At 38.5% G+C, this 72,089-nt stretch overlaps 1 protein-coding gene and 1 pseudogene across 1 annotated transcript; one reads left to right on the top strand and one right to left on the bottom strand.

The window, feature by feature from the left end:
• Positions 1–19,868: 19,868 nt before the first annotated feature.
• LOC124160450 (tigger transposable element-derived protein 1-like) lies at positions 19,869–21,104 on the top strand. Its single transcript, XM_046536303.1, has 2 exons — positions 19,869–19,945; positions 20,468–21,104. The coding sequence occupies exons 1-2, from the start codon at positions 19,869–19,871 to the stop codon at positions 21,102–21,104; spliced, it is 714 nt and encodes a 237-aa protein (XP_046392259.1).
• Positions 21,105–40,037: 18,933 nt separating this feature from the next.
• Positions 40,038–50,837, bottom strand: LOC124160743 (annotated as a pseudogene).
• Between the last annotated feature and the right edge of the window lie 21,252 nt (positions 50,838–72,089).

Below are 72,089 nucleotides of genomic sequence, written 5' to 3'. Positions count from 1 at the left end.
AGTTTAATTATAATGGTACATTCTACATGTTCTGATATTTTCAGAATGATACCACAAATTTTAAACAAATTGTACCCCAGGAAATCTCCCCGAACCATAAAAGGTTTTAGAAAAATACTATTCGTAATGTTGTTTGAGCATTTGCTTTTTATACGTAAACGGCTGTTGTCGTAACATCACATGCCACACGCCTTTTATGAGGATTTCGGGGTAGAACGTAGACGTAGATGAAATCGACACAGATGGCAATTAGAGCGTTCTCTATGTCTAATTTAATAGTTCGTTTAACAGTCTTCGCATATATTTTACTCCGCAAGATGCATCAATAGGCGCATGGCGGGGGATGACAAGTCTTTAAATAGACATTAAACTAGAGGAGAGATTCAAGTGTGTGTTGTGTGAGTTTTGACGTTGGTCTAGTTTCTCTAACAACTTCTTAATTGTGCGTGAAAAATCAAATTCCTATACGTATCTCTTGGGCGAATCATCTCTCGTATTCTATTCTTTCTGACCGATCTGAAGATATAGTTCGGTTCTTGCAAAATGTACCCTTTTCCACGCATTTTAGGTGACTTTCCTCGATTTTTCAAGCAGACTTATTCTAAAACGTAACCGTTAAATCACAAGTGGCTTCCAAAAACATTCGTGCCAAGGCTCTGTCGTGCTGTCTTTTCGCCCGTAGTAATTTTTAACGAACCCGCCATATTTCTTTGGTGCATTATTTTTTCCCATTCGTACGATATACTTTCCCTGGGACCTGACCGACCGCTTTCCTTCCTTCGAAGGCATTCATTTCGCAAAAAAATTATCAGCTACGTTTAAGGCCCCCACCTGCAAACTCCCACCTCAGGCATATGTCAACGGAAGATCTAACTTTGAATGAATGCAGTGATGGGCAGTGTGAGTCTGAGTCAGTTCGAATGAGCGACTCAGCAGAGAGAGAGAGAGAGCTGTGAGCCGAGAGAGTCTTATTCGGTGAGTCGCGACTACATCCGGCCATACTGTGCGCTGAAATAGGGTAGTTTCCTTCATCAAAGAAAACGAAAGGCGTTGATTGTGACTCATTACCCACCATTAGTGTAGGTATTCATAATATGCAAATTATTTGGATTTAAAAATCCCAGTTTAGACGAATGGAAATGGTAAATTTTAACCGCATTTGAGAAAATGCCAAATTGGTGCCCATGCGATTCCACTCCACGTGACGTCACAGAGATCTAGTTTCTATACGAGTACATAGGAGTTTTGTCTGAGATAACAAATATATGCATGAAGCACAGAGCTCAGGGAAACTTCTCTTAATAATCGCTAATTAAAATTGCCTTTTATGGGAAAGTTTCCTTCGTTTGATAGGGCATTAATAATACGTATTTAAGCCTAGCGCTACCTGATAGTAAGGTACTCTGCTACCTGCTAGCAGCCTTTTTCGCTGCGGCACTCATAGCCTCGCACCAAGGTGGCCTCACACGGCGATAGCCGGAACCAGAATGACGTCAAACGGTCTTTTCCCAGGATTCGTACTTAGCCGTCGCGTTTTTTGCGCGCTTGAAAATGTTCACTTTTCATGTAATCGCGAAAAATATTAATCGTCATTTAAAGCGTGAAATGCGTACTCCAGTAGTAATACTCTAGTAGTAATAATATCCTATTATTTTTTAAATGCCTAATCTTTCGATTTAGGCAATTAAAAAAATAATAGGATACCACACTATTGTTCGAGGCGAATTCAGACTCCCGGCGCTCACGACTCCCTCAGCGCAAAATGTTCGTGTTTGAGTCGCGTGTGGGTGGGAGTCGAACTCCATGCGCACGCGACTCCTTCCACAAACATTTTCCAAGTTATGCTCATCGCACGTTTGGCGGGTCAAATGGAGCACTTTTCGCGGGTAGGCCACTGCTCACCTTTCTACGCCGCTTGAAAGTTCTACCTGATTAAATTTCTGGGTATTACTTAAAAATAAGGGGTCTCCAAAATACGGCCGCGGAGGGCTTTCATCCAGCCTGCGCACTCGTTACAAGTGGCGCGCGATTCTCGCTCGTACAACTCTTTGAGACGCCGCTAGGAGCATGCAGCGCTGTACTGCACGTCAAAGTCGCCTTCAACTGTTCGTAAATAAGAAATAAGCCTCCGGATACTTCAGTAGACGTTGGAATCGAACACTTCAGTCATCGGCAAATTTGCTATCCGGTCCGCGGGGCGATTTGGAACTTGGAATGTGGCCCTCGTGGCCTAGTAAATTGGAGACCCCTGCTTTAAATAATTTCATATGACAGCATAAACAATGTTAAAGTAGGAAGAACTCTGCGAAAAAATGCTTCGACATGCATTTGCACAGATCAACTTCGAGTCCCCACTTCTGGCTCCACAAATGAACATTGTTCGGAAAAATCTTCAAGAATTTTAGAAATTAATTACAGTGATGTTGTTGTTTTACAGACCATAGAGATTGCCTTAATTTTCCCTGACATATCTTCTACCACTATAGTAAGAAAATTGTATTCATTACTAGTATAGAGCGTAAAAAATATTATAGTATATATGTTTCAATTATTACGTTTCATCAACGCTTAGAAAATGGACTGATAGTAATTATCATTAATAATTTTTTTGCAATGGAAAGATGAATAAAACGTCTATTATTATGAATTGTTTTCGGCTATTTCTTGATTAAAGCTTTCTTAGCTCAAGGTGATGAAAGAGAGACATACGGGTGATTGCCGCGTTGTTTAAGTGAAATGGTCTAGACGCACAGTGGGCAAGAATCGTGTAAATAGCTGCCTAAAACCTCAAAAGCAATTTTTTTGAGCTAGGGAGTTGAACATTCGCATACATATTTTCAAATAAATTGTGCATAACTTTTCAAATTATTTATTCCCTGTGCCTTCACGTTAACAAAATATTTGCGGCCAAAGTTTAACAAATTTAGTGAAAAACAATTACCTACCCTCGATTTTTTCTGACAATAGCTAAATTTATCTTCATGCAGTGGTTTCATTAATAGTGTTATAGAGAAAACTGTTATACTATCTTAATTGACACTTCTTTTTCTCCCATTTGGAGGGTTTTCAAATATTTTTTTCATCATTTACTGAAGATTTATTTCAAAGTGGCGTAGCATTTTTTAAAGACAATATTTACATAAACATAGAGAAAAGGTAGATATTTTCGCCGACTTCCGCCAAGATACTTATTCCAAGTCATTATATGAAGCTTGTACATTGTGGATCTGAAGTAAAATCTTGCACCAACTTGCAACCTCGAATTTTTAATAGTTTTTTTCGGGCGTGCGGTCGACCCCGGTTCTGGCGGCGGAGAGTACGGCGACGCGGGAAGCGTGTGGATGCAATATGGCCTCATTCATATTTGTCTGGATAATAGTTATATTATAGAAAATAAACACCATCAATTGAAATTTATAAATAATGCTACGAATTAGTCTTATCATGCAATCTCTGGGAACTGCAAAAAGTGCACTGAAAGGTTTTCTTTATTTGAGTGTATTACATATACTATTAAATTATACGTTCTTATCGTGATTGTTTTCAATGGAAATCTGAAGACCAAGTAGAATTTAGTAAATTAATTAAAGTAATGTTACTGTTTCACAGAACATAGAAATAACCTTTATTTTCCCTGAAAAATCTTCTACAAATATAGCGAAAAAATGCATACATATTAGTACATAGCATGCAAAATAGTGTACACTATTTTTGTTTAAATTATCACGTATCATTAAGGCTTTGAAAATGGAATGATAATTAGAATTAATAACTATTTGCCATTGGAAATGTTAATAACACGTAGGCTTTTATAAAATACTTACGGTAAATCTCCTTTTTAGAAATCATAAGATAAACCATTATTTTATCTGAGTAATATTTTACAACAACTGTAAAAATTTGTGATATTAATACATTAATCCCAAGCGTCATTACAAGTTTTGTTGCAAATGGAATGATAACCAGTCTACAGATGATATAATCAAGTAGGTATACTTAAATTAGTCAAGACCGACCGCCTCTACGTGTTTCAAGTCCGGGATTTGATATGCGACTGTGGCGCTATGTAAACGAACTGCTCGTGTCATCGAATATGCTCAGCAGTTCATAACACATTATCCGGTATAGTACGTAGCTTAACTGGCTAAATTACTCGGCGGGAATTCGAGGGATCTGGGTTCGTATCCCGTGAAGGCGAATATTTTTTTCTCTGAGGGTTTTTCGTACAAGATGATGTATTATACAAGGGGTCGTTGTATACATCCTCCATTGTCCGTACATTTTCCATCGTTTGAGGGATTACTGCAATCCATTTAGTTGATTAAAATTACGATAACACGTAACAAATATTGAAACAAATTCATATGTGAATAACTAGCATGAAATGGCAGTAAAAATTTGGCATATAACTTAAATGTAATGATTAATATTGATATTTACAGATAGGTTAAAAATAAACTTCAAAATTACAATATTATTTTCATTTATTTCAGGGTGAACAAAGACAGCCGTTTACCAGGAGTAAAAATATCGTGTGGTCATCTTAAGTATTAAGAAAACTGACACAAGGAATAAGATACAAGGTGTTTCTATGACTGCGGAAGGCGTGTTTGCGGCAGTTCCTATCAAGTAGATGGTTTTCAGTGATGAGCAGAAGGCTGCTTATAGCTGAGGTTTTTATTACAATTCAGTGATTTCTGGTTCATGCTGTTAATATATTGCTTCTTTCCCAACAGAATTCATCGGAAGATAAGCTTATTAGCAATGATATATATATACCGCGGTATGATGGTAAAATGAAGACTCTCTCTTTGATGATTGTAATTCAAGAGGGACGACTTGGTACTATGAGGTATGAGTTGAATTCAGCTCTTGGTTAAAATCGGATCCGATGAGGTTATTAAATGGTTAAAGACCCATACACTGAATGGGTCTTATTATGAGAATTCTCGTTAACGGAAAGTTAACGAAACCACATGGTGAAAAGATTGAAATGTATAAAAAGGCGCCATAAAAACAAAAGGTATCAAAAGTTGCAAATAAAATAGGCCTAAAATACAAAACCTAAGTAGGCAGGCATAAAGGTATATAAAGGTTAAGCATATTTTTGCGTGTGATTATGGTTTCTTTGTTTTGTAATGTATTTTTTGGGTGACATCGAATGTGTATATTATATAAATGTGCACTAACCAGCTCCATTACAGCATGAGGTACATATCAAAGTATGAAGGTTTCAATATCGCCTCTCTTTGATATTTGTAATTAGAGGGGCGAGCTGGTGTGATAGGATATGAGTTGAATTCAGCTCTTGGTAAAATCGGATCCGATGAGGTTATGTGATATGGTTATGGACTCATTAAATAAATGAGTCTTATGATGAGAATTCTCGCGAACAGTGAATTCGCAAAAAACCATGGTGAAAGAATTTACATTTATAAAAGGCGCCGAAATATACAAAAGGTAGAAAAGAGTAGACGAAATAGGCCAAAATTTAAGTTGGCATGCAAAATGGTACCGGGTTTATTAATTTTTAGTGTGCCTTTATGATATTTGTTTTTGTTATGCATTTTTTTGGGTGACTTGTATGCTTGTATTACATGTTCAGTTGCACTAATCAGCTCTGTTACAGGGTGATGTAGAAGAAAAAAAACAGCAATGAGATCTCGAAGAAAACAAGCGATCCGATATGCGTGTGAACGTTGCGTTTTATCCGATGCGTTGCGCGATTGAGCGAAAATTGCGTTTTGATCGAAAGAACGGCGAAAGGATTGGAGTGCGATTCGAGTGTCCTCCAAATTTAGGAGGAGAAGAAAGAAGAAAACAAGGGAAGAGGAACGCATTAAGAAGAAAGCAAGTGAATTAGATTAGCTTTTGGGCCTTTAGGGCCGTGATCTTTGCGTCGAGTAAGGCTAGGATTTTTAGCTTGCGTTAATTTTAATTTTTTTTGTGTCGAACCGAGGTTTCGCATGCGCTGTAAACCATTGCAGTGTACGGGGATAAAACTGTGTCACTTGTATGGGAAAGTGGTTATTTCCTCCTCGTGTCACGGTGACTTCCCGTGCATTGCATTGGGGCGTATGCGATTCCTCGGGGGAGGGTAATTTATTTTCCTTGTATGTATTCTCTCCCTCTCTCCGCAGGCTTAGGTCATCAGAACTTCACGTGAAGAGGACCCCAGCTTCAAAACTAGGTTAGCTTTTGGGCCTTTAGGGCCGTGATCATTGCGTCGAGTAAGGCTAGGATTTTTAGCTTGCGTTAATTTTAATTTTTTTTGTGTCGAACCGAGGTTTCGCATGCGCTGTAAACCATTTCAGTGTACGGGGATGAAACTGTGTCACTTGTATGGGAAAGTGGTTATTTCTACCTTGCGTCACGGCGACTTCCCGTGCATTGTAGTGGGGCGTATGCGATTCCTTGGGGGAAGGGTGATTTATTTTCCTTGTATGCACTGACCCGCTTCCTCTTTAGGCTGAAGATATTCCAGTGGCCAAAGACATGAAGACTTATGAAGATTGAGTCCATCAGTTAGTTGAAGAAGGAACTTAAGAAAAATCAACCAGGATATTCTTCACATGGAAATCGGTAAGAATAAAATTTTAAAATATATTTCGCCATTGATGTCTTAGATGCTGTTTTGGTTTTTATATTTCATCGCATCGTTAGGCTTATGTAATTATGTTTTGTGGACCAGTAGATGTTATAATGTCTCCCATGAACATAATTAGTTTAGAACCTCAGTTTGATAAGGAATTTAAAGTCGATTTTCCCTGTTTTTTCAATTCAGTACCAATTAAATATAATTTGCCCTAAAATGGACGCTTACATTACAAAATGTTACACAGTTATGCTAGATATGAGTTCTCTACAACCAAAAACTGTTTCAATTTATTGCTCATCACGTTTTGTTTAGTTTTTATTATTTTTATTTTATCCGATTGAGTTTATATTTTTTTAAATTATTGATGCATATTATATCATTTAGAATACCTGCTTCATTTTTGTCTTTTTTGTGTCTGTTAAATACATCTTATATTCTCTGAGCTTAATAATACATATAAATTCTTTCCTTTTGTTTGAAGATCTTTTTGCCTCGTAGCACGCGGAAACGTTATGATCACTGCGTCTAATCAGTTTTATTTTTTATTATTTTGAAGCATTTTTTAATACGCAATCACTGCATTTATCTGTCCAATGATTGATTCATATTGGTGATTTATTTCCATTCCTTATGATTGAGTTGGAATCCTTCCGAAAACATTTCCAAATTTTTTTTTCGGAATATACATTTTTTGTGAATACGTTTGAATACCTCTCTATACACATATAACACTTATTCTGTTGCTGAATTATAGATTCAATGGAAATAACTCAAAATTAATTTTGTACTGTAGACTTTATTTTAAAGCATTGAAACATGAATGTAAGTTATCTTCATGTTAGAAATCACCATTCATTCTACGACTTGGTTAACCACTCTGAATAAATCCCTCAATATTATTTTAAAAATTAAATTTTTATTCTCGTTCCTCTCTGTCGAAAGGAAACGCCTTTTAAAAATTTTAGTGAAGAGGTAATACATGCACTTTATAGGCAATTACAATTAGCGCATGGCTGAATATAAAGTCAATTCTCGCGTCCCATTCATTATAATTGCATTTATATGGAGTTTATGTGAGTCCACGGAGGAAAATTCAATTCCCGTTTCTCTTTCATCAGCTACAAGTCATCGCAGAGGATTATGGCAGTGCGCTGTTGGAAAAATGGAGATAATCCTGAATGTGATAATGTAGTGACATCACGCCAAAAGGTGAGAAAATCATTCAATTTCATTTTTTCTGTGTCCGTTGATTATTTTAAAAGTGTGTGATGTGAATAACTCTAAAAAAAGAGAGAGGGTAATTTTATTTTCGTTAAATTCAGTAATATTATTTTTCTTTGACTTGTTCGTTGTGGTATATCGCAATTGATCTGCTTTGTTTAGGCCCTGGCAACGACACGTTAATATCTTCAGGCAATGGTGGGTTTTTTATTCGAAGATCTAATAACTTCCTCAATTTTTGTAGAGTGCATGGAAAGGAGTATTAGTTAATGAAATTACAATAATTGAAAAAGAATTTGAATCATTCTTCCGATTTCTTCAACTCTTCCGTAGTATCCCTTACGCTTACCGTAAATTTCAGTATTTTTCATTCAGCCAGGGTGGATATCCGAAATTCAGCCCAACATTAGTTTGGTATTAACTCTGTCAGCTGAATCAATTACTGCTGAAAATGAGCATTGAACGAATAGGAGTACGAATTTTCTTTAAACTGCTCAATTTTTCTCAGTCAGTGTCATTCAATATTTCTGTTTATAAGATCGGCATCCTTTACAAATAGCTCATCAAGTTTGCTGCATGCTCTTCTGATTCCTTTAAATTTTTCCCTTCGATGTTTAAGACATTAAAAATAGAATGATTTTCACAAAACCATTGTCGCGCGTGATAAAATTAAAGCCGTATTCCCCAATCATTTATCGAAAGAGAATTCTCAATTCTCGTGCAGTCATGAGAGTATTATTTCCACCCTTGCGAAAGTAAAATGACGAAAAATGTATAAGTGATTGGAATTTGTTCTGGAGAATTGATTTCCACGGAGAGCTGAGCCAAAAAGTCTATTTTTTTCGAAATCGATATTTTGAGGTGCCCATTAATAGATTTTTTGTTGTGGTTGAAAAGAAATTTCATTCTAGCTTCATATAGAGTCAAATTCTTTAATGGTGCAGTTAATGGACATAATTTTATGCATAAAAATTAGTATGACTATGTAAATTTTTTAAATCACATGAAGGGTACATAACTATGTACTATGAAACTCTAAATGACACATAAAAATAAAAATTTTTCATAAATATATAGGACAGGAAAATATTTTATAATACCTATCTCACCATGTAATTTTTGACAAAATCTAAATGACTATGCACTACATTGATTATGGTTTCCAGATATTTTTAACGAATAATATTAATAATTGCACTGAGCCTGGGCAATGAAATTAATATTCACTTTCAAGAAAGCCATATTTTTCATATCCGTTTGAGCCAAGATGATGATTTACGCCATATGTCATAAGGAAGAAACGATTTTTCGTGAACAAAATCTGATTTGATTTAATATACCCTTACGCCATTTACGAGAATATAGGTAAAATTTAAATGTAACACTATGCTCATATTCCTTTTATTTAAACGTCTTTTTCATTTAATTTGAATTTTCTGTACTTTCATCGTCAAAATATATTGATTTCTATACATTTTCCGATGTGTAACGGTGAATATTAATTTTTCAAATCGGTACGCTCCAATTTTTTGTGGTTCAGTACTTATACAAGTGCAAATTATTTATTTTCTCAAGCTTTAAAAATGTCAGTTAATCCTTACATACGTCAATATCATTTGCAAATTCACTACATGGACCCTAAAGACTTGGCAAATCTATAAATATTATAGCTGAATTTCCCCGTCCAATGGTACCATGCATTTTCATTTATTCCTGGAGATATTCATTTTTTACGTTTCTTAACAGATATCCTGTAAGCCCCATTACATAAAAACTATAGTTTATTTTCAATTAATTTTCGTTATCCTTTTTTAAGCTTGTCTTCGTTTAAATTGTGTTTTCAAAGATGATAAATTAATCTTTTTAGACATTACAAGCTATTGGCAGGGATCAAATATTCAGCAACGACACTGAATAATTTTTTTTAATTTTTTAATATCTAATTCCGCTATTTATAAAACTTAATCAAGGGAGTCGAATCCTTTTTTATTTTCAATCGAATCCTTTCTAATTTTTTCAACTTGGTCTAATCAAGAATAATAACCTTTGTGCCGTACAAGGTGACCTTTCTATCTCATGGATGAGTACATCGGATAATTTGTTTTATCAACAGGGACAGAGACAGAGGCAGCTTGCAATGATGGACATTAAAGAAGGGGATTTAGGAATGAAATAAATGTGGTAAACCTCTGCATTGACCAATGGAAGTCACTCAGGAACTCAGCAATTATGAAGAAGGAAACGAGTTGTGTAGATCGTGAACTGAAGAACTGAAGAGTCAAGAGATGAAGACACGATAGGAACATATGAGCCATTTGAAGACTCAAGAGATGAAGAATGGCGATCCGAAGTCTGAAGATTTAGATTATATTTTGTTACGTGTCTATTTCGATTGTATATGTGCCTTTTGTATTTTTGATGAATTTGATTTAATTTGTGTTTTAATGAGTGAATGGGATTGAGTTTTTGTGTGAAAATGAGATAAAGTGTGAATGTGAGAATGGTACTTGGTACATATGTGTATGAGAGTAATTGAGTCAGTGTGCGATAGAGAAAGTGCTTTAGGGTGAATGAGTGTGTGTTATTAATTGTGAATGACGTTGTTACTTTGTGTGAAGTGCATTATTTCGTGTGAATGAGGTATGCTATTTCGTATGACTGAAGTATGTTTTATTTCGTGTGAATGAGGTATACTATTTCGTGTGAATTCGAGGTATGCCATTTTTGTGTGAATGATGTATGCTCTCTGGTGTGAATGAGGTATGCTTTTTCGTGTGATTGTGGAATATTATATGATGTGTATTTCAGGTGTGCTATTTCGTGTGAATGTTGAATGCTATGTGAAGTGAATTAGGTACCTATGCTATTAAGTATGAATGAGGTATGCTACTTCTAGTGAATGAGCTATGTTTTTTGTGTGAATGAAGTATGTTTTTTGCTTGAATGTGGAATGTTATATGATGTGAATGGTGTATGCTATATCGTGTGAATGAGGGCATATTATTTAGTCTGAATGAGTATGTTATTTCGTGTGAATGTGGAATATTATATGATGCGTGTTAGGTTTACTATTTCGTCAGAATGACGGATCTTATTTCGTGTGAATGAGGTGTGTTTTTTCGAGTGTATAAGGGTATATTATGTAGTCTGAATGTGGTATTTTCTTCGTGTGAATGATGGAATGATATTTAGTGTGAATGAGTGCGATTATTAGTACGTAATTTTCGTTTGAGCGAGAGTGCGTTATTGTGTGTGAATGAGACGTAATTGTTTATTATAATTATTAAGCGTTTATTATCGATATATGTGTGAATGATGGTATGTTGTTTATATTGCGAATGACCTTGTGTTACGTTATGTGTGAATGAAGGTTTAATATATTTGGAGTGAATGAGGAGGGTATGTTATTTGGTGTGAATGAAAGTGCCATCTTGTTTTCATTGGAGGAAGCCATTTTATGTGATGGCTGAAATATTGATTGTTTTTTATCGTAGAACTTGGGTAGCGTAAATAGTAGATGGTAGAGTAGTGCATGTCCCCCTCAAATCCAACTGCGTCCTCAACGTGGAGAGGGGGTGTAACAGCGGACAGCCATGTTTCAACGACGTTGCCATGGTGATTTCAAACAAACTTTCGAAATTTTGCTCGGAAGTTTTTCCTGCTAATTTTTCTTTCACAGAACTTGCCAAATTCTTTGATTTCTTGCAAACTACATTGATGGTTTCAAAATGTAAAACCGGTGAACTAGATTCTACCTATGGCTTTCCGCTGGCTAATGCAGTTGGTGACTTGTGTATCGGAGTGTGTACGAATTCATTTACATTGTTCACAGTTGTAAGTGTTTCAGTTTTTTTAAAATATCAATTGTATTCCATTTCGTTAATATTTTTTCATTCACATTGTAAAATTTGCCCGTAATTTAATGTATATCGATTCAATGGGCGATCAATTTTTTTGAAAGTGTATACTTTTTTATTTTCAATAAAATTACATGATTTACTAAAATTTCACCTTAAATGTTTCTTTACTTCATTCGTTCTGCGGAAAAATATAAAACCACCTATTTATGATATGTAACCCTTACAGTCGAAACATTGTGTATATGTATTTTATGTTTTTATTCGCATCATATTATATCGTATAAAAAAAATTATCAATCGGCCATGTTTTACTTCAGTAATTATCTACTTAATTCATGTGTTTATTTCAGTAATAAATAATTTTAAATTGCCTTTATTTAACTGATTATGTGCGCAGACAAAAACCCTTGTACTTGAGATTGTTCATTGTCTGTTTTTTCCTTGTTTTTATCAGTACAATTTAATGTTCCGTCAAAATCTAATTTCAAAATTTGTCTTACTGCATGTCTGACTAGGGAGATAACACTTTTAAATTACCTATTTTTTATATCTGCTCTGCGGAAAAAATCGTATTTTTTTATTTTTCTGTCTGTGTTTGGGTGTTTTTATTTTCAATAAAATGTTAACATTCGTGCATGAGATTCAAAACCTGTCTGTTTCATTTGCTAGAGTGATAAATAATAGTTGTTAATTATAATATATTATATTTTATATATATATACGGAAATGTTTTTCATTGTTTAATTTTTAGACATTGTATATGTCACTGTATTTTTTATGCTAACTTATTGTTTATTTGTATATGTTTCTGTGAGAAATAAAATATCAAATTTTTTATTTTCTACGTTAACCTAAATGAATGTAAGGTTTTTCTTAAGGGTATGCAATAAATATTAAAAATGTAGTGTGAATATGAATGCATGAAAGTAAGGGAGATGACATTATATTTGTTAGTACGGATTACAGTACTTAATTTATGTTTAGTGTTGCTGTGCATAAATAAGAATCCTATGATTAATTATTAATCACTGAATATAAGTATAATTTAAATGGTATTATATACTTTTAGTGTGTGTAATTTAGTGCTATGAAGTGTTATTAATTAGTGTGAATGAGATTGCATTAAGCGTGAGTGAGTGTGGGCCTGTTAGTGATATCAGAGTATATATATTTTTAGTGTGAGTGCGAGCTTGTAATTTAGTGCTATAAGACCGTTGTTTAGTATGAATGAGAGTTTATATTAAAGTGTGAATGCAAGTTGGTGAGTGATATCTTATATATTTATTAGTTTGAATGAGTGTACTTAATTGAATGTGATATGAGGATGTAGTTTAGTGTGGTTGAGGGAGTGAGGAAATTAACTGGAAAGAGTAAATTGTTTTTATTTTGTGCCTGAGAGTATATTATTAAGTATGAATGAGGTTATTTTATTTAGTACCATTAGTGTTGTGAATGAGACGCTATAATTAAGTGTGAATGATATTGCTTAAGTTCGTGCATATTTTTGTGTTAATGATGCCATAATATGTAATTTAGTGTGAACGAGGGAATTGTCCTTGTACCTAATCAATAAATGTAAGTACTATGGCCTGGAGTACTCATAGTAATGGACAGAAGTCTGTAGGTAAGCGTAAAAATACTGAGGTTATTTCGTACAACCTTGGTGAAGGTGCTATGAAACTAATCTACCATCATGAAAGTCGCAAAATATCTATGGACTTGACATGACTTTAGGATTTACTTTTACCTGACCCAGAGTAAATCCGACACCTTCTTCACTTGTGAAACGGATCTATTACAGAGTTGAAGTCACTTGAATCAGTTATTAGCGCATATCAGCTTCAGTAATTAGCTCGCAGTTTTCAATTTCAGTTCACTTTGTAGATGTGATAGTCGAGCCATGCGGACGGCCAATGGGGAACAAGCATATTTTTTTCAAAGTACTAGAATAAGAAGGTCCCTATCTCAAATGTACTCATCGAATATTCCACGGATGAATAATGTTTTTTAGCTGAGTTATGAGTCTTTGAAAATTAATCTTCATCGGCTGCTTGAAAACACGACGTCATCGGAGCGTGACGTCACGGCACGGAATCCACTGATGACAGACTGAGAAAGTGGATAAAAAAATCGGTCTATGTGCAGGGGCTCAATATGGCGTAAATAATTTCTGTTTTAACGTCAAACAGCAGATTGTGAATATGTTGGGTTGCCAAGGCGTTATTGAAACAAATGAAGGTGATTGTTTGGTGAGATTTGGAAGCAATCGTCATTTTTTAGAAAATCAGCCGCCATATGGAAGTCGACCAAAAGTAAACTGTCGTATTGTGCTTTCTTAAATCCCTATTAAGTCAACTTGTTCTTTGAGGAACTACCACAAAGCTCGTTGATGATTTTTACTTCGATATATTGCACTCAAGAGTCTGCACCCTCTACTCTCTTAGCGAAGTGAATGGTTTACCGTGCGATGACGTCAGAGGGCGTTTCAGGTCACGTGACATCAAACGATATTCTATCACTTTTAATAAGCATTTAATGACGTTTGTGTAGTGCTAGGAGAGTTTTGGCTTATATATTTGGAGTGGTGAGAAAATTGTCCATTGAATAAGACTTAGTAGCATGATGAACAAATTTCATGCATGTTCCCCATTGAATAACTTAATCCTCCGTCCAACAATTGCTTTAGTATCACCAGTAAATCGCGGGCGTTGTAAATGTAATAGATTTTTGGAATTGCGAATATTATTAAATTAGTTTATAAATAAATATAAGTAAAATATGACTCTGGTTAAAAATCGTAAAAGCGACCTTGTGCAATGGAATTAAAGCCAATAAATATTAACAATACTGGTGAACGGCGAGGGGGGTTAGGGGGGACAAACTCCCCCTACAGCTACCAGAAATTTTTAACTTTAATCCATTTGACTTAATTGGATTAATATTAACAAATAGTAAGTACTTGCTCAATGTAATTATTTATAGAATAGTGAAAGGATTAAAACTCTCCCGCAGATAGACATTAAACTCACCATTTTGAATCATTTATCTTCAAAAATTTCTGGGGGAGGGCCCCCACGCCTCCTGCTTACCCTAGTGGACATTCCATACCTTCCAGACCCCCTGGGTATCCGTTAAACACCCTAAACCCCCCTAGCCTTAATTCTTGGCTGCGCCCCTGCTGGGGTATTCAGAAACATTCTCCTCTAGACAAATTAGTTTGAAATGTAGGATAAAATAGGTGAATTGGATATTATAAAAAAATATATTTGAGAGATTATTAATAATTGAGTTCCTTTTTTAAGTTATATATAGGTATATGTAGGGGTGAAAATAGAAAATATTTGGGTGTCAAATAGTTATCGTGATCATAAGGGCTATAGAAATCAACAATGTCTATTAATGCAATTATGCAAACGAAATGAAAAGCCCAAGCGGCTATTACGTGATCGCTTTTCCGTACACAGTGTGATAGCTTTTGCGATGGCCTTCCATTAGTTCGGTCCATCGGTCCTTGTCCTTAAAAAAAAAATAAAACACAAAACACGACTCGCGGCACGAACATAATAAATTGAAGCTTTGGCGCGAGAGGGCGCGTGGATATCCGTGGAACCAAACTGAGATAAATGAAAGACATTTGAGTTGATATGCTAAAAATGTATAACGTTTAGTTTTAAGAAAATCAATAGAATGATAGAAAAATCCGAGAGTGGCATCATCGTCAGGTACATCCGAAAAACACCCAAAATATATACCACACTGAAATAAAAGTTAAGTTAATAAAAGATTTCTGATGAAATTCATCGAATCATCAATTTAACAACAATTACACAATCAGTTTCCTAAATGCAGTTTGATAAATACTATCAAAATGGCCGTAGAATGGGGAAAATCATTTTTCAGGGCCAGAATTAGTGGAAGTATTAAAACTTCTTTTCCTTCTTCCTGAACTGCCCTTACAGAATCCTTCAAAGTAGAATAGCCAAGAAGAAGTTCTCGCGGTTCTGTTGCCGATAATATGGGGACATTAGCAACTTTTGTAATTAGGTCCTTCACATCCGTAGTCAATATACAACTAGGGTTAATCAATTTTCCCATGGTTGTAATAACGTTCCTCCCTGGGTCACTACATATTAGGGATGACAACTTATCATTAGTCTTTACACCTATTTGTTTCAGCTCCTCACGCATGGACAATTGTACAGATTTGTTCAGACTATTTAGAGATGATTCTGTTTCTTTTCCAAATTGTGCATGAGGGCGGATCGCAAAAATCGATTTTTTTCAAATCCATCTGGCCCAATGAAAAAAAGTTGTGGGACCCATCAAAAATAAGGCCTGAAAAATTTGAGACCTCTACGTGAACCCCTGACCCTCGCTCAAATGCAATTTAGGGGGGGAGGGTCAAAATTCGAAAAATATAATATTTTATGGTAATTCCCTATAGATTTTGACGAGTTACTGTCCCATATAACAAAAATTTCGTGCATTTTGACGTATCTGCCACCGTTTAGCCGCAAAATGCTTAATTTGAGTCCGCGCCCGCGAAGAAAATATACCAACTCCCACGCAGCGTCGTGGATACAAGAGCAGCAAGCCGATCCCGTCCCCTCCCCGCTCGCTTCTCCCCCTCCAACGCCTCGAATGCAGCAAAATTCATCCCGCGTGTGCTGCTAGGAGGGCGTCCATCTTTGATAATATATATCAGAAGATGGTAGAAGGTAAAAAATGAACCGTAGTGAGACGAATTGTCCCTTATTTGGCGCCTCGTCGGCGTTAAACAAATCGATGTTACCAACTTTTAGAGAAGAGATGAAATATTTTTAGATCTACGAACGCAGGAAAGGAGCCTACGGTCTATGAAGACACCTCTCGAGTGGCCATGAAGTTGTGCGAACTTAGGATATGCACTTCTATTCCGGTATTGTCCGACAGCTGTGACTAAATGGATTTTGGGTGAAGGCCGCTCGCGTCCCCTCCCCGCTCTCCTCTCCCACGCCCCAAATGCACCAAAATTCACACAAAGTGCGTCTTTCTTCGTTAGTCTTACTAATATTTTATGTTTCAGCATCGTCCGGTGAGGAACAATCACGAAAGAATTACTCAATCATCTGCTTTCCAGTCTGTATTTCTTATGTCAGAGTCATTCCTCGTCATTCGCTGCTATCAACAAAGATTTGGTGAATTCTTTCGCGAATCTCTCGTCCGCATGTATAATAAAAGGAATATTTAAATTCAAATTTTTTCATCAATAGATTTGTAATTTCCACAGCGCTAAGCTCACAATCAGATATAGCCGAAGGAACCGGAGTCTCTCTCCAATATATCAGCAGCTGGTAGTCCTTTACGTCGATATTAAAATCTAGCAATTAAAACAATCTCGGATTGGTCGCCAAACGCATCCTTGCAGCAACGCAAATTGGGTCCCTATAGATTACCCTCCCAAAGTTCACGTCGCAAATCCAAGTCAACATAGTGCAATTAGCATATAGACCACTGTAAGGGATGAAATACGATTTGATGCTTTCCTGGCGAATGATGTGGGTAAACTCTTTTCGGGGTTCAACAAAATTTATCCCTTTGGAAGAGCCCCCAGTCGGAGCTTGAAATGTTGGCCATTATGGAAAAATTAACCCGGTGGGAATCTCGAGAAGAGGTTACCCACACTACAAGGGATGCTGGAATTATACTCATAGCAAAGGGATGATGCCTCCTTTTTGGGCGGCATTCGCTTGGTACCATCGCAATCAAATCCTTTTTAATTTTGTGTATCTACTTTACACTCGGAAAGAAATCGATAATAGCAGATTTTATAATTTTTGCTAATCCTCCGACGGGGGAGGCAAACCTCCAAAAGTGGGACCCTGTTTCTTCAACTAACACCGCACATTCCCATCTAAACTTGTATTGATAAGTCCTCTTGCCTTTTTTCATCATACAAGAGTATAGTCTTTCATTCCAATAACATGGAGGCCTTTGATGACACCTCTCTTTTCTTATTCACAGTAATTAGCATATTTTTCTGTCTACGTTAGTGATACTGGTACACTAGCTTTGATGTATCTTACGAAGTTATGACTTTTGCGTCAGCTAATGTTGCGGGAACGATCATTGCTTTTGCTTGGTTCTTGCATATACCTCTATCACAATTGGCAGACGCATTTTCCCCGAAGAAGTTCCAATTTGAGATTATAGTCCTTAATGTTTATTTTATGAGGAAAGTTGAGGTACAAATTGGCTAATTTCTCGCCAGTTTAATTTTCTTCGGATGAATTGGTGAAGAAAATTTTTGATACTATTTCACCGTACAAGAATTGATGATGTTGACTCATCGCTCTCCGATGATTCCCTTTTTTCCCTCAGTTGTCGAGTTTCTTTAGGATTCAATCCAGCAGCCATCATCTTTCTTTTCGTCAGCTTGTCTCTCAAAATACTTCTTCATTGGGGGAAACTTATGCTCCTCCTTGCACTTACACGCAAAAATATCGCATAATTTAAAATGTTCCTTTAAAATTGTTTGAGTTTTATATTTCAATAAAACCCTACTTTTGGCCTATTATAATTTTCCTTAAGTTACACTTGTACTGTATAGTACTTCCTGTGGTACCGCTAAATCCATTTAGTCACATTCATAATGGAAGAGAAGCGCATCACCACAGTTCGCACACCTTTATAGCCACTCGAGAGGCGTCTTCATAGACCGTAGGCTCCTTTCCTGCGTTCGCAGATCTAAAAATATTTCCCTATAAGTCGTTACAAGTCGTCTCACTACGGTTCATTTTTTACCTTCTACCATTTTCTGATTTATATTATCAAAGATGAACGCCCTCCTAGCAGCACACGCGGGATGAATTTTGCTGCATTCGAGGCGTTGGGAGAAGCGAGCGGGGAGGGGACGGGATCGGCTTGCTGCTCTTGTATCCGCAACGCTGCGTGGGCGTTGGAATATTTTCTTCGCGGGCGCGGACTCAAATTAAGCATGAATAATTCAGCTCGGAAGTGCCAATTTTAAATTTCTGAAAATGAATACTTTGAGATGGTACGTTTCAAATTTTTTCATTGTTGATAGCAACCTATAGCACATACATATTTGCTTTGATTCTTCTTTGTTAAGTTTTTTATGATTAAAAGTATATCTAATATGCTTCTAAATATTTTTATCGGTGAAATTATTTATTTGGAATAAAAATAATATGTGTCACACGAGTGAATTTTTATGACGAAACTGTATTTTTTCATGACGAAATCATAAATCGAAATTGAAAAATTTTATGATGAAATTCACAATTTTTATTCACCGATAATCTTTGCCTCTAGTGATGAGTGAACAAAAATACATTAAGAGCCCGGAAAAATCTCCCCTCTCTATAATGTTTATGCACTGAAAAAGAATTTACCCGTGAAATATTAGCAATACAGTGTGTCCTCGTTTAACATCATCCCGTTCAACGTTGTTTCGCGATAACGTTATCCAAAAATTGAGACCCTTGATCACTTAACGTCGCCAATGCTTCGCGATAACGTTGTTCAAATTATGCGCGACCAAAAAAAATGAATAGCGAATAGGACGCTAGCGCATCTGGTTGATGATTTTCGTTCGACGGAAAAGGCATAGAGCTCTATCAGAAAAGGTTAGCGTGGGATGCGTATGTAAAATATTCATCTGTGCGAATAATTATCGCCTCATTTGCCCATTATCCGTATATTTTTCTGTTTCTAACTGAAAAAATATGTCTACGAAGAGGAGTGGTGATGCTGGAGGTTCTTCAGACGTGAAGAAAAAACGGAAAACAGTGACGTTAGAACAAAAACTGGACACTATTAAAAGAAGTGAAGAAGGTGCAACTGCTGCAGAGATTGGTCGAGTTTTAGGTTTTCAGGCGACGACAGTGAGGACAATTTTAAAGGACATAGTAAAAATTAAAGAATTTGGGAGAATCGCTACTCCTCGAACTGCCGCACATTTATCTCGCAGCAGAAGCACAGTTTCAGTAGAAATGGAACGGTTGCTTACTCTTTGGTATGAGAATGAAATGCAAAAAAAACAGCCTGTAAACCTATCAAGATTTCAAAGAGCATTAGCAATCTATAGTGACCTCACTAAAGACTTGAGCAATCCTGAGCCTTTCACTGCCAGTCGTGGGTGGTTTGATAGATACAAGAAACGTGCCAATTTGCGGGGTGTCGTCAAAATGAGCGGTGAAGCAGCCAGTGCTGACAGTGAGGCTGCCAATGCATTTATGGAAACTTTTGGGGAATTGTCGAGGAGGTAGGTTACCTGCCTCAACAAATATTTAACGCAGACGAAACGGGGTTATTTTGGAAGCGCATGCCGAGAAAAACGTATATTTCAATAGAAGAGAAGGTCATGCCTGAGTTTAAGATAGCCAAAGATCGATTGACTCTGTTATTGGGAGGCAATGGATCTGGAGATTTTTAACTTAAGCCTATGTTGGTGTACCATTCTGAGAACCCCAGGGCACTCAAAGGTTTATCTAAATATCGTTTGCCTGTCATATGGAAAGCCAATAAAAAAGCATGGGTAACGCAGAAGATCTTCGCAGAATGGTTCGCCGATCATTAAAAAAAAACGCGGTAAAACGGTACTGGAAAGAAAAGAATCTTGCCTTTAAAATACTACTCCTATTGGACAATTGCCCTGGCCATCCTCCCAATCTCGATGAATGCAGTGAAAATGTAAAAGTTGTCTATTTACCGCCTAATACCACAGCACTCCTACAACTCATGCACCAGGCTTAATAAAAACATTTATATGTTATTATCTACGCAGGATCTTTTCGCAGGCAATGACTGCAACCGAAGATGAGTCGGGCATTACTCTTCGTGAGTTTTGGAAGGCATACAATATTAAAAATGCAATAGAAAATATTGCGCATGCCTGGAATGAAGTTAGAGAATCAACTTTGGACAAAGCTTGGAGGAAGGTTCTTCCAGAACAAATAGTTGGTTTTGAGGGTTTTGAGGATAGTGCGGAAGCCATCAACGACGAGATTGTCAAGATTGGGAGAGACCTTGGGCTGGAAATTTCCGGGGATGATGTGGAGGAGCTGTTGGCATCCCATGAAGAGGAACTCTCAACCGAAGACCTTCTCCAGCTGGAACATCAGAAGAGTCTAGAAGGTGAAGATGCTGGCGAAGTCGCAGTAGTAAAACAATTCACTGCGAAAGACATTAATGAGGCAATGACGCACGTTGAGTGTGCGATGAACATATTCAGAGATCGCGATCCTGACATGGATAGGAGTGCGAAAGTGTGTCTGGCGATTGAGAGTGGTATGGCTTGCCGTAGAGAATTATACCGAGATAAGAAGAAGGCCGCCACCCAGAAAACCCTAACTGATTATTACTTCAAGAGTGCAACAAATTTCTCCGAACCCCAGCCCTCAACATCACGTCGAGACGATTAACATTTGTTTCTTTGCTTTTGCTATGAGATTGTTTGTGACGTTTCGCCATAAAATACTTTCTAAATTTAGTTTGTATATTTCTTTTAATAATGCCTTATTCCCAACCTTTTATCGTTGAGCTGTGCTGAAATCGTTATTGTGCTGAAGTGAATAATCGGTAATGAATGTTTCTCGCGATTTCCGCCGGGTTGAAGAATTCATATCAACGCGAAAAGTGACTCGCTCTTCATCCTCTTGCGTCGGAGCCTAATCTTCTTTTTTTCATTTAGTTTGTATCGTGTATATCTTTGGCCTGGTTCAGGTGTCTCCCGATTGGTCGCGACGTGTTTTTAAAATTAACGGCTCCGATTTTTGGCATCCTTGGATTCACGCCCGGGAAATTCTGGATTCTTTACAAAGAGATGGATCGTTAGGAACCAATATAAGTTTTTTACATTGTTTCTTATGGGAAATACTGTATCGTTTAACTTTGTTTCGCTAAACGTCGGGTTTTTCATGAACGAATTGACGACGTTAAACGAGGACTCACTCTAGTAGATTGAATCTACCGGGTAGAGCTTCTATGTCGGCATTCTTCCACGAATTCAGTGCTGGCAACTTCGACTAACAAGCCGTGTGATTTCTCTTCCCGGAATAATGTATTTTCCCATTTCTAATAGCTTCACCGGACACTTTTTGTACTTCAATACAATGGTACATAGCCATTCCTGAGTTGAAAGGAACTGCCTTATCTTTCATGCTTTGGATTTGACTTTAATGAATACGTGACGATGACGATGTGAGTTATTCTCTGAGGGCATTCACACTAACTCTCGTTCTGTCTAAAAATGAACACTTGCCACCAGACAGAGTTAAGCTAATAGCTCTTGAAGGTCTGAGTATGTTTCACTGAAATCCACCGAGTTACAAGTTGGGTTACTTTTGATCTACGTGCCGCGTAAGTAACTTTCTGCGGGCGCAATTCATCCCACAGATGTGGGATTAGCCTGAAAAATGAGACCAAGCGTGCTGTTTTTACTAGAGATGGGTCGAATAGCAGATTTTTTGAACTCGAATATCGAATTCGAGTATTAAACCATTGCTCGAATATTCGAATACCTCGAATACTAAACGATGAAAGCGGGAATGTTTGACTTGGTTGGCTATGCAGCAGGCAACACAAGATTCTGGGGAGGAAGTTTGATTTCCTTTAAATGATTCGAACAGGAATTTAGCTGATTAATGGAATATTTTAATTTTATGGAAACAATTGGGCATATAGTTGATTCAACTAACATCTCTTTCAAATATTCCAAGGGGACACACCACCTCGCGAAAAATGATTGCATGCCGTCTCGGCATTTACACTGCTACGATGGATTTCTGTCTGATGTATACATTCTTATCTACCAAACGCCATTTCAGCGGCACACCCATCTGTTACTCGGCTTCATCCAACTTCTTATTTTCAGCAGGTAGCTCCCTTTACCCCCACTTCTGCTGTCAAGTGCTAGCGGACAATCTGAGGCCTTTTTCAAAATACACGCGTTTCACCGCCGTATTTTCTTCAATTCTTTTCAGTCCATATTTGGAAGTTTTCACGAGATAAGAAGATGAATTCGAATTGCTATCAGGGAGAAACCAAATATCCTGAGAAAATATTCCTTCGTCTGTGACTGTAACAATAGAGATTTATATCAAAACTCATACATTGTAACTTGATATATGTTTTCGGAAAAAAAATACCGCAACAACTTCCGATAATCTGTTGCTCATATTGAGTTTCGCCAGAATGCTAAGTCTCCGTCGTATTTTGACATTTATTTCCTCGCTTAAAATGCTTAAATAAACAATAAAAACTATAAAAAATAAAGTTATGGTACTTTTTCACACGAGTTATTCAATACGACCGGTTTTTTCGAAGAGGCGACATCATCAGGAAGTCGGCCGCTACGGTCAGTGGAATGGGAAGCCTCCTTGGGTGGAGGGGAGTAGTCGCCGATCGAAGGAAAAAAAAGGAAAGGAAAGGTCGAGCTTCGCTCCGACCGAAAAAAAACACCCGACGCTGTATAAAATTTCGCTGCGGAGGGGCGATATTGGGAGTGGTCAGGATTTGGAGGTTGATTTTTGCTCTCTGGTGGCATTAGTCCCATCTCAGCCACTCGGTTGACGTTTCGTGGAAGAATCCAAACACGCACGCTCTCGACGAGGCTGGAAAGTACGGCCGGCTTCGATGAAGAAAGGCAATTGTTCTCTCCTTATTCGACTCTCCTCGAAGAGGAAAGCTGGTCAACGTTCACATCACAAAGTTGTTAAGTGCTATTCAAAGCATCGCAAAAGTCAATTACGCTAACAGAAATGCGCGTACTTCGTGAAACTTTTTTTTTAACGTACAGCTTTGCATTTTTGCGTTATTCCTCAGTATGAATGAAATAGTAATCACCCACGTCCATTTGAAAACGTGTATTCAATACAGTTACTTTCCGAAACATGTTTAGTCGGTAATCATAGCGCTACAGGTGTCGTGCGCACGCGACATGAATTGACGGATCACTCCATGACGCTGCATACACATTTAAGGGATCTTGCCAGGTTGTCAGCTGACCAAAGATTAAGAGTATCTCAATCAAGTTTTAAAATAAGTTTTATTTCACAACGGCAGTTTGTACACCCAAGTAGTGAAATAAGGCGGGGAGTGCAAATCTTTTCGAAGCAGAGAGAGAATCGACTGTCTTAAAGTGGGGCTTCTTATTGGTTACGGCTTACCGTGGGTTTCTCTTCAGGATGGCGGAACTAACCCGCAATAACTAACACCGAACCTTGATGATGATGAACTCCCCCTGTCCTTCTGTGCACTTCCCTTTTATTCTACATCGGCCCAAGCTGGAAGGGGAGGGCCTCCGCTAGGCGTCCACACCTCCAAGATTAGAACCGAAAGTTGAACAAATATGAAAGGGCACATCATGACACAAGGCAACGGAATCCCACGGGACTGCGGGGAAAAGCAAAATAGAAATAGCTCCCGCTACAAATTGGGAAACGAGGTTAAGTTGTGAAAACAGGCAATGCTCTCTCTCTCTTCCTCCTTCCGGCAAACGGCACTCATACACACCGCACCTTGTGCTCACAACAATGCTCCCCGCCCTACCAAAATTGTACTGTCTCCTACGAGACGGTACACATTTTAAAAACAGAAAACAAGAAACCAACCCCAATTAAATGAACCAACAAAACAACATGATAAAACTCTTGAACCGAAATACAAATCATCAACCAAGAATATTAAGTTTAGTTTGCAATACAACATATGAATTTTGATTTCCTCAGAAAATAAATGAATTATCAAATTAATCAAAAAATTTGAAAAATAATCAGACCGGAAATCGTATTTTTGACTAATTGAAATCATTGCATAATTTAACACATAAATAAATCACTCATTAGGAACATATGTTATTAACATAAATTTTGTTATATTTGTCAGGTCAAAGTTGTTCATGTTCCCTCACTAAAAAGAACTAATTCAATCATGTATGCACCTAAGTCACTTAGTCATACTAGTCATTCACCGGGGAACAGGAAGAATGGTGGTTAATTCGCTGGAGGTTCACAGCTCTGACAAAATTGGGAACACGGATCTAACACTTCACTCTGATTGGGATAAGGGGAATTTTTTTTTCCACTTTTATGACGTATGAAGAAAAAAGGGGGTCACTGTAGTGGGCATGATGGGGGTTGGGGGTTTATGTTACACCTCCTCTTTTATCTGCGTCTCGATTTTCTTCATGCCGCCATCCTCAGCCTTGCTGCCGGATTCTCGAATCGATGTTGCAGGCAAGATCGGTATGGGCATTAACGGCATGCGTTGAGTCGTCATGATGCGTCGTAGTTGGCACCTCTGGCGGCTTCGTTGTGCCCGTTTTCTCCTCCAAAAATGTATGATGGCTACTGCAAGTACTCCAACTGCGGACAAAGTCAGTCCTATCCAGAGGAAGTGGCTAGTTGTGGTCGGGAAGATAGGCAAAAAGGTTGATAGATTTACGGCTTCTCGCTGCATCTTGCGGATCTTTTCAGTGTGAATCCTTGTTCCGGCCCGGAATCTCGGTGCACCTTTTCTCAAGTTGTTCTAGTTTGAAGAGGTCGTCTGTCGTGGCAATCTGGAAAGAACCAATCGCCTCCCTACTCAAAAAACGTCAAAATGAAAAAGGATTAAGGGGGGAATAATAAGGAAAGATGGTGATGGGTAGTGTGTTCACCATGGTTGCGGAATTGAGCCGCGACTTCTTAATAAGTAACGGTGAGGGGAGGGCTTCAATGTGTCGTATCGCTGCTCATGATGTGTCCTGCATGTCGAGGGAGGGGAGGAAGGCAACGGTGTTGGCGGCGGGGGAAGGCAGAGAGGGGAAGGGGTCTCAAATTGTTGTTGCTAGATTTTGACACTTTCTTGTCCCGGGGCGAGGGAGGTGAAGGGCGGATTGGCCGAGATGCATTCTTCTTTTCTTGCGGGCTTGGGGATGGATTTGGGGCAACATTTGGGGAAGAAGTTTGGTCAGCTGCTAATTTTAACCTATTCACATGCACAAATAACTTTTTCTTTACATTATTCACATCTTGAATACACACATTAACGGGTCCTCGATACGCTAGCACTCGATATGGCCCTTGCCATGGTCGAATTAGTTTTTTGGTTCTACCTGTACCAACCACTGGCGTATGTAAATACACTAAATCACTTATTTTAAACATAGGTTCTCTCGACCGTCTATTATAATGTTTTGCACTATTGTCTGCACTTATTTTAAGCCTATCAGTCACTTCCTTAAATGCAATATTTAACCTCGCGCTCATTTCGGCGGCATAGTTAGAGTCCACGGCATAATTAAGTTTAAGCGGGCTCAAAATATCGTCAAAAGGCAACTCAATGTCTCTTCCATGCATGAGGAAAAATGGGGTTTCTCCTGTTCTTGAATGAGGAGTACTCCGGTAAGCTAGTAAGGCATACGGCAACCAAAGATCCCAGTCTCTCTGAGTTCTGTCCACAAAATGACTCAAAATACCCATAAGCGTCTGATGGCTTCTTTCAACCATGCCATTGCATTGAGGATGATATGGAGTGGTTTGTAACTTTTTTACTCCTAATTGACGACACACTTCTTTCATAATGTTAGATGTAAAATTTGCTCCCTTGTCAGTTAGCAATTGTTGAGGGACACCATGTTTTAAAATAATGTTCTGTACAAAAGCTTTCGCAATAGTTTCGGCTTTTTGGTCTGGCAAAGCAATCGCTTCAGGATACTTAGTGAAAGAGTCTTGAAAAGTTAGGATGTATTTATTCCCATTGTATGTCGTCGGTAGGGGTCCCACTATGTCCATAGATGTTCTTTGAAGCGGAGTGTTCACCTCCTGAAATTTCTGAAGAGGCGCCCGAAAATTATTCTTAGGATTTTTCCTTTCCTGGCATGATTTACATTGTTTGCAATGATTTTTAATGTCTCTATTCATTCCAGGCCACCAAAACCTGCGCTTAATTGAAAGCAATGTCCCTCGAACGCCGAAATGTCCGGCCCACGGAGTAGAGTGAAATGCAGACATAATCCTAGCGCGCATCGCTTTGGGAGCTACGATTTGAGATTTTCCTTTGTACATAACTTTATCGACGTCCATCCACACGTCTTTATCGTCTTTAGCTCGCTGACAGTCGTCATCTACTGCCTGTTCCACTTTAATAAGTTCCCTATCCCATACAGGTTCATATGCATTGTTTACAATTGGAATAATGGCACGGGAAAGAGTATCTACATTTTGGTGATTTTTACCAGGTCGATGAATTATATCGAAGTCATAATCACTTAGCAATAATGACCAACGAGTTAAGCGGGAGGAAGGTTCCTTAATGGAAAACAGCCATTTAAGAGGTCGGTGGTCTGTGACAACGGTAAATTTTCTACCATATAGATAACATCTAAAGTATTGGACGGCCCACACGATACCCAAGCATTCTCTTTCGGTGGCACTGTAATTACTCTCGGCTTTATTTAGTTGCCGGCTGGCGTAAGCTACTACATACTCTCCATCGTCACCTTTTTGAGACAATATAGCGCCTAAACCTTCGCCTGAAGCGTCCGTGTACACGAGAAAAGTTTTATTGAAGTCGGGAAACCTAAGTACAGGATAATTACACAAAGCATTTTTTAATGTGGTAAATGATTCCTTCTGTTTCTCACCCCATGTGATAGCGGAATCTTTACGTGTCATCTCGGTCAACGGCTTAGCAATTTTAGAAAAGTTAGCAATGAATCGTCTGTAATATCCTACGAGACCCAAAAATCCTCGAAGAGTTTTTAGGCTATTAGGGAGGGGAAAATCTTGAATTGACTTTACTTTCTTTGGATCAGGTTTAATCCCATCGGCTGAAATAATATGCCCTAAATACTCGATTTCGGTGCGAAAAAAATGGCGTTTTCGAGGCTTTAATTTTAATCCGGCAATTTTCAATCTTTGAAAAACTTCTTCTAAATTCTGAATATGATCGTGCAAGTTGTGACCGAGAACACAGATATCATCTAGATACACTTGACACTTCGGACCTTTCAATCCCGAAAGTGTTGCATCCATAAGCCTTTGGAAGGTTGAAGGGCTATTAACTAAACCCATTGGGAGTCTCAAATACTCATAATGCCCATCGGGTGTCGAAAACCCAGTTAATTCTCTACTCTCGGGGTCCATTTCAATTTGCCAAAAACCTTGTGCCATATCTAAAGTTGAAAAGTACTTTGCATCACTCAATTCCTCTAACGTTTCTTGAATATTTGGGAGTGGGTAGTAATCCCTGACTGTTACTTTGTTCAAAGCCCGGAAATCCGTGCAGAACCGAAGTTTATTTTCTCCATCATTTCCCTTTTTAGCTACTAGTACGACCGGGGCGGACCACGGTGAAGTGGATTCTTTAATGATACCCTGATCAAGCATATCCTTAATATGTTCCTTGATAACTTGACGTTGTGATTGTGGAACACGATAAGGGGGCCTAGCAATGGGAGTGGAACAATGAGTTCGGATTTTATGAGTAACAAGGTCAGTTTGTCCTAGGGGTTCTCCCTCTTTATGAAAAATTTCCGCATACTTTATTAGCAATTCTTGGAGGGGAGCTTTAGCATCTTGGGGGACTTCTTTCAAAATTTCACTAATTTCCTCGTTAGTTACAACCACGTTGTCTACATGATCTGACTCAGAGTCACACGAAACCGAAAAATTCCTTGACAGAGTACCGACAACTGTCTTCGCGGGGAGGATTAATTCTTGTTCGGATAGATTGACGAGTTTCACGGGAACTATTCCATCTTTACTCCCTTTAATTAAACTACGTCCCGACATTACCCCATTAATAAGAATCTCGTTCGGCTCCATTACATAATCATTCACTGCTTTAATATTACTAATTCCTTGAGTAAAAATCTCCGTGCGTGGAGGCAATATGGTCTCACGTTTTAGACGTACTGCATGCGAATCTACCTTTTCAGTCTTGTGCTCAAAATTTCCTTTAAAAGTCTTACAAAATAGTAAAACAAAAGCTAACGAAAAACACAAAAAGTTTCGCACAGAATTCACACCATATACGAGGAAATAGGAGACAAAGAAGAGGAATGGAAAAGACACATTTTTAATAGAATTGGTCAACCTGGAAAACATGCACAAGAAAAATCCATGCGACAACTCATAAAAGGGACCGGAAACCCTGGATTTATCATCAGGCGCTTTGATTGCTTTAGTTTCCTTAAAATTCTTACGAGTACTTTTTCCCTTCTTCCTATTCACCTTATTTACTGGAATAGGGCTAGTTTCAATCTCTCTGAGATAAATAACTTCGTCTTTCACCAGCATAACCCTTTTGCATAAATCTAGTCTACCTTTAATTTTTTCCATTAAATCAACACCTATTAATCCATCACACGATAGTTGCACATCATCATCCACAATATAAAACCTGTGTGAGTAATTAACACTTCCTATCTGAAATTCACATTCATGAGTGCCTAGGACCGAAATAGCGTGACCAGTGACTCCACATAACTTTGTCTGAGGGGGTTTAAGGGGGGGCAAAGGAGGGAGGGCTTTCTTCTTTATCATAGATACTGCCGCTCCAGTGTCAATGAGTAGAGAGAGTTCCCTCTCGGACATTATAGCTCTCACCCCGAATCCTCGGGTGCCTGGAGGGAGTGCAGTGGCGACCGCTTGGCTGGTGGGGTCCTTGGGTTCAGTGGTCCTCTTCTCTATCGCCTCCTTGGCGCCTCCTCCACCGGTCGAGGTCCCCCGGCGAGGGTAGGTCCGTTTGGGGCGCTCGTTCCTCTTGATCCTTGGCCTCCGGGCTGCATGCGTGGGTTGAAGCGGGATGGTGAAAGTTTCCGACGCTCTGGTGGTGATGGCCAAGCTGATAAGGGGGGCGGAGGTTTCGGAAAGGGAGGGTAGGTGTTTCGTCCATCCCAATTTGTGTTTGGGTGACCGTATTCGCGAAAGCGAGAAGGGGAAAGGTTGATTCTAGGAGGAAGATAGGGGGAGGATAGGTATGCCTGGCATTCTCGAGCAAGATGGCCGTCTTGCCCACATCGGAAGCATCCAGAAGAGGGAGGGGCGCGGCAGTCGCGCGCGAAGTGGCCTCTCTGCCGGCACCGGAAGCATTGCAGATTGTCCCGCGGCGTGGATGGGGAAGGGGGAATATTTGCACTGGGGCTAGAGGGATTGGCAACGTTCACTCTGTTACACGTCATAAATGACACTCTCCCTTCACTTTCTTCTTCGCGACACGCAATTGAAATCGCCTCATTTAAGGTCTTTGGGTCACGCACACGCACAAACCTGCGGATCCCGGGATTTAACCCATCAATGAACTGGTCATAAATATTCTACACAGGATTCTCCACTCCCTTGGTTCCTGTGATTCCCACCGGTCGCATCAAATAGCGGCGCTGATGTAGCGAGCCCCGGTTGTTCCCAAGCAATACACGCCCACAAGAGGCACGCTACGCGGCGAATTTGAATCCACGTTCCCGCAACGCAGAGCTGTGAAGGGCAAAATTTGCTGGCGGAGCGGGAGCTCTCGTGGCGTCGAAGCAACGCGGAGCTGTGAAGGCACCCTAATATGGCCGCGAGAGGCAAGCTTTGCGGCGAATTTGAATCCAATTCTCAATCGTTCATTGCTAAAAAATAAAGTTCGTGTCAACTGCCCACGAAAATATAACTATCACCGTGAGTTTATGTAGTTTCCTGGTGGTGAAAATGTACGTAATCACAAAATCGGTACGCTAATTCACGTTGAGAGAAGGGAAGAATAAGTGGGTAAGGAAACGCTGTTAACTTTCCCTAGCCTGAATTAAGTTTGAGGGCCCATAGATATCAACCATGTCTTTAAACTTCCGGCACCTATGTTTTAGAGAATTAAGAATGATTCCTGCGCAGCTCATAAAGAAGAGCACTCGTTGACATCATTACCAGACCACCTAGGCACACTTGGGGACGGGTCAGATCCGGTATTAGGACCATAGCAAGAATTTTTATCATACGGACTGTCCCAAGGGTCGTGTGTCATTTTTGACCTGTAATTTTAGTAACTTTGCATGGAGCAATATTCATGAAAATTGTCACACTTATGGGGAAAGGTCCTAAGTTTTGTTGAGTGTAAGCAAAATTTTACAATTTTGACCTTTTGACCTCACAAAGTGGGTCCAAACCAAAAATTTGAATTTGCCTTATGGGGTTTCAATGTTAAAAAAATCGAGATAGACAAAAGTGTGAATTTCATTGACCAATATGTCAATTCTTAGGTTTTCGGACACGAGAAACCCGAAAATAACACTTTTATTTACGAATATTCAACCGTTGACCCAGTAAGGTCACCGTCAAGGTCATAAGGGTGGCAAAAGGAATAGCATACCAACAAAGGTGTCGATCCATGGGTTTTGTAGGGTGCCCAAGTCATTGGTATTGTCCAAATACCCGTATCATTCACTAATTGACCTCCGAGGGTCACCACGGGGGTCAAAGGTCATAGAGTTAAAAGTCGGGCAATCATAAAAACCAAGGGGTCAAACCATAGGTTTTGAAGGGTGCCAAAGTCGGTTAGGCTGTTCGTAGATCCGTATTGTTGATTTTTTGACCTCCGAAGGTCACAATTGGGGTCAAAGGTCACAGAGTCAAACGTCGAGCCATCATGACAACCAAGGTGTCAAACCATAGGTTTTGAAGGGTGCCAAAGTCGGTTAGGCTTTTCGTACATCCGTATTGTTGATATTTTGACCTCCGAAGGTCATAATGGGGGTCAAGGGTCATAGAGTTAAATCGGCCCACCATGACAGCAAAAGAGTGTAACAATGTGTTTTAAAGGGTGCCCAAGTCAGTTTTGCTGTTTTTAAATCCATATTGTCGACTTTTTATTACCAGCGAGGGTCACAATGGGGTCGGAGGTCATAGAGGTATGTTTTGAAATAATAGGAAACAAACAACAAAACAACCTTTGGTTGGGGACATTAGTTTTCCTATTATTTCAAAACATACCTCTATGACCTCTGACCCCATTGTGACCCTCGCTTGTAATAAAAAGTCGACAATATGGATTTAAAAACAGCAAAACTGACTTGGGCACCCTTTAAAACACATTGTTACACTCTTTTGCTGTCATGGTGGGCCGATTTAACTCTATGACCCTTGACCCCCATTATGACCTTCGGAGGTCAAAATATCAACAATACGGATCTACGAACAGCCTAACCGACTTTGGCACCCTTCAAAACCTATGGTTTGACCCCTTGGTTTTATGATTGCCCGACTTTTAACTCTATGACCTTTGACCCCCGTGGTGACCCTCGGAGGTCAATTAGTGAATAATACGGGTATTTGGACAATACCAATGACTTGGGTACCCTACAAAACCCATGGATCGACACCTTTGTTGGTATGCTATTCCTTTTGCCACCCTTATGACCTTGACGGTGACCTTACTGGGTCAACGGTTGAATATTCGTAAATAAAAGTGTTATTTTCGGGTTTCTCGTGTCCGAAAACCTAAGAATTGACATATTGGTCAATGAAATTCACACTTTTGTCTATCTCGATTTTTTTAACATTGAAACCCCATAAGGCAAATTCAAATATTTGGTTTGGACCCACTTTGTGAGGTCAAAAGGTCAAAATTGTAAAATTTTGCTTACACTCAACAAAACTTAGGACCTTTCCCCATAAGTGTGACAATTTTCATGAATATTGCTCCATGCAAAGTTACTAAAATTACAGGTCAAAAATGACACACGACCCTTGGGACAGTCCGTATGTTAAAATTCTTGCTATGGTCCTGTATCCCCAACCGCTTATTTTCCCTCAGCTCCCAATCGTAGCCGGAGCTGCATCCGGGCACAAAACACCGAGATTTACCCATGATATTTCGTAAATATCTTACTGGTGGAGAAATACCAAAAAAAAACACCAAAATCGGTGAAATTCTCGGCTCACAGAGGATGATAACAGCCGATCACTCATAAGCCGCCACTGACAACAAGCCAAATGTTGGGGATGGTAGTGTCGGTCGCGCCACAAGTGGCAAAAGTTGGAGTTTGAATTAATGCGCGGGACCCGTGTTCAAATTTTGACTTCTACCGCCACCTAGTGGGGCCTCCTTAGTAATGTAAACTCTATGGAACTGGTTTAATACTAAATCATCTAATGCTTTGTCTCTTCCAAGTCTTTCCCTTGGATCGACCCCTTCCACACGCGAACCGTCCCTCAGTTTAAGCAAACGATCAGAAAAATCGCGCACACTCTCCGTCCGTCCCTGGATACAATTTATTAGCCCTCTTAAACTATTGGCTGCCACTGGTCGGCAAGAAAACCTCTCGATTAACAATACTTTCAATTGTTCCCATGACAAATCTGCTGCACATGAATTTAAAAATTGGCTAGCACTGTTCACAGTCTTAAGTTTCAAAATAAGTAATTTAGTACGATCCGACCATCGCCCAAGTTCAGCAGTGGCTTCAAAAGAAGCGACAAAGTTCTCAACGGTAACGCCGTTCTCCCTTGAGAATTCCGGCACTAAATGCACTAATCCCGTTACACTTGGAGTGCTCGTTTGAATTACAGGCTCCGCCATTTCGATAAATATTTAGTGTCTGTTTCCTTTAAAAGAGATATGTCTTATCAATGGAACATTGACACCTGCGAAGAGCTTTTGAATTCTCCTGCAGTACCTTGGCACGAAATCCGATAGGATTCCTAAGTATCCCACCGGCTGCCACCAAATTGTCGTGCGCACGCGACATGAATTGACGGATCACTCCATGACGCTGCATACACATTTAAGGGATCTTGCCAGGTTGTCAGCTGACCAAAGATTAAGAGTATCTCAATCAAGTTTTAAAATAAGTTTTATTTCACAACGGCAGTTTGTACACCCAAGTAGTGAAATAAGGCGGGGAGTGCAAATCTTTTCGAAGCAGAGAGAGAATCGACTGTCTTAAAGTGGGGCTTCTTATTGGTTACGGCTTACCGTGGGTTTCTCTTCAGGATGGCGGAACTAACCCGCAATAACTAACACCGAACCTTGATGATGATGAACTCCCCCTGTCCTTCTGTGCACTTCCCTTTTATTCTACATCGGCCCAAGCTGGAAGGGGAGGGCCTCCGCTAGGCGTCCACACCTCCAAGATTAGAACCGAAAGTTGAACAAATATGAAAGGGCACATCATGACACAAGGCAACGGAATCCCACGGGACTGCGGGGAAAAGCAAAATAGAAATAGCTCCCGCTACAAATTGGGAAACGAGGTTAAGTTGTGAAAACAGGCAATGCTCTCTCTCTCTTCCTCCTTCCGGCAAACGGCACTCATACACACCGCACCTTGTGCTCACAACACAGGGAGAACACTAATGAGAAATATGACAAATAATGAATGAACGAAAGTTGATTTCAATCATCTTTAATGTTTATAGATTTATGTGGTAAGAACATCATAAATTGCATGCTGCGTCAGACATCACATACAGCTTTAATAAGGCCAATAACCCTGAATAGATCGCATCGGATCATATTGACTTTTTCTTCGATGCTTTTTTAATAAAATGATGCCGATCGAACTAGAGTTTTTCTGGTCTATAATTTCTTGTAATTCTAACTCTAAGTAACGATTAATATTCAAAGTGTTCCCTAGTTTTGCTGCAATCGACGTTTTGACCCGATGCGACCGAAAGTTTTACAATTTATTCTCGCTTCCGATCCATCGTGAAGACGATTAAAACTCATTCGCTCGCATTTGGCTTGATGAAATCGCCGATGACTCATCTTCCTGGAATACACCCATGTGCAAAAAGTATGTGATGAATCATCAGCATTTCGCCTCTTTTTGCGCAGAATTATTAGATATAATTGTGAAAATCACAAATCTTTACTTTAATTCTGTTTCTGGAAATTATGCAAGAGTTCGTGATACTAGGCAGTTGCGTGAAGATGAATAACTGGCTCAATAATAATAATAATAATGTCGTGTTTATTTCACAAGCGATACAATTAACTTATTTGATAATCACATACATACATGCCCTGGATGGTGGTCAAACCACCAAGGCGGGATTCGACCCCGCGACCTCCAGGTTAGCAGCCGGGGACTTTACCCCGGCGCCACCGAGGCCGGCAACGACAATTAGGGAGATTAGGAGCAACGAAGTCTATCAATTTTTTTCCCGTACACTGAAATATCGGCTTTTTTTTCTACGGTTCATTAGTTTTTATGACCTCAGCACTAGACTAGAAATTAAGAAAAGTGACTAGTAAGCCGCAGTTACTGAGTTTATTAATAAAATATCCAACAAATTTGAATTTGTAAATACAGCATCAGAGTACATCACGATCCTTGAGCAACTTATACCATTTCGAGGCCGATGTCCTTTAGCGCAGTATCTATCCAAAAACCAAAGAAATGTGCTATTGAAGTCATTGCTGTGGTGGATCCTAGGAAATTTTACCAAGAAATTGAAATTTATATGGGCACGTAGCCAGATGCCCTTTCAAAGAATCCAATTCACCTCATGAAATTGTCAAACGCTTAGCAGAGCACATTGAATGCAGAGGAAGAAATATTATCAGTGACAATTGGTGTACCAGCATGCCTGTAACAGGAGAACTTATTCAAAAAAAGATTGGCTCTAGTAAGGACGATGAGTAAGAACAGACGTTCCTCCTGAATTTCCCCCAAGAAAAAATAGAACCTTACAACATAGGGCAGGGGGGCGGCAGCTGGCCACCCTCCAGAAGCAAAAATCGCAAATGTCTGTACTGAATTGATACGAAAGTATTCAACAGATTTTCTTTAAACCCACGAAAAATGATATGCGTTAGTAGGTATAAGATATGTAACTAAAATAAAGATATTTTTTCTAGGAAATGATATCATAAACTATTAATGCGCTGTTATAATTTTCTTAAAATATTTGTTTCATTCCCCTTTTCCATGCTAAAATGTCACAACTTGGCTTGCGCCCCCATCTAGACTATGGCTTGACCCCCCCCCCCCCCCCCTAGTTATGACCCTGGGTATGCCCTTGTCTTAAGGCCGTTTTACACGGGGCACGGAATTGCGCAGGTTAGACCTGCATTAATTTCTAAAATGGCGTGGAATTGCGCGAATGCATGAACGAAATTAGAACAGGAGCTATTTTACCATCTCGCATCCACGCATTCTCGCATGTGTTCTAGCAATTCACCGCTTTACACGACGCAATTTTGATTGCGCCTTCGCACGTACGTCAGATTGCGCAATTCCGTGTACCGTGTAAAACGGCCTTTACATCCTTCCCTTTTTGGCTTTACTCCCGACATTTCCCCGTTGTAATACCTACGTTTCAATAAAGTCCATGTAGTACTTAGGATAGGGTTTTCACTCCTCACCAAGCAATGCGTACTACCAGCGCTACCCCATCGTTTACAGAGGCTGCGAGGGGAAAAATGCGGCAGAATGTAGACGCATGCCTGCCGTGATTGTGGCATTGTAGCTTATACCGGTGTTTTGAAGGCGGTCCGGGGGGTTTCCAGGGGTTTTGATGATTGTACTGACTACGGTCACAATCATCCAAATAAATTCATTAGCGATGAGTCTTAGGAGAACGGAATTACTGCGAAAATATGCGAAAACAACAAAAAAATATGCGATTTACAGCAAAAAAATAATTTTTTCGCTTGTCTTCTACAAAGCCACGTGAAATTTAGAGGGGAGTTCCTGCATAACATTTGTTCGCCTACCTACAATAAAAATTCCAGCTCTCTTGCATCAGTGGAACCATGAATTTTCTCCTATTTCTCACATATTGATTACACATTCTGTGTTCTCCACATAGCGGTGCATAGGCGCAGTAATAAGGCAACACTCACGTGAATTTCGTAGCCGTACCTTATCGGGAAATGATTTTAAAAAATCGTGTTTAAGTGTCCATGTCCTCGGACCCCCCAAAACACCTCTACTATTTTGTTAAGGAATCTACATAAAGAAATTAGAAGTTTTATTGCGGGTGTGTAAATGAGCCTGGATAATTGGTAATAACGGGTAAATATAGCCGACACAATTCCCATTCTGAGTCAATAAAAACTTTATAACTCGGATGAATGGTACACGAAATATGCAACTTATTATGTAATTTTAATTTTTTGGGGGGGGTCCCTGGGGGTTATCGAGGGACTTTATGTGTTTGTCCCCTATAACGCGGCATCGTTTACCTTCAATAAAAATTCTGGCTCTTTAGCTGTAGTGTAAGCATGGTTTTTCGACGGTGTCACCCGTTAAAATTAAGAGCAATTCCACGTAAATGTCATTCTGACTGGTTAAATGAAAAAAGTGGTTGAAGGCTCTGATATGGATCAAAATTTGTGCTATAAAGTCTAGACTTTCGTTATTAAGTCCTGACACTAGCATGAGTCGCGTGTGTTTCTGATAAGAGTAATTTTTTTTATGTGCTCACCACAGTTTTTAGCCACATGCTAAATTTAATGGGTCATCTACGCGCAAAAAACATGTTTCGCTAATTGATTTTTATGGCCACTGTATTAATAATTTTTTTTATTTTGAGATTCGTTCATTATTTTGAATGATTTTAAGGGTTTTTGCATAAATTTGTTTTGTTTATTTTGAATTAAAGAAGTTATTTTGTAAAATATTTTGGCAGTGAATAAATTTATACCAGAAGGGAATCACAAAAGTCAGTCCGTGACATTTCTGGTCAGTCCGTGACGATGCTTTTCAAGAGGAATTACTCCTCTGTAAAATCAGTTATTGTAATGGACTTTGCAGTATTATGAAATTTGCATTTGGTATTCTGAGATGTATTTTACTGAAACTCTGATCACTCTTTGTTTCAGAGCAAACCTTAGAAGTTTTACTCTGAGCTGAAAGTTGGTTTCATTTTTTTCAGTCCGTGACAGTGAATTTTAAGTCACGTAAGTCCTGTATTTTTCAAGACAAAGTAGTGTATCAACCAAAGTTAAACTTCACACCATTGTGCAGCAATTTGGAAGTTGAAAAAGTTTTGTATGTCAGTCCGTTCGCGTTACGTGTGTTCTTAAAAGTTCAAAAACGCATTGTGACGGTCAGTCCGTGACGCGTGGAATCGCCCTTAAATATTCTGCGTTCTCCTGGTAGCGGCACGTAGGGGCACGGGAAAGACGTCACTCACGTTAATTTGGTGTCCCTACCTCGTCGGGAAGTGGCAAAAAAAAAATCCGAAATATCTAAAATTGTGTTTTGGGGGAATGCAAACTTCACGGCAGATGTGTTGTAAGTTACCAAACGTTGTAGGAGTCGCAATTTTACTAGAAAATCGGTAATCGTTAATTACTCGAAATTTGTTCGACGTATGGATATTTATAGATAGCCAAAAATGATAAAACAATCTAGTATCATGCATTTAAAGGAATTTGTCCTACGATAATTGCAAGTTGGTCAAAAAAATTCCATAGTTAGGCCCATAAGAAAAGCATTGGAAATTTTAAAAAGTTAAAAAAATTCTCAAAATCAAAATATTGCAAAGAAAACCACAACAAAAAATCAACCAAAAAATATTGTACCTTATACGTTAAGGACTTTTTCCTACATCTATTGCAAGTTGGTTTAAAAAAAAATCCAAAGATAGGCCCGTTAGAAAAGCATTGGAAATTTTAAAAAATTATAAAAAATACTTATCACCAAATTTGGTTAATTTTTATTTTTGGTTTTAAAATACGGCAAAAAATTTCAAATAAAAAAATCAGCCAGAAAATCTAGTTTCCATCAGATAAATTTCATGTGCCTGTGACATTTACCAGTAGGCACTAATAGGAAAAAGTTTTAGTCTCATAAGGCTCCAATGTTAATTCGGAACGATATATCTCGAAAATCAATCGACTTTTTCGAGTTTTCGGATTTTTCCCCCCGATCAATATTTATTCCCCACCCACGGTAAAAATTTCGTCTTCCCAGCACGTCCGAAAGTGGTCGGGAATTTGTATACGTGAATCAGTGGTCAGTGGTCAATGAGGTATCTGTCACACATCGGGTTGTATATAATATAGATGTATATATTATAGATTGTATGTATTATAGATCATTCCTAATACATAATGGGAGTTCTGGTGAGAAGCATATTCTCTCTAGAGATACCAAAGTGTTTCTATGAAAGAATCAATCTGGATCCAGTGTTAAATATGGTGTGGAGGTGGGAAATAATGGTGTGATCCATAGGGACTATAGAGGGGGAAAAAGATATTACTTTACCATCATAGCGACCTGAATTACATATTTTTATATCTCCAGATGATAGAATAAGTCAAATAATTTTTGAAGAAATAACTACGGACGTTCAATTTGTGTAGATCAATGAAACAGTCTCTCAGACTAATTGAGGTATGGCTAGCTTAGGGATTTCTGATCAACTATAGGCTGATATTAAAGGTATGAACATTTTTATCAGGCTATATAATAATATATGTAATCGCTATTGAAGGTGTTATCTAATCCTTACATGATGTCTACTATACTGTGGTGAAAGGGATGCAGGAGACGAAGACTGCGTCAGAGGAAGAAAAGCAATATTCTATATGGAGAAACAGAGGTGTTTGATGAGGGGTGCTCTTGTAGCTCAAATTCTTCAATTCTTCAATGTTTTGGCTACATTGAGCTCATTATTAAATTTAGGATTAGCAGATTCAGTAGTTTCATGTTAACTAGCACCTAAGGAAAAAGAAAAAATACCTAAACTCTGATTAGATTACTCTGACAAAACTTGTCTGAAGTTGATTTTTGTGCCTAAGAACTTCAAGAGTTTTAAGGAAAACAGAAATTTCATATGCAACAATATATGATAGCCTTATAAAGACCATTTTTGTAGGACAAGGGGATGGTAGATGTCACTGGAAGACCTCTGTTAAAATATAAAAAAAAGGAACAGGGGAGGAAGTATGTGAATGAGAATACCAATGCAAGTGTGAAAAGGTTAGGTCATAAGGGAAATGCAGTGACATCTGCATCAAACTAATTATAAAAATTTAAACCAGTGATGGTGATACTTATGAGAGCATTTTTATCACAGAGCAGGGACTGTGTGCCTTTTTCAGTATTCCCTTAACTATTTCAGAAAATATTTGCTATTAAAATCCCTATTGTCAAGCCTGTGATGTCTCCTTGCTAGACAAAAGTCTACTAAAGGACCACAATGCTGGAAGACTACTCAGGTTTGCAAATAACATATTTCAATGTTTGTGCCAAGCCACTATATGATAACAATTGACAGAGTTACTCAGAGAGTGGCTCGTAAAGTAAACAGTTATGCAATATCCTAACAAAGTTCCACAAATTTTGTCCCGATCGTAGAAATTAGGCAAGAGGGATCAGGAGTTCACAGCATAGTGTGAGGATATTGCTAGGGATCTTACTTTTGTAAATCACATACATATTCTGCATTTAAGCATGGTTTATTTAGGCAAAACAGTTTGATAAACTCTTCATTAAAATTAAAATACAAAAGGCAAATACATAGTACTCATGATAAAACAGTAGTACTATACAAAAGCAATTCACATCATTCAAATAAATAAAAGCCTTTTTGAAATAAATAAACTAAAGTACTATTCCACCGAATCTTTCATTGCCTTAGGCTATTGCTATGTGAATAGTTCAAATGAACAGCTGACTAGAAGAGGAAGAAAAAAATCAACTCAAACGGCCAATAGTGCACCACCTACCTCAAGGAACCATTATTTCCTTTTCAGTGGCTTTCATTTCCCTAGCAATGTGCCAACTTCATCACAGAAATTTTCTCCAGTTTATCTCAAGCAGATTACAAATAACACATTCGAATGCCCTCACTTTCGTTGCTATCGAGGTCATCATTATCCCTCTCAATGTCAACTATTCCAAGCGGATTGTTGTCACTACAGCCACCCGCAACTCCCCCTCCCGACGGCCTATGTGCTGGCCACCTCCAACAGCACCACCTTCCTCACTATCACTCGAAGTGGTGGTGGTGTCATCCAATCCATGACCACCTTGCGTATCCCACTGCTGCCACAACCATCAACTCCAGCACCACTGCCTGGAGGAAGTCCACTGCCACCACCAACTCCAAGAGGAACTGTGGTGGATACCGTACTTGATGTCATTGCTGCCCGAGCATACTCATCCGTGTCAATGGACTTGCAGAAGTTGATTGCATACTTTAGTTTTTCACGGAGAACAGTCTGCAAAAAATCAACACTAAAGAATGAACTCAATACAGATTGATAATCATGTACATGCTGTCATTTAGATAATAAGAAAATAGGGCACATATGTATGCCACTGTAGTCAATTAACCACAAAAGAGTAAAGGCTAGAGCACAATATTAAGTATCCAATTAGAGTCCATTAAAAAATTGATAACAAAGTTGCAAAAAAATTAAATCCTAAACAAAAAATAAATTTTAACAAAGGAATCAGCTTTGAAAAATTTATGGGCACATTGAAAGCTTACCTTACAAGAATACCTTGGCATCTTAAGAAGAAAGAAACATGTGTAACTTTCAGGCAAGAAGTGATCTGGTGGGTTGTATTTATCAAAAACCTGTGTAGAATAAAATATTAACCATATGATCATCATACAAATTAATGTCTACTCAGCAATGGTGAATATATTGGGACACACTTTACTTCTCAGATACTAACAAAGATAGGTGTACAAACCTGCAATACGAAGTCTCTTCCTCTGAAGTCAGCAATAGTCCTTGGAAGGCGAGTCCTTCCCCAAACAAATAAAGGAATTGTGATCGCTCTTGATTAGTGAACTCCTCCATCACATCCCAGAACCTCTGGACAAGAAGTGCATTACCGTCAACACCTATAAAAGTATCAAAACTTTAGCTACAATCCCATTAAGCATCTCCTACAGTGAAATTTTATCTAATGACTCAGGCCCGAAGTTTTCATCATTTACTGAAATTTTTATAACTATCCTTATATCCATGAAATACGAGCGCAAAAATGAAGCACAACAAAACATAACCATTTAATAGAAGAGTTATGGTGATCAGATTTTATACTTCCTCAAAGAAGCATTGAATTCTCACAGCACTTAGGAAACTACTTTGAAAATCAATACTACATGATTTCGTTTTAACTTTTTACACTGTTTTAAATTATGAGAGAGGCAATTCACAAGGCACATCAACTCCTGAGACAGGAAGCCAAAATGAGCCACCTAACTTCCTCCATATTGGCATTCATTGCAACAAACTTCTCCCAGAATTTGGAAAATTAATGTTTGTAAAAGCCTGATTATTTTCCAAATGTTTCTGATCAACTTTTACCACTTTTATTCAAGAAAGTAATAACCCAGCTAAAATTAAAAATAATCTTATATTTAGAAGTTTCTTTTACCTTTATAGGTTGCAACAGATTTTAGAAGACTCAAAGGTATGTCTGGAGAGCCGCAGACCATAGTCTCCAATTCATAGCCACTAAATAAGGATAACAGAGGCACTGGTACAACTCGTGCCATGCCTTCCCTAACAGCTGCAACTTGCTCATCAAATTCATGGAGTCTGAATAATGTTGAGTCAGGAAAGATCGAAAGAAAGACAACAAAGGAAATTAGATATCATATGAGACTGGTAAGAAAAATGAGGGAGATTATGACTATGGGTGGCTACTTCTTATCTATATTTCTGATAAATTAGAGCTCATATATTCCGTCATCATAAAAATGGAAAATATTTATGCCATACAACAGGGAACAAACTTTACAGAATAACAACTGACCTACAATGCAAAGCAAGCTTGACATATTCATGTCGATTACTAGGGGTGATTCTGCGATGGCGGGTAGACAAAGGAATCTCGTGGCCAGAGGATGATGGACTTGAGAATGGCATTGCCAGACTTCTAAATGCTGCTTCATCGCCATCCATATCACGAATACACGTCAAACCTAAATAAAACGTAAAAATATTTCATAATTTACAATATCTACATCTACCTTGACTTGCAAGTACATTTTCATTGTACCATTTCACTAATTTCAACCATCTTCAGAACCAAATTAACCATGAATGATGCTTAACCTTACCTGGAACATAATCACGATCAACTTCTGATAAGTCTGCAGGCGTCAAGGAGGGTCCTGCTAATTGCTTCCACACAGGTTCTGCTAAGTTTAGACTTAATGGGCTTCCAGTCCTTATAGCCACACCCATTAAGACTCCTAAAAGGATAATAACAAATAGCCATACGAGCAATGATAAAAGTCAAGAAAATAATGTATAGTATCAGAAAATTTTTTTATATCTTAACTAAAAATTATCATAAAATTGTTCAAAAAACATTTTACCCAAATTAGTGGGAAAGTAATGAACAATAAAAATGAGATCAGTTTTTCTCAATGGGAAAAGAAGACACCAGAGATACCAAACTTAGAAACCATACACTTAATAGCATACCTACAAACCTGAACATTCTCATATGCGAGGGGCTTGTGCATTGAGAAGGAAACAAGCATCTCTTCCAACGGATGATGCATTGCCATTAGTCCCAGCTGCATTCACAGAGGTTGGGGGTGGAGCATAGCCATGGTCACCACGTGCATTGGGAGTAGGTACCAGAAGTGCAACGGCTCCTTCTTGTAATTCCTCACACATTTCTGCTATACTCTCACTGTACTCTCCTCCACAGTCATCAACACTTTCACCTGAGGGAACGACATGCAAAATGTCACTTAAAATGTGGATCTTCACATGAATTGTCAAAATAATGATATATGTTTTAACAGAATGGTGATGTAAATTCAATGCAGCCAAGAAAATAATCATCATTTTCAAATCGTATAATACATTCTGTTCCCAAAACTTGGAAACAAAAAACACTTAAGTTTTGTCCATTTTATGCAACTATTTCTATTCCATTGATGATACAGTGGCCCCTACACTTTCATAAACCAATGACGTTAGTATGTTTCCCCACGATAACTCTATGGAATTTCGTACAAGACCTAAATACATACAGTGGAATCATCATCTATCACTCTTCCAATGATTGCTTACCCATAAATTCTAGTAGGGGAGACTGGGGCACAGTGGGACAGTTTTAGTATTTCATTTTTATTTCCCACAGAATTAATGGAAAATGGAAAATGTTGGTACCATTGCTTGGAGAATATATTCTAAATCGTATAATAAAATCCGCAAGCAATACAATTTGCCAATTTTTGAATAGTTGAAATACTTAAGTTTCTTTTTTGATGAAAAGTGTCCCACTCTGCCCCAGCCTGGGGCACAGTGGGATAGTTCACGGGGCAGAGTGGGACAAGCTTGCATTAGTTAATAAAATACAAATTTGAAATTAATTGAGGGTACAAATGAATTTATTTACATTAATATGTGAAATATATATATGCAAGTGAACATATTAATCAAGAAAATTATTATTCAAGACACATGAGCGGATAAAAAATATTTGGTCATATTAGTAAAAATTTTAAATCACTGCTTGCAATGTTTTTCATCAAAATTTAATTATTTTAATGGTTTAAGTACTGTCAACTGTTCTTCATGGTGAATTTAGTGACTTTATTCTAAAATTGTAGTTATTTCTTCTATTTCCAATCCCCTTTTGTAGTCCTCTCATTTGAAAATCTTTAATTTTCTATAAATTATTATCGCTCATTTTTTAATAATTAGCAGGCTGTTTTTTCTCCCTTACCGTTGAAGATATTAATTTTCCAGTGTCTTTTTAACTAGTCTATCCATAGGGATCTCCTGTCTTTTCTTCTGTCTAGTGTTTTTAAGATATCAACCTGGTAGACGTTGGACGTATTTCCTCAGGGGTGACAACTTTGCCCTCTAAAACGAAGTTTCAGCCTGGGAAGTCCTGGGCTTTCAAGAGTCTCCTCGGGTTCTAAATGAAATTCTGACTGATCTTTGACAACACTGGTGTTCGACATTTGCTTTTGCAAGGTGTTTGTCATTAAAAATACTTGGGTTTGACAGGGCATACACCGGTTGAACTAAACGTAGAAATAATATTATTAGATGTAAATTCTTTTTTATATGCTGTATCCACTAACTCTGCCATGTTGCAATTAGAAATTCTCTCTACTGAGTTTTTTTATAGGCCATACGCAGTCATTTTTATATTTTATCAAAGCGCCGGAGAGACAGTTATCTAATGGCTGCAGTTTGTGACTCCAGAGAGGTGGCAAAGTAAACATTACCACTCCATTGATTTTTACTAACTCAATAGCATCAACAGAAATATGTGATTCATGGTTGTGTAAAATTAGCAATGGATTATTATCTTGAGAACACTTTGCATGATCGATGAAATGCTTTAAAACCAGTAAAATTAAATTGATAGTCATCCATCCAGATGGGTTTGCGGTACCTACTGATCTCATAAGTTAAACAGTATTTTTGGGAGGAATTTCACTCCAGATAACACAAAAAATGGAGGAATTGTATTAACCTGAGCATTTATAATATAGCACAATGTCATAGAGGAGCCTCTTTCAAAGGAGGTAACTTCACCTACTTGTTTTTCACCTTTGGGGGCTATCAGTTTTCCGTGGAGTAGAACGGTAGTGGAACCACTTTAATCATGATTGTATACATTTCTCGCAGAAAATACTTGTTTCACATAAAGACCTGACAGATCGGAAAAAAATGCACTCACAACCTTCATGTAGAGGACCAGTGAAGTTTCCGATGGCTAATCGAAGGATTCCGCTTCATAAAACCATGAAACAAATCATCATCAGCGATTTCTTTCTGATCGCAATTGTTCTGAGCAAACTCATGAATCTCAAAAATTCAATTTATAAATAATTTCAATTAAATTGATCATAATACGTAAAAAACATTCTTTCCTCAAAATTCTCTTTAAAAATAAATTTTAATTGCCTGTTATTCTTCCTTTCACGCAAATCACTGAATGTTCCCTGAGCAGGCCTATAGAAAGGAGAAATGTCGCAGCAAGTAATATTTATGAGACTCTCTCCTCACTACATAAAGCTCGGTTATGGCCAAGACTGAACTGTTCCGTATTAAGAGCATTATCTATATAACAGTGGTGGGATTCAAGATTTTTAGAAAAATTGTCGCATACGATCGGGGTTCACACAAATTAATCACTTTGGCTCTAATTTTCTTATGTGCATTGCTGTTGCCATTCTATACATTTGTCCTCACTTTTTTGTATTGAAATGTACTGCTTCAAATCCTAAAGCACCAATATGGAACCAAAACACTATAAAGTCACCATGACATGAAATTAGAGTGCTTTTAGGTTACGGAGATTGATAGTTCGAAGCACTTGGGCTGTTAGTCGGCGTCCAACTATGACCCAATTCAAGTTGTCCCACTGTGCCCCAATTTGAGGTGTCCCACTGTGCCCCGCATGTCCTAAAGTCTTATATTTGTCAGCAAAAATTTTAAACATGTTACTTTCGAAAATTATGTTTTAAAAAATATTATACTGTCTCTAAATTATGTATTCGACAAGTCATTTTTTATGAAGCTTGTTACAATTAGGAAAATTTCATAAATATTCACAACATGAAAGTTACGAAAATTAGAGCAAAAAACACATTTTATTACATTTATGCAAAGCGACATAACATAATGAAATAAGATTTTTGTGCATTATTTCCCGTGACATGACTTCCTTATTTTTAGTACATTTGCTCTTTGACCGAGTAAATTGTTTAAATAAATCAATTGTCCCACCGTGCCCTGTGTTCCACTGTGCCCCAGTCTCCCCTACTAGGGATTTTAAAATTCTAGCACTGTTCCACAGCATATTATATGGAAAGCCTGATGACTTGTCATTAATATTTCATTAAACTGAACCAACTGGCTAACTGTATAAAAAAATATTACTTGTGATGTGACTAAAAATCAAAGAAGGTTGAGAATCAATTCTCATTTTTGGGAATATACATACCGACAAATTTTACTTTCCACACACGATGAGGGAGTAGAAGAGCATCTCTGCGGAACAAGAGCTCCATCTTTGATACCATTTGACCAAAAACTGAGCGTAAACCAATAGGGCAAGCCAATCCTCCACTTGATCTTGACCTTTGAACTTGGATTCTATTCAATTCAATCACAGGGCCATGCTGCCTGTCTCTCACCATTGTTGCTTGCACCACCTGGAATGAAATATCAAAGTTTAATTACATTCACATAATATAAATCACAAAAATTTATTTACACCACACACAACAAAGAGGAATATTGTGTAACATATATGATTATATCTCAGCACTTGTAGAAAAATATCTGCTTCCTTAGGAGGTAATACAGCTATGAGGGTATGAACAAGCAAACTTTTGGTTGGAAGCTCAAAAATTTATCACAATGCAATCAAAATCATCAGAGATAGTCAAGATAAAGTTGCTTTTAGGCACCTCAGGCAGGCAATTGTTTTCTCACCATTTAAACATTTTGAGACCACAAATTCTTAAATCGATTATTTAAAAGAAATAAGCACCGGCCTAATGAGTTGTAGCCAAGCACTCACCTGAGTCAACAGTTTGCTGGGGTAATAGAGGTCAGGGAATATGAGTACAATTACATACCATATTTCTCTGAATATAGTCCCCCCACTAATTTTGAGGGTTAAGTTTTGGGGAAAAAAAAGGTTTGAATATAGTCCCACCTTTACTTTAGAGGAGACTACATTCAGATAAATATGGTAATTGCCACTAAAAAGATTGCGGTCGGGTGAAGAAAGCTCTCAATGACCCTGGGAAGCAATCTAAAATAACAGACTTTGCGCATAAATAATAAAAAATTGTTTGATTTGCATAAATTTTAAACATTACTAAAAATAAGAGTGAAAATTTGGATTACCCATGTTTCCTGATTATTAGTGCCCACTATCTCCATCATTGGCCTGGATAATCGGGATTTTGCCGTCAGGCTATTTATAAATTTTTTAGTTATTTTTTTAATTTTTAACTGGTGTTGTGTATTAACCTATGACCTCAATCCCACTGATAGCTGTGTGTGTTTGTATAGCTCGTTTGTATCGTATTTTATTACATGTTAGTATTTTATGCTGTATTGTCTTGACAAAACTCATGTATGTATTATCCAAATGAAGTTAATAAGTATTATTATAATTATTAAGTGCAAACATACATATTCACCAAAAAAGCCCTGGCATTCTTTAGTATGCCAAAATAAAAACACCTAGACTTTACCTTTCTAAAAGTTGTTTCCTTTGCAGTAGAAACAAAAATGCCACGCAGTTTATCCAAGTTCCCACGAAGGGGTCCTTCCCATTCTGTATCTCCAGATTTGTGATCATCTTCTGAGGTCTTTGCTCCACTGCCCTCACCTCCACTTTTCCTCCCACGTCCACTTGCAGGATCCATTGAGGCCCCTAGATTCACATCACTTCCCAAAGGAAACATGGCAACACTCGGACAGAAGAGATCAGAGAAATTGTGCAACAGGTGAAGGCGATTGCGAAGGATAGGAATTGGGATGTCCCTCAAAAGATCGTATTCTAGGGGTACACGATCCGGTAGCCGGCCAGCATCAGAAACAGGTTTCCTTGTGCTCCACGCTAACGTGTGAGCTGATCCACACGCCACTCTCGTAATTTTTTACCCTAAAAAGAAGACCGTTCCATCATTAAATCTTGTTGTTTCATTTCATATGGCAGAATATCTTAAAAAAACAAAATGATCTGCCACAGTAAATTGAGACGATTGCAAATGTAAAGGATAAGGTAAAAGAAACTAGTTCATATATTATTTTAGTAACACAGTGCAAAATCTTTTTAAAAATTATCATGATACTGCATGAGGTAAAGTAAGTGAAAAATAAATTCCTTCATTTAAATGAGATGGGAATGTTGCACGTGAGAATAAGTCCTCTTTATCAATAAGTACTTATACATGAAAAATGTTTTTCACAATGACCTTACATTAACATAAAAATAAATTTCATATGTGATGAGAGACAAGGCAATTGTGAGTCACCCTCTTAAATGTAGACGAACTGGTCATTCTGGCTCTAATGGGTAGGTGGTTAACTAACCTAGTGCCTAGACTAGGAAGGGAAGATTTGGTTTTTGCTAATCGACACTGGTTTAACCCTTTCGAGACGGCGGAGTTTTCGTCTTAGCATGACTGCTGTACTGAGTCCCTAGATGCTTTCTTCCTTGTGGTACGGAGCATTTTTGGAGGGCATTTGTTAAAAAGGGTCTCGCTGAACCTTTTTCGACCCCTCCACGCTGGGACTCCGCATTATCATGGACTACAAGAGTAGTTGTGCTCCCTCCTTTCCGGGTTTACGACCATACCTGCGGCATTGGTTCGCGGTCAACTTATGTATTGCTTATATGTATTTAGCAAATAGATAATTGTTGCTTACACGTAAATTGCAGACTTTGAATTGAATTCCTCATTTTTTTCTGAGCATTGTCAAACTTTAAACGAAGCTCTAAGGCCAATATTAACGCATTTAATGCAGCAACAATTTCCATGTTGATGTTTACATATTACTCGAGATATAAGTTAATATTTATTGTAGAATTTCATTTAAAAATAGTAAACGGAGTTCAAAAGAAAAGAATTCAATTCTCAGTTTATTTTTCTTGAGAAATGAACAAATATTTACTTCGAAACCTGACTGGATAAACAATTGCATGACCTTACCCATAAGAGGGGTGATAAAAAACGAGGGGTCCGGGTATCTGCTCCCGGATTCCGAGGGTAAATCCTAAACCCCGCAGGGTTGGGTCCCGAGACAAAGACGACGTAAACCCGCAATTGTCCTAAAAGGGGGAGAGCTAGAAAACGAATATATACAACTTTCATTATCCTGGCTAGGAAAATCTCACACGTAAATATACGGCCGTTGTCTCCTGGGTCAGGAAACGTCCGCACGTATATATACGTGTATAGTAGGGAAAAGGTTAAGGATAAGAGGTTCTTATTTCTTGTGATGTAAAATGTAAACATTAAAAAATGCAGTCAGAGCGGTCACTTTTGGGGAGGGAGGCCTCCGGTTAGCAGAGTAAAAGAGAGGGACCAGCAAGGGTGAGGTTGTCAAGGAAATGGTCCTGGATTTGTGACCCTTTGGGGGGTGTACCACACCCACCCTGGAAGTACCTGCTCCATGGCCCCACAAAATGCATTTTAACTTTTTCGCTGCGAGGGAGGAGAAAGTTTTCGAAGATTGAACAGCAGAGAAAGGGTAAAGGAAATTGATGTTTCCAACTTTTAGAGTAGTAATGACATATTTTCGTATTGCTCGCAATATTTTTAGATCCGAGAACGCAGGTCAGGAGTCTACGGTCTATGAAGAGGCCTCTCAAGTAGCCAGAGAAGTGTACGAACATTGAAACGTGCTTCTCTTCTGGTAATGCCCAAGAGCTGTGACCAAATGGATTTTGGATTGAGGCCGCTCTCGTCCCTCATCCCGTTGATTCTCCCCTCTCTCTCTTGCCCAATATGCACATAAATTCACACCAAGTGCATCTTTCTTCGTTATCCTAACTAATGCTTCAGTAGACCAGTGTGCAGTGCAGTGGTCAGTGGTCAGGAATTTGCTTCTCTTTTTTAAATGCATGAAATTAGCATAATCTGAGGTGACCTTTCCACCTTATTACGAATATTTGAGTGCATTTACATATTGTAAAAAAATGAAATGCAACTTAAGTATGTGCACTTAAACAGAAGGAGGAAGTTTTGTAAAAATTCCAGGTTAAGCTGGAAAGAGATTCTTCACCTGCTAACCTTGAAGTAATCATAGGTTTGAATATCACATGGTGTTGTTTTTTCATTGTCACATATTGACATCACCTATGTCAAGTTCAATTTTTTTTGTCTAGAAAAGAACGATCACATTACCTAGATCTCATGGGCATACATAAAGACTAATTATGATAAAAAGTATAAAAAGACAATGCATATATTGCATACTGCTACAGTAGGAAATAGAATTAGTCGGTTAATCAGTGTTTAACCTTGCTTATAATGTACTTAGGATGGCTGAACTTTAACTGCCAGGGAAATTCATGGAAAAGAAGTAAATGTGAGCAACAGGATATTTGGTATCAAAATGTCACCATAGGCCAATGCCTATTTTGGCCGACCATTATGTCATCCTGGACTGTAGAGAATATAATTACCTCACGGAGGGAAGAAGCTTCCTGGATAAAAGCGGCATGGCAGAAGGATGGGCCCCTCTGGGTCATTTTGGCTGCTGCTGAAAAGGAAGTGAGCAATGAGTTTAATGTTTTAGTTAACTCAGTGCCATTTTCTCAGTTTCTCAATAATGCTTTAAAAATCATTAATTTTTTTTATTTTTTTGCATGTGGCTATTTATTGCTGTAAATCTGTGACCATTAACAGTAATTATTTATGGAATCTGGAATTGATTAAATTTGTTCCAATAATGCTTTGGTGAAAAATGTGAAGTGGGTAATCAAAAAGTCTTCCATATTATGTGTAGATGTGTTAATTGCGAACACTTGATAGATACCCTAGTGTAAACATTTTAACTCAAACTTTAGGTTAAAATTATTAGGAAATATTTTGTCTAGAAATTCATCATTAGGAATGGATCACAGATAAATACAGAAGAATATATCTATGGAATGGGTGCTATAGATGGGAATCACAAGTACTGATTCTATTCTGGGTATCTTATGACAAGTGTTCTCATCACTGTAACTGTATATCCAGTTGACTTTGCTTGTCCATAACATAACATATGGTAACGTAAATGCTTCTTTGGCCTTGGCTCCATCTTTCTATTTTGAACCCTTAATGCCCCTTTCTCACATGTAGTACATGTATTACGTAAATATAGTATCTCTTGCATTTTACACCATCTTCCATTTTTGCAATTGGAAGACCAATTGTATTCCTAAAATCGTCTGGCCAAGACCCATCCTCAAAGATCCAGAGTACTAGTTTGAAAAACATTCTGCTGCCACCCTGATTCTTCAGAAGCTTACGTTGGGTGACATGCAAGCTTGTTAACGTCTGTTTATTTCCCAGTCTTCATACTGTAAAGGGCTCTCTTGTCATCATTGTTTATCATCCAAGTCCAAAATTATCCGTCTCCTCAACACCTCTGTTCAACATTTTCAGCCTCCTCCTGGGGTGGGGCAAATCCTTTGAAAACTATCTTCAATTACATACTTTGAACGTTGTGGGACTCAGTTAGCATTCTTCCATCATTATCCTTAATATTTGATTTGAGTTACCCTCCTTCGATGGCAAACAGTGACAAAACCTTGGCATATAGTGCACATACCACTCCTTCCTTCTGAACATTTCCATTACATTACGTACTCTGCTTTTTCCATGATCCACCGTGTCCTATTATTTTCTGGATGTAATTGTTCATTTTTTTCCCTAAAAGTCTTTTCTCTCTGCTCACTCTCAACGTCCTCCCACTTTATTAAGTCCTCTATATTTGATATTATTCACATAATTTTTTATACATGGGTTTTTATCACCAAAATGTCACCATATTCAATTAACATCTTGAATGCCTAGATGATTCCTATTTCAATTTCACACCACACTTCTCTAAAGTCTACTTTTCTCCAATCTCTGGGATAATACACATATATATTTCATGAGTTCCTGAAATTCTCTCCTCCTAGTTCACTACAGGGCTACCACATCCCTTTTCCTTGCTTTTTTGAATTACCAGGTCGGTTACTATAAACTCACATTTCATGTCATAAGCACTAGGTTTTTGGTTGAATCAACATCAACTTCAGGTAGCCAGGGTGAGCTTTTCATGATTAACCTATAACTCAGGCTTATTTTTATGTCATCTATCTGATATGTTTACATTTTTCATGGATATGGTCCATGAGATACCATGGACTGAATCACTTCCTTATGACGCTTGGAATATAGGTATTTGTAATCAGGGGCGGACCCAGGATTTTTTCTGGGTTGAGGGGGGGTTGCTCAACAATCTGACAGGAAAACGATCTTATCATAGTTGAGATTAAAAAACAAGATACAACAGTCGCTGTAAGAAATATTCTCCTTATTTTAACACCAAAGCTATTAATGTGAAATTTAATTATTGAGGCCCATAATTGCACATAACAAAATGAAAGTAATGATATATGTATAAAAAACGTTTGTCTATATTTAAGTGTTTTGGGGGGGCACCTGCCCCCTCCAAAATCCTCCTGTGTTAGTAATGGACAATTCGTCCCTCCTGCAAAATGCTACTGACTCCTCCCTGCTTTTGCTCCATTTTCAAGATCCTACTTCCCGAATTTCATATCCGTCCCTCCCTTAAAACTTATTCATTGCAGTCCCCCCGTCACTGCTAGATTTTTCCTACTCAGGATTTCTCAAATTTCTACCTTAAACTGTTTTAATTCTCTGTTGAAAAGGTCATAAAAAGGGTTGCTTAGTTAAAAACGATTAGTTAAACTATAAAAATAGCTCTGATGAAAATTAAAGATCATGTAATTATCTAATAATTATTTTATACAATCTTTTCTCCAAGATTTACCATTATTTAGAGAAAGCCATTCGAAACTTATCTAAAGCTATACTCTCCAAAATATGCATGACTATGCTGTCTCTGAACATAACTGCATGCATCATAAGAGTAAATTCTTCACTACTAATGTACCTAATCTGTTTCATGAAAAACTAAAAGGGTAGAAAAACAAGGCCATATGGCTCAGCTATGGGAACAACAATTTTTTAGTTTTATTTGACCTGGCTATTAACCACAACAAGGGCGGTGGTTTGTATCTTGTTTTCTACCATCAGAATCAAGCTGCTTACCTTATCTATACCTTTCACAGCGACCCAGCTTCCCATGTAATACACCATGTTGACTTTTCACTCCACAAGTCCATTAACCTGTACCTAACACTTTCCATCTTAATCTAGCCATTCGATCATTAAGTTATTCTTCCTCATAGGATAATCCTTTAAAAATGCTAGCGCAGTAATAACTTTGCCTGGTTTTTCTATTTAGTTGGGCCCTTTTCGCTTCTATAGCATTAGGATGTTTTTTTCCGTCCCTTCCATTCTAACTCTATCCTACCCTAGAGGTGTTGTCAAGGTCCTATCGCAGTGGTGCCTCTTTCCTTTTTCCATCCTCTCCTCCCCCTCCTCGGGTGATTAGGCGTATCAGCAAGATTGCTGGGTCCCGGTCTATTGTACCCTCAAAAGGCTCCCCTTGAGCCCTCATTCTCTGACTTTCTATTCCACAAATCCATTTACCACTATCTGACACTCGAGTAATACTCACTATTGATCTATACTCACTATTACAACAAAACCCTAAAGGTGAAATAGATATTGCTTATTTTTATATTGATAGTGCATTTGAATTTTAAATCCCTTATATTTTCAATTATTATATGAAGCTAATAGAAAATAGAATTTCAGAGTGTGATTGCAACTAACCTGCTGGGAGAGGAGGAGGTAGCATTGGAGGTGCCGGATGTTGTGGCGTTTCTTGTTCGGAGGGGTCCTGGTGGGTGGGGGCCTGCCCTCGGTGCCAGAGACTGCCTTAGGGAGGGGAACCGGGTGTTCTGGTTCTGAAATGAAAATGTCAATGTTCACACATGAGTGTGATTCTAATGCAGAGTAATAGCTAAAGAAACATCATCTCTCATATCATGTAGGATTGATGGACACGTATGCAGTAGGACAATAACATATGTGCTATACATTCTGGAAAGCTGTTTGGCATGATTCTATTCTGGCGGTAATGATTCACTATTGCCAAGAGACGGTGTACTTCGGCTTGATCCCTCAATTCAATTAGTAGTTTAGATAGTTCAATCGAGTATTAGGCCAGAAATTCACTATGAGGATGTTTGCTTAAACTGAATGTTGCATGCAATGGAAAAATGCCCAAATATTGTATGCAAAGGAAAACAATATACATATGTATGTATATATATTTTAATAAATATGCTATATATGTATTCTATTCATAAAATCTTAAATAAAACTGCAAAATTTAAGTATATTTCATTGAAACCCATCAATATTTTAACACTTTCCCTGCCAGTACCTGGGAATGGAAAATGTTTCAGTGGAATTATTAGCATTATAATATTTTAGAGTTCTCTCCTACGAATTCCTTTATTCCTCCGATTTGGGACCAAACACAATGGCGTTCCCAGCCAATACTCCTGCCACTAGACTCGACTCCAACCCACTCTTATCACGACTTAACGGTTAACTCATTTCATTGGTAATACATATTATTCTAAACTGATTTTTTTATGATTTTGAAGATTGCACACTTCAATGAAAATAATAAAAATTCCATTGAATTTTAAAATAATTCTCAGAACTGATAATAACAAATTCGGGGGAATATCTTTCTCTCAATACACATTTTTCATCAGAAGTGAACACATAGGTTACTCAGACTTTCATTCCAGAAGTCTATTAAAATTAGGTATTACATTAAAATTCCACTTAAGAATTACAAACATGCAGAACAAAACAAAGAATTCATTTCAAAGCATAAGGAATTGGAAGTACTCAAAAATCGCTGACAGTTCAGGTGTTTATTCCTGGTATGGTGGGGGGCATTTGCCCCACCCCCCTGAAAAAATAAAAAAATGCAAGATTTTTAATGTGGTCCCTTTATCATTGCGTTCGCTTTGTATTACGGGGTATACGTGCGCCCTTTCCAGATAGAAATCCTGGAACCACCCTTGTGTGAGGAGTATCATAAATGATTAGGAAGATTGGATCAAAATGCCGAGGAGTGGCACCAAGGTCTCGCTAAGCTCATCTCAGGCCTGAAAACTTTCGACTGTTGCTTCATCAATTATAAATTCCCATTTCTTGGGTCGGACTTTGCCATTGTCGTTTGCACTGTAAACTTCTCGTTAGCTACAGCCAAAATTAGAGCACCTCCATTTGAATATAACAGTTGGCTGCTGAAAGCCTTTGGTGTGAAAGGGTTTGCTGATAATACATGAACATTGGATATGCAATTATTAATTGGTTGAATTTCCTCAATTTTTCGTGGATTCTCTCTCTTGTAATGAATATATTCAGCATAATACAAGTATTGGCGGAGGAAGGAAGCCACCTCTTTCCTATCAGTTATTTCCACAGAAAATTGATAAAATGATAATCTTTCAGATGGAACTTAACACATCACCATTGCTACTTCAGTGTTCAATTACATGACACCATGTGTTTTCGGGGATAAGTGGAGTGAATTAGTTGCCTTAAGTTATTGTGTAATAAAATGATCATGAGCAAAGGCCAATATTCAGAATGAGAGGTCTAAGTAAGGCTCTAAAGAAATAGAAGCAACTAATTACCTAGAGAATAACCAGCCAGGAATTTCTGGCTGGTCTCCCTCGTACAACCTCCCTATGGCCCTCAGCCATCTGGCACCGTCGGGGTCTTCTCCTTCACCCTCGCACAACCGCCCCAATTCGTCCACGCCTTCCTCACGAATGGGCGGCATGCGAGGGTGAAGGTGGATGTCAGGTATGCGCATCCTAGGCCCCCGGGTCTTCTTCCACCTTACAGGATGGCGTCTCAAGGACCCCTCCGTTTCATCCTCCAATTGCTCCTTCTCCTCCTTCTCCGTCTTAGGGCAGAAGCAGCACCCTGGACCACAGTAGAAAAGAATGTATATGTATTAAAATTTGTCGATGCCAGGAGATTGAATGGATGAGTCACATAGCGAGGAGTAATTTGTGGGGGTATGCCTCCCCACACCCAAAATATAAATACACAATTACTTTCCTAAATTAATGATAGCAAAAAATTGAAAATTCATGAATTTACAAAAGATTTATTTCAAAAATTAAGTTTTTTAAAAAGAAAAGTGTTAAAACTAGTTAGAAATCCTCTAATTATTATGTACTCTGTTATACAATATAAACCCTTCCGTTTTTTATGCTCCCCTGCCCGAACATAATTCCTGGATACCCCACTGGTCTGGATCACATATCGTGCAGGGTGAAAATTGTTAGAGAGTGTGTTCAGTAGGGGCGCAGCTAGGAATCAAGGCTAGGGGGGTTTTTCTGCGGGTTTAGACCATGTGTGTGTGGTATTCCCTCCTAGTATAAGCTGGAGATGTGGGGGCCCTCGCCAAGAAAAGTTTTAAGATAAGTCCTTCAAAATGGTGTTTATGGCTTTCTGTGGGATATTTTATTAATCTTTACTCTATTCTATAAATACATCTTTCAAATTAAGTAAAATAGATTAAACCTAAAAGTTTCTCTCATCCCTGGGGAGTTTATCCCTCTAAACCCCCCCCCCCCCCCCACCACTCGCTACGCCACTGGTGTTCAGATAAGATGCGATCTGGTCCTCTGCTTTAGTTTGTTTAGCTACAAAGGAGTCTTCAAATCCCGCTGGGGAAATTCGTTGGCTGTAATTCTAGAAGCGTCATATGCTAAACCGTCCACAGCAATCTCGTCTGGTTAAGGCCACAATATTTCCAGAGGGTGAATAGACGCTTACGTAGCTTGACTGGTCCTTAGCAATCGACCAAAACTCGGGGGTTCCGGCTTCGAATCCCGGTCAAAGCGAATGAGTTTTACTTCGAGGAATATTCGCATTATATGTGCATTACGGGTGGCTACGTTTAATATTCTCCGTGGCTATTCCCGGTATTCTTATATTAGTAAAAAGTAACTTCTTTTGGAAAGTCGCGTAGAAGGCGGGGCTTTACGAGAACCGATGATATAATGAAAATTCTCTTTGAGAGCTTGTAAGAAGGGAATAACGGCAGAATTAAGAAAGTACGTGTTTTAATATCAGCCGTTGGGAAGATTGAACATAGACTTGTGTCATACTAATCTCACGCCTGATGATTGATGATGTGTTTATAATGTTTTTATTCCCTTGATTAACATAGCGCTGGAGAAAAAAAGTATTTTAAGACATTCAACCACTGCCTATATGCTACGCTCTCTTAAAAAAAACCGCGTCATGCATAAAAAATGAGCGGCAAAAAATAAACTCTGCGCTAATTCTATTTTCACATAACTGAATTAACCTCGAACAAGCAGCGCTTTTTAATTTATCGCATCGCTCGTTGAGCACTGAATAAATTCTTTATATTCTTCTCAAATTAACTTTAATCTTCTTCCGGTTACCTTTAGAAATAATTCTCCGCTCCGGTTTCTATTTATTCAATTTGTAATATTAACACCAAAATCTCGCAGCTAATAACTCGCTAAAAACGTTCCTCGTAGTCCCTAAAAAATTCTAAAAATATTATAACCGATGACCTGTTTGAGAACCTATAGTTCGCATAATTCCGTATCAATTTCTGTTTCATTCCAAAAGTGTACGTAAAATAAGTCATTTCATGCTACAGCTCATAAAAATTCTGAATAAATCCGCCTTTATATTCAATCAATTCCGAGTATATTTCGATTGAACTGTTAAAATTAACCATGAGCAATAAATGAGATGTCATCGTTGCAGTATTTAAATCGAGCTCGAAAGTTGCACTTACCAAATAAATTACCCATAGCTTAAACTAAAATTGTAATATCTAAGGAGTTTCTTCAAAGCGTTCTTCGATCAGCGGCTTCTCTTTTGCATAACGAGTTTCGTTTTAAAGAGCTAGAATAATCATGCTAGAGGCTAGAGGCCTACCGAAAATAAAATCGATCAAATAAGCCACGACTACGGTAAATTAATTCCGTCAGGATAATTTGACTCAAGGAAATGACACCTTCATACAAGGCATTAGTAATCTATTCCTATAGTAAATCGTCCCGAATACCAAGGAAAATGCAAATGTCCTCGACGTAAAAGGATTTTTAAGAGAACAGACCAGAGTTGCTAAGCAGGTCTTTCCGTAGGATGTATTTTATCAAAAATAGAAAAAAATACTCATTCTCAAAGGCGTATTTCACGATATGATAATGTTCAGAAGTTGTTCTGGTACTTACGTATAGCGTTTCCCATTTTATCCTTTTATTTTCTTAAAATTTTTACACAATATATATGCGTCTCCTTTCGTCTTCTCTACGAAGCGGTGATAGCAGTGTAAATTCTGCATACCTAGCAACGCGCGGCTATCGGCTTCTGAGAGCATTGTTGTGAGGTAATGCTTAGGACTATGCATTTTTATTCGAAGAATTTCATCACGAATTTACTTTTAGGGCATATAATTAATAAAGTGTTGTATTCTTAAGTTAGTATATGTATTTTCACTGCATCATACTACATGGAGTAGCGGTGGCAGAAGATTTTTTCCTTTAAAATGCTTTTGGCTAAAAATGCCACGGATTAGAAGGAATTAATTTTTTATCCTTGTTAAATTAATCGTAATATATTTTGTGCGCTGCATATTCGGATTCAATTATTTACCACTTTTAATTTATTTGTCCATACCCTCAATTTAGTTTACAATTTAAATAGTCTAAGTAAGATTTATAACGCGGAAGAAAAAAAAGCATGCAAAAATTTAGGCGTTTAATAACTTAAATTACACATACATGTTATTTGGTTTTAGAAATCCCAGTTTAGACGAATATTAATTGTCAATTTTAATTTCATATGAAAAAAGCCAGATTGCAGCCATACTATGCCACTTTACGTTACGTCGCGACGTAACGTAAAGTGGCATAGCGACTCGTATAGCATCTCGGACCTAGCGACGCGTCGCTAGGTCCGAGATGCTATACGAGTAGTCAGGAATTTTACATCGTCTGAGATTACCAATTCATGCATGTGGCACAGAGCCCAGAGAAACATCTCTTTATAATCACCTATTTTAACCCTATGTTTAGAAAGTTTCCTTCGTTTGATAGGATATTAATAATTCCTATCTAAGCCAAGCGATACCTGCTAGAATGGTACTCTGCTACCTGCTAGAAGGCTTATCGTCGCGGCGTTCATAGCCTCGTACCAAGTTGGATTCACCCGACGGCAGCCGGATCCAGAATGAAGTCACACGGGCTTTTCACAGCATACATGCTTAGCCGTCGCATTTTCGCGCGCTTGAAATTTTTCTTCTTCCATTTAATCGCGAAAAATAGATATTATCATTTAAAATTTTAAAATCGTGAAATACGTACTCCAGGTGTAAATAGTGTATCGATTTAGGCAATTTAAAGAATAGGAAACCACCCTATTATTACCAAACTTAGGGCATATTTTACACGCTTTTGGTATGTTATAATCCAGTAGTAGATCCAGAGAGGGGCTGTGGGGGGGTTTAGCCCCACCCCCCTTGTGTATCCAATTTACTCTAGATGGAATAGGGTATCTTCCTTCATCAAAGAAAACGAAAGGAATTGATAGCGATTCGTTACCCACCATTAGTGCATTCATAATATACAAACTATTTGGTTCTAGAAATACCGGTTTAGACGAATGGCAAGGGTGAATTTTATCCTCATTTGAAAAAGGGCAGGCTGGCGCCCATGCGATGCCACTCCATGTGACGTCACAGGGATCTAGCTTCTATACGAGTAGATAGGGGTTTTACATCGTTTGAGATTACCAATGTATGCATGAGCCACAGAGCTCAGGGAAACATGCCTTAATAATCACCTATTAAAACTGGCTAAGGTGGGAAAGTTTTCTTCGTTTGATAAGGTATTAATAATCCTTATTTAAGCCAAGCGCTACCAGATAGCAGGGTACAACGCTACCTGCTAGCATCCTCGTCGTATTAGCGCTCAAGGCCTCGCCTCATGGTCGCTTCACTTGCGGCAACGGGAACCAGAAATACGTCACACGGAGTTTTCCCATCATTCATACTTATAGCCGTCGCGTTTTCGTTGCGCTTCAAAATTCTCACTTTTCATTTAATCGCAAAAAAATAGATTTCGTAATCGTAAATCTATAAGCGTGAAATACGTACTCCAGCAAATAATAATCTTTCGATTTGGGCCTGAAAAAAATAGGAAACCACCCTATAGTAATCTCAGCCCCCCCCCCTTGTCCCTATCCTGGATTCGCCACTAGTTAACAGGACATTGTTGAAGTAATCTGGAACCTACTGAAATTCAGGTATTTCATGAAGTACCTAAGCAGTGTTTATTTCCCCCCGAAAAAGGAATCAATAAAGTTTACTCCCGTTATCTATCCGTGAAATATCAGCATGGCTAAATCTATGATGATGATATAACGGATCGCCCAGGTAAGTAATGAGGGGAAAAGTGCTGACAATGAGAATAGGGGGACAGCGTCTTCTGAAAACCTTCAGAAGTGGATGGGACAACATACTGGAATCTGAATCTCGTAAAATAACTAATGCTGCCGTAAAGGCGTTGTCGCCGTAAAATAACCAATGCCGACAATGTCCAGGTTTGGCCTCTTCATTGTAAAGCGCACAAGCGACCGTACAGTCTGGTGGTTTAATAGCAATAACTCCCCATATGCCGCAAGACACGATGCCTTCTATACACGATTCGGTGTCGCTCTCGCAGCTCCGCGTCCTCTGCGACCGCTGCCTTTCTGTCATTGTAGTTAAATAGGGCCTCCGCGCGAACCCGCCACATCTCTCCTTCTGAAGAAATGACAAATAAAAACAGGGAAGGGGAAACAGGTCTAGGGGGTCATGATCTCTTCGAGAGACGCACAAGTCTTCCGTATCTCGTCCTGACTAATCCCGTCTCTGGTGGGTTGTGGCTCTCCGATGTGGTATCGAGGTCTGAGAACAATGACTCGTAATGAACCGAAGTATTCGGCTGCCGTTCTGCTAAGGTCAGCGCCACCCAATTCCTCCTGATGACTCCGCTATTCGTCTGAATGAGATAGGACCGGGGATGGCCCGACTCTCCGACAACCGACGATCTCTCACCCAAACGGTGGCAAACGGTTGGGATTCAACCTCCTGGTATGAAATGGCAAAGTCGTTCTCAGCTTACGTCCCATTAGCTGTTCCGCTGGGGAATACCCCGACTCCAAGGGTAGAGCACGGTATGCAAGAAGCCCCAACCATGGGTCTATTTCTTTCGCCACTATGGTTTTTACTAGAGATGAGCGAATAGTATCCGCGAATACTCGAATACTAGAAAGTATTCGATATTCGAGGGCTCGAATAGTTATGCTAAAGATACCGTCTCGAATACCTCGAATACTTTGAATTTCGCGTCATACACTCTCGCACGCACGTCGTTGGTAGTTGACACTGAAAAATGTAGAGAACTGTAGTCGTTTAGTGCTCGCAGCGCCGTTTTACGCAAGTTGACGAATTACATCAAATTCGTGGATTCGAGCGGTGAAAACAGTTCGACGAGGGGAACCGAAAATGGTCGGGTGAAAAAATCCGAAAATCCCCGATTCCTCCCACCAGGAGAACCTCAGTGCCGTGGGATAGCAACCTTAGGGCATTTCCCACGATCCGCTATCCCCCTCCATTCAGCACTCGCCTCACCCACTCTGACGTGTTCCACTTCTCCCAAATCAAACAGAAAGTCCCAGCTCGCGCAGGGATCGTATTACGAAGACCTTAGCTTCGAAAAAAATATCGAGTTACGGGAACAATAAAAACGTGTTTCACGCCCTCCCCTCTTTTGTCCCCCACTGACCTTTTTTTTCAGCTTCCCCCTTTTGACCAGCTTCAAAGTTCCCCATTTCTGTGAGGTCAACCGCTGCATGAGTCATCTAATAGCACAAACGTGTCTAACAATGACTTTCGTCAGTTGATACTACACCTTTATTGGACTGAAATATTGGTAATTTTCGCGTAATTTCAAAAAGAATAAGACCAAACACGACGTATTTCTGAGTTCATCTAAGCATTTTACGCAAAGAAATAAATGTCAAAATACGACGAAGACTTAGCATTCTGGCGAAACTCGATATCCTCGCAACTGAAGTTCTCGGAAGTTGATGTGGTATTTTTTTTCGAAAACATATATCAAGTTACAATTTATGAGTTATGCTATAAATCTCTATTGTCTCAGTCGAAGGGATATTTTCTCAGGATATTTGGTTTCTCCTCGCTAGCAATTCGAATTCATCTGCTTATCTCGTGAGAACTTCCATAGATGGACTGATAATAATAGGGTAGTTTCCTACATCAAAGAAAACGAAAGTCATTGATTGCGATTCGTTACCCACCGTTAGTGTTATCATAATATACAAATTATTTCGTTTTAGAAATACCGGTTTAGACGAATGGCAATGGTCAATTTTTATCCTCATTTGAAAAGGGCCAGATTGGCGCCCATGCGATGCACCTCCACGTGACGTCACAGGGACCTAGTTTCTATACGGGAAGATAGGAGTTATATGTCGTCTGAGGTTACCAATGCATGCATGAGGCGCAGAGGTCAGGGAAACATGTCTTAATAATCACTTATTAAAACTGGCTAAGATCGGATAGTTTTCTTCATTTCAAAAATTTTCCCTACCCCGTTGCCTAGGGGGTGGGGGTCGCACCCCCGGTCATCCCCCCCCCCAGAGCCTATCCCTAATTACGCTACTGTTGGACTTCATGTGGTAATTGCTAAATTGCCTTTTCCTGTCGATCCACCTACTTCTCGTAACCCTCATCCACAGCCACATTTCTGCATCTTTAAATGTGGTTATTTCGCTCTTCCTTTGCGTCCATTCTCACATCCATGAGTCGGCTCACTCCACAGAAAATATTTGGGAATATCTTGCATGAACGGTAACTCTAATGTATTCGTACTGATTACCCATGGCTTAGACGTCGAAAAACTAAACCCACCTCAGCATTGAGTTGAAAAACTAAACTGCTCCTGTACAACAGCTGTATAAAACCTCTCCTATCGTACGCATCCCCGGCCTGGCTATACGCTGCATCAACCCATCTGAAGCGGATACAATCTGCCGAAAATGCTATTGTAAGAAAAATCGCCGGGGCTCCGTGGTTTGTCTCAAACAGTAACATAAGGAAAGACCTGAGGATTACTCCCCTTCTCACCACCTTAAAGTCTTACATACCGAAATTTGAAAAATCTTTTGCAGCTACGCAAAATGTTCTTTTGCAAACCTTTTGGGATTATACCCCATCCGAACTCGCCAAGCACAATATCCCAAAAACTGCCCTTATCCCTTCCCGTATCCCCACCCCCACTTAATCAAATCAAATCAACGAAATACCATGATCAGTACGTGAATTTAAATTTTCCTGAACCCATTTATTGACAAGAATCCCTCAGTAGACAGCTTCATTGTGTGGCATTTTTTAAACTATTTTCTGAAGGGACAGCTATTATGTTATGGAAATTCTAAAATTAAGCGAGGAAGAGCTGTTTTGCCTACGGTCTTGAGGTCTATGATTTTTCAATATTTTCACTGCTCTAGTCTGTCTGCTCACTTGGGCATGGCTAAAACTTATGATAAGATTAGCAGATATTTTTGGTGGAAGGATATGAAAAGAGAGGTTTATGACATGGTCAGAAAATGCCATCGGTGTCAAACTTGTAGACCCAGATATGCTCCACCTCCTGGCATGCTATCGTCGCAAAATCCTTCTGAAGTTTGGGAAAGACTTTATATTGACTTTGTGGGACCTTTACCTTTGACTAAAGGTGGACACCAATATGTACTTTCTCTTATTGATGGTTTTTCTAAATTCTGTTTTCTTGAGCCAGTTCGTAAGGCTACTGCTGGTTCGGTCGTTTCAATACTCACTCAAAGAGTGTTCCCTAAATTCGGTTTTCCTAAATATTTGGTGTCTGATAATGCACAAGTTTTTAAATCTCATGCCGTTAAGGAGATGTGTTTGCAACTGGGGGTTAAGCAAATTTTTGTTTCTCCATACTATCCCTGTTCTAATCAGGTAGAGAGATTGCATAGAAATCTAAAATCTGCACTTGCTATTTTGTGCAATAATGCTCACCATATGTGGGACACTATGCTGGCTGACTTAAATTTTGCCCTGAACACTGCCTCACATGAGAGCAGTGGATATTCTCCTGCCAAAATAATTTTCGGCAGAGAACTTAAGCATCCTTTAATTAATCAGTGGGACATTCCAAAATCTTTATTCGAGAATGATCTCAACGATATTGATAGACAAGCCTGCCTGAATCATGTTATTGCTAATTTAAAAAAGGCCAGAAATAGGAATAAAGAATCCTATGATAAATCTCACTCCCAAATCACTTTCTGTGTGGGAGGTCTTGTTCTCTGCAAAAACCATCCTGTCAGTTCTAAAGGTGAACAGAAAATGGCAAAACTGGAACCTCTGTGGAACGGACCTTTTGTCCTTAAAAAGTATCTCTCTCCTGTAACAGTTATTCTGGAAGTTTCTCCTGGGAAAGAGAAAATCTGTCATGTTTCTCATTTAAAGGCATATCATGGTGGCATTGCTAATCCCAGTAACTAAAAGGAGAGAAATATCATTGATTTTTTTATATTTTTTTTCCTCAATGAATGCTAATGTTTGCTTTCTCAAATATTAATTGATGCTTGATTTGGTGTTGTATTTCTATTGATTCCTAATAATATTGTTTTGAATAATGAATAATAAGTCTATTTCTATGCTTGTAATTGAATTTTTTTCTGAAATATTGTATTGTACATGCTTATTCTCACTGCTTAAATCACTCATGTTATTTAGTGTTGGTCTACTGTGGTTGTGAGATGGGGTAAGGTGGAGGATTTATGGGTGTTTGGAGGGAGAGGACGGGAGAATAACTTGGGGAAAAATCCCCGAGATGGCTCGTTTCCAGATAAGCTGTGGAGGTGGCCCCAGTTATTAAGATTAAATTGTGTTTTGTGTCACCTTTCCTCCACCAAGACTTTATGGACATTCTCACAATTAGTGATTCTTGACAGTGATAAGTGTCGTGATTTTGCTGTGTTCGATATTCTATCGATGGCTGAGTGATTGAATTGATCAGCTGATCTTAAGACTGCCTACTGTGTTTTAGTGTGGCTTATGGCGTTGAGTTGCGACCTTCATCGCCCGACAAGTATGAACTTTCATACTGTCGCAAACAGCACGTAGCTCTTCAAGCTATTTCTATTGTTAAATTGAAGAGTGAAATTTAGAGTGATTTTTTTTGTTGATGCAATATGCAGTTCTCATTTTGTTAGCATCGCCTTTGATTCTTTTTTGACTTGTTTAATTAATACTGAGAGATATATATACACATCTTGATTACATTTAGTCAGTACTTGATCAATATCTGACATGAATACCATATGCCTTGTAAATTGTTAATAATTATTGGAAAATCAAGGAAATTAGTGCAATCTATTGTTATTTATGTAAATCTTGTTGAATTTTGGAGGATTCTTTAATGATGATTAATTATGGACTGATAATATTCACAAACATGGATGGTTTAAAGGGAGAATTAATAATGCCAATGTATATCAATTGAGTGAGACACATATTATGCTGAATATTTTTGCTGCTATTTTGATAACTAATAATTATTTAGTGAATAACCGTATATTTGAATAAACTTGTACTTAATGATTATAATAATGGGGTATATATTTTGTTGGTCGACCCTAACTTTCTCTTGGGTTGCAATATGAATATGGGTAGAAGTTAAAAACCCATTTTTGTCATTCGTTGTTTTCTGTTTAGGTGGTTGAACCCAACTCGATGGTCAACCCAGGGTTCTCATGAACCCAACTGTTTTGCCAACCCAATTTTGCCCATTTACTAAGTGGTTGGTTATTGTATTGCTTTACTTGGTTTTAAAAACCACAAAATATCTCTGATGAGAGAAGGAACATTTGAGTTTGGTAAAGATATCCTGGTGTTATACCAATAATAATATTCCCAGTTCCTTCTTGTCGCTGATGGTAATTATTTGTAATTTTGATTCACTGTACACCGAAACAAGCATCACATTATGAGATATTGATTATTAATTTTATTTTGTTGCTATGTAATACTAAATATTTTACTCTATATCAATCAGCAATATTTCTTGTCTCACTCTTGTAATTATGCCATGTTACTCACTTAAGAATTCTGTTGAATTCCAAACATCACTCTTGAAGTTATCATTTACGGAGTGATAAAAATGTATATTCTTCTCAAAACTATTTTTTGAGTGATATTTCTTGAAAACTGTTGTCTCAATCAATAAACTTTTTTTATATTCAGTTCAATTCTAACCACTGAATAATGGTTTTTTGTAAAATTCATGGGGGTTAAACAGTGGGGGTTCATCCAGTGGACCTGTGATGCCTCGATAAGTTTTCCAGGCATTAATCAGTTCTTGGTGCACGTGTCTTTGTCCACAAGTTCAAGCAATTTTTGTGGTCATTTTCCCACAGAGGATGTGGCATTTTTTAGTGTGTCCCCCCCCCAAAAAAATTCTGGTACCCCTCCCCCCCAGAAATTCCTCGAACTTCCTCGAACTTCCTCCGAACTTATCCGCAGAACTTAGCGCGAAAAGTCCTTAGCGGGAGAATAGAATTCTTAGAGCAATTATTCTGGTGGTATTTAGCTGGTAATGTTTCCTCTGGGATCATGAATTACTATCATTTTTTTCTGTAATACTTCTGATTTTTGAATACTCTACTTTGAATAGATATCGAACGGTAATAACTAGTAAATTATTTTTGGCTACCTTTTTCTTGTGAGCTGTTTTTCTTGCTTGTGGAGTCTTTCCCTGATCCAGCTTGTGACCGACGGTTGGAGTATTTCCCTTGTCTGGGCCTACGTGAAAAATCAACTAGATTTACGACGCAACGTCACAATAGCTGGGAGCTTGAGTCTACTCATAATCTGTGAAAAATCGGCGTGGCGTGGCGTGGCTAGCATGTGACGCCATTCATTTCATCATCGAGACAACGTTGGTATACTTCTGGTTCGAGGAAAGGATGGCATTTTTAATATCTCACTTTTGAAGTGTATTTCCTTTTCTTATTATCGTGATCACGTCCAAACTAATACTACGGTAAACGAAGATTATTTTCCACGTTTCTGAGAAAAAATCTGGGTTCGATCGTGGTTGGACACCCTGCACCTCGATTATGTAAATGTGACAGCGACGACGGCGATAGATGACCATCACGTTCTCCTATCACGTTCTGCTGTATCACGCGATCATGTAAACCACCGTCATCGCGCGTATCATACAGGTACGAGCGCGTGAGGTTGGTATCATTGAGAAATCTGAAGAGCCAATGAAATCCTTCGACACATCTCTGTCCGAGAATACGTCGTCTGCGGAGAGTTTGAAATAACAATAACAAACAACTAAAACATAAAATGGAGGCAGTTCAAAGCCAATTACTTCGCTTCGCCAATAGATAATATTATAATTAAGTACTCGTATTATGGTAAAGTTATGGGGAAAGTGTAGTATTACTTTTCGATGTGTGATAACGTAATCTATTATGCAAATGCTCGCCGGGAGATGCTGCAGTCATTATATTTGCTATATCGTAGAGAATGGTCGAAAAGTCGTGACCTTGGATTGAAACTAATTAATGTTGAAATAATAATGGAAGTGTAATCGCGCTAGCGATTTGAATGTAAGTAGGTAATAGTTGATTTATGATGATTAAAAATCGAAAATGAGTTTAACGATGTTGATATGTTGGAGAACGTACTTGGCAAATGTTGATAATTTAACTTCGATATAAAGTAATTGACGTTTGAATCACTGATGTACTTCAATTAGCAGTACTTTCCAATTTGCTGTGTGAAAATAAAGCTGCTCAATCAAATTCACCACCATGCGCATGTAACAATTGAACAACGTGGACAACTATAAAGTCAACAGAGCACTCCAGTTGAAATAATTAAGAATTATATTGGTTTTTAATCGATTATAGGGCATTTTTAAATTAAATAAACAATAATTGTTTGCTAATATATGCATTTCGTGCTCGTTTTCATGTCAGCATATGCTTGTCACCATGGGTTTCGAACGTGATAGGCCGATGACGATCGCAGCGTGATAAAGAGAGCGATCACGGTTTCATAATCGCTGCTATCACCTTCCGTCGTGGGAATCGCGTTACCCCTGGCAACGACTTCGCTCTCACCCTTCTCACAGTTACATAATCAGGGTGCTGGTCGGCGCAAGGTAAAATTTTTGAAAAATATATGAAATTACAGCGAAAATGCAATTGTAATACAGAATTTTATCTGTAGTTACACCAAAAAAATCGCTGAAAAAAAACAATTAATTTGCCTTCGATTTTGGACGAATGTCATCATCCACTTCACGACCTCTGTCCCAAGCGGTATAAACTGAACATTGGATGATGTGCTTGAACAGGTGCAGTCACCGTGAATCGAAAAGCAGAAATGAAGTGACGGTAACGCGCGGAATCTGAAGCTTTAAAATTAGCCAATCACATAGAAGAAACTATTCAGAAAATAGTTCTAGACACCGCCGCCAATAGGGTGGTTTCCTATGATTTTTTATTGCCTAAATGGAAAGATTATTACTCCTGGAGTACGCATTTCACGCCATTAGATTTTTAAATGACGATATCTATTTTCCGCGATTAAATGAAAAGTGAAAAATTTCAAGCGCGCGATAACGCAACGGCTAAGTATGAATGCTGGGAAAACCCCGTGTGACGTCGTTCTGGTTTCCGCTGCCGCAAGTGATGTGACCTTGGGGCGAGGCTTTGAGCGATAATACGACGCAGGATGCTAGAAGGTGGCAGAGTACCCTGCTAGCAGGTAGCGCTTGGCTTAAATAGTGGCATTGGTAATCAATGACGATGTAAAATTCCTATCTACTCCTATGGAAACTAGGTCGCTGTGACGTCATGTGGAGTGGCATCGCATGGTCGCCAATCTGGCCTCTTTCAAATAAGGATAAAATCGCCCATTACCATTCGTCTAAACTGAGATTTCATAAACCAAATAATTATATTGTATTTCATGAATACACGAATGGTGGGTAACGAATCGCAGTCAATGCCTTTCGTTTTTTTTGATAAAGGAAACTAACAATTGGCGAATAAGGGGTTCCAACTACAATTCACCCGAAATCAGCTCTAAATTTACTTATTTCATTATGGCCCCTGACGCCAGGAGCACATTCCCAGTAGGGTCTCACTGTAGTGAGCTACCAAGGTGATCACTGTCACCTATCTGTGACATTTTCCAAGTATTCTCCTTACAAATCCTATTTAAGGTTGGCTTTCCCGCATCATTCACGTACGTGACCACTCCACGAAAGATCCCGAGTAATTTTGACCCCTTAGTATATTGCGAATTCAGCATTCCATGGTAGGAAACCATTATCAGAGTAACCTCTTCCTGAAGAGGTATCCTTCTCCCAAAAATTCATCACCATACACTTTTCAAGATTTAATTATAAATTCCAAGCACTGAGCCATTCAATCGTGGCAGCCAGATCCTTCTCCTAATTGCATTGGCTATGAATTTCTCTACATATACAATCACATAATCTGCGAAGAGGTGGATTTTGCTCGTGACCGAGGTGGTAATGTCATTAATGTAAAGGAGGAACAAAAGAGAACCCATATCACTTCCTTCCAGTAAAACTGATGCAATTTGTACAGTGTCCGAGCTAATTCTATCCATAACAACACTCTGCTCGCGATCTGTTATGACATTCTTGAACAAACCAATCACGTGTTAACCTATATCGTATGCTTCCAACTTTAGAATCGGCTTTGATTGCGGAGTGACAAGGACTTTCAAAGTCTAGAAATATAGCGTCAAATTGACCATACCTGTCACCCTCGGCTAATTTATAATGAACATGGGCATAGGGTTTTACGGTGGCCAGTGTGTTTACTTTCTACTCCGTGGACTCGGGTTGGAATCCCATCGGTTGCGGAGAATTATCAGAGACTGCCCGATTCCTGCTTGCGTGGGTTGTGAAAGTCAATAGGGTGGTTTCCTTCACCAAAGAAAACGAATGGCATTGATTGCGATTCGTTACTCACCATCAGTTTATTCATAACATACAATATATTTGGTTTTAGAAATCTCAGTTTAGACGAATGGCAATGGTCAATTTTAACCGCATTTGAAAAAGGCCAGATTGGCGCCCATGCGATGCCACTTTACGTTACGTCGCAAGGTCCGAGATGCTATACGAGTAGTCAGGAATTTTACATCGTCTGAGATTACCAATGCTTGCAGGAGGCACAGAGCTGAGACGCCCAACAAACAGAAACTTCTGTCAAATTAACAAAAAATGATCTCAATAATGTTTTCTAATCTTTTGATAAAATTGTCAGAAGTATATGTCTACAGTTGCGTTTTAATTTAAAATGAGTAATTTTTAAGGATGCCATAAGAAGAATGAATATGTTTAGATTCCGTAGTAGTGAAAATTTATTTTCTATTGATAGTTTCTATTATTTTATTGTGAAACGATTAAAATGTTTTATTTTTCACGTCTTGATAATATGGGTAGGGGAAAAAATAATGTTTTTTCACATTTCTACGCATAATATTTTACACTGCATAACAAAAAATTATCAACTTTGATTCTCAAAAGAGAAATCTTGCACCAACCTGCCACCCCACCTCTCCTATCAAGTTATGTGCCCGAGTGTCCAACCACCCGACGCGGTGATTAGATGCGGAAATTTGTTCAGCATTAGTTATAGTTGAGGATATTTCTCTAAAGATGAGACGACATTACAGTTTTCTACACTTGCATACATTATAAATTCCATATAAGTGTTATTTTTTATTTTTAACGTGCAAATTACGATTTTATTCGTGATATATATGTAACGGACTCAACGATTGCGCTGGCAAGTCAGAAGCTTGTCCCGGAAAGCGCGCGGCGGCAAGGAAATAGTTTCTTATTCTTGGAGAACCCATATCTTACCGCAATGCACCCGCATTTTGCTAACCACATTCACCTAGGTCTTTCATAGCTCCCATCAGCTCAAACATTGGAAAGGGCTCAAGAGTGGCGGCGGGCACTACCCTCCCTACCCTGGTAACCCCTATTGTGACCGTTAGCCCTGCCTCAGTCTCACGATTTTTATCTAGCGTTTAAAAAGTTTTCTACTAAAAGCATAGCTGTCCGTTTGTAGAAATGCCGCTAACTGCTTTATTGCCTCGTCATATGAAGGGTTTTTGCCATTTTGAGGATCGCTTATCTTTGATACAGGTGTTTTCTTCGAGGTGGCTCGCACGGGGTTTTCCACAAATGCCTCTTCCCAATTGATTGAAAAACATTCCTTTCACGATTTTACCGAGCAAATTATTCAACTTTTACTAGCAAGTGTCAAAGGATCTCATTGCTTGTGCTACGGAAGCGAGGAACCAAGGTCTATTTTCCCTAGAGGGTGAGATTTCAGCATTGAGGACGAACTACCACTACTGCAGGATATCTCGCACGATAAATAGGTTTCTATGCTTTCCAAGATAAATATCTCACTGATTTCGGGTGTTGTATTATGCAGGGTATTATAATCTAATTTCGATTTTCATCTTTGATGATTCAGATTGTTGATATTTTGGATAAGAAAAATTGAGCGAATGAAAGTAAAACGCAAAGAAATACATGACGTTATTGTTAATGGAAGTGGAAATTCGTTGTCCTCAAAAGTAAATTTGCCGTTCAGTACCTTCTCAATTAGTTTAAC

This window comes from Ischnura elegans, chromosome 6 (genome assembly GCF_921293095.1).
Source record: "Ischnura elegans chromosome 6, ioIscEleg1.1, whole genome shotgun sequence".
NCBI lineage: Eukaryota > Metazoa > Arthropoda > Insecta > Odonata > Coenagrionidae > Ischnura > Ischnura elegans.
The sequence above is the reverse complement of the archived record's forward strand: the minus strand, read 5'-3'. Positions and strand labels throughout refer to the sequence as shown.

What these genes read in the sequence shown, in the direction of transcription:
- LOC124160450 (XM_046536303.1), top strand. Translation starts at nt 19,869, where the DNA reads ATGAGCGGTGAAGCAGCCAGTGCTGACAGTGAGGCTGCCAATGCATTT. An exon ending in TTTGGGGAATTGTCGAGGAG is followed by an intron (nt 19,946 to 20,467) that starts GTAGGTTACCTG and finishes TTATCTACGCAG; the next exon opens with GATCTTTTCGCAGGCAATGA.